At 37.8% G+C, this 72,089-nt stretch overlaps 1 protein-coding gene across 1 annotated transcript; it reads left to right on the forward strand.

The window, feature by feature from the left end:
* Window positions 1–11,519: 11,519 nt before the first annotated feature.
* LOC149949820 (uncharacterized) lies at window positions 11,520–45,039 on the forward strand. The gene is made up of 2 exons (XM_090169305.1): window positions 11,520–11,650; window positions 39,944–45,039. Exons 1-2 carry the CDS (start codon window positions 11,611–11,613, stop codon window positions 44,668–44,670), a joined length of 4,767 nt encoding a protein of 1,588 aa, XP_090025431.1. The 5' UTR covers window positions 11,520–11,610; the 3' UTR covers window positions 44,671–45,039.
* The last annotated feature ends 27,050 nt before the right edge of the window (window positions 45,040–72,089 follow it).

The following is a 72,089-nucleotide window of genomic DNA, read 5'->3' on the forward strand; positions in this document are numbered from 1 at the left end:
GCAGATGAATAAAAAGCAATTTTATTTAGTTCAAGAGTTTTATTTTTTGTGACGAAATAGTTAAGTCCACTCAACTATATTTTAGTGTTTCTAAAAATAGCATATGGGACTAGGCCAACTGGTTTTTCTCCAGTGTAAATTGAATGGCGCCAGCCTGATGAAATCAGTTTGGGGCCTACCCATTATAATCCCTTTTGTAAATATTTCTGGAAGGATCTCTAAAGTTAGTTCTATTGTTGTAGCCTAGTAGATATACTTGTCATAGCTCTGTATTTTCCCCCAAAACTTTCCAAATTCTCGGTCATGGTACTAATGGAATGTGGACCGTATTTAAGAGAAACCCATGACGTAGAATCTGGGCGCGCGAACTAATATCCGGCGTGCTCAGGTGTGGAGGTTTCGAGGAAACCATGGGATAGACTCGCTCGGGGCTCGGTGGAGCTAAGTTCTGTCTAACTAATGGTGCGGTGATATTTCCACGCGGTATATGCTAACCGGAACATATTAGTTCGGCCGTAATGTGAGTTCGCGACTGCAGCGCGTTCCGTGCCGTCACGACTTCAAGTTCTCGAATAGTTCGACGTAAGAAATATCCAAGGCCAGCGTATCGCCATGCCGTAAGATCACCGTCAATCACCGTTGCTGCTAATTGACAAAGGAGACAATGAGCGACGCCATCACATCAATGAGATAAGTACTGCGACTATTAATTCCCCACTTGCACAAGCCAAGGATTCGTTCCACTAGGTGGTTTTAGTTAGGTGCAGTGGGCGATAGGTATTTCGTTTACCCAAGTTAGTTAATATTGTGGCGAACGATTAAGACTCATTAAGCTAGTCATCCGAGTTTAGTACTAAAACATTATTATTGTTGTATTACATTTTCCACATAGCGGTAGTGCACTGATTATTTTAGGGTTACGTAACCATAGGAGTATTATTTTCTGTATAATCATAGGCCCATATAACAGTTAATTAGCGGACATTCAGTAGGCTTATACCAATGAGACAATCTTAGTCCTTTTGTATAATTACGTTCAATTAAATATTCCTAACATTTTGTTCATTAGAGATCCTTCCAATTTATTCTCCTACAGTTAACGCCCTAGCTTAATTAGTTTTTGTAAGTTTTTGTCTAGCATACTTTACCAGGCTGGCTACCAGTCAGTTTGATTAAGAGTATTCAGAAAGTATGTTACATTTTATCTTAAAATCATTTTAAAAATTTAAAAAAGTGCAATTTTAAAAATAATAAAAAAAGTATATTTTAAAGAATTAAAAAAATATTTTAAAGAATTAAAAAAACAAAAATTCTCCGTCTCCGCGCGCGAGAGCCGCGATCCGGGCCGCGATCCGCGACGAGGAAACAAACACTTTCCCCACATTATTTTCAAACACTTTCACCACGTGCAAAGCTATCCGTCTTACGGAATATCCCCCTAAGGTCAAAAGGTAGCTAGTGAATTGCCCTTACCCACGTGCGTAAAATAGTCACAGCGGGTGTCCCCCCGCGATAGCTAAAAGTGTCGTTTTGGAAAAAGAGTCGAATGTATTATAAAAACGGTTTATTTTTCTATGACATTCAAATTAACAGTACATTTTTTTTCTAATAGAGGATGAAAAAAACGCTTAAAGGTAAAACAATTTATTTACAATATTTACAAATCTTTATATTGTTTAACTTCTTTCATTTTTAAAATTGTAATTGCTTGACTTAAAAAAAGCGTGAAAATTATTAGTTTCGAAATGATGTTACTGTAGAATGTTAATATTTTTTATCTCCATTTAAGTATCAATAAGTGTATAATTACTAAAGTGGCTGTTAAAGCAACGTAGAATGGAAATATTTTTAAACTTCATTTTAATATCATTAAGTGCGTAAGTAGTACCCAAAACTGAACCGCAAGTTTATTTTTATTTTTTATTTTTAGGGGAATATCTATGGGAGTTTAACATTACAATAAAACTAATGGGTCCAGTTCAGGGTTTTTGTCGTATTTTTATACCTATATTTACGTATTGGAATTGTATTTTACCATATTAAAAGTAGAAAAAGAGATTTTATTTGCTATATGTTTCAACCTATTTACATATCGGAAATGGATTTGATTGGATTTAAAGTAGAGTAAATATGTTTCTTGTGTGTAGGCCTAGGTCACTATTCTTGTTTGCCCCTTCAAAAATATTTATGAATAAATTATATTAAAATAAACTTTGTCGCCCGGGTTAGAAAATATTAATCGAGAAAACTTCTATACTTATACTATATGGGTAACGTGTATGATAGAATCTCTAAAACGGGGAAAAATTTTCTCCTTTTTCGAATACATGTCAATCAATTAACATCACACGTGCGATTTCGGAGATAATAAAATGTTATTTCCAAATATACACAAAATATTGTTACGCTAAATTTTTTACATTTCCGATACACAAGTGAAGATAAAGAATTACTACAAAATTTAAAAAATTAGAAATATACTACACATTAACCATTTTGAATTTAAGCTTACAACATCCTTACCGTAGAGTAAAACATATAAGTTCAGAGTCAACTTGTTTCCTCGTTATCTTTACCTCATGTGTTTTAAATAGCGTATATAATAAATTAAGAATGTATTGAAATGGTGTATGTTAAAACGTCTTAGAATAAAGAGTAAAACATATGTTCAGAGTCGGTATGATTAATAAAGAGAATAACACCATCGATTTCTGACGCTAGTAAAGAACCAAACTCTGGGGGGCCCGCCAAACCCCCGTCGCGGATCGCGGCTCTCGCGCGCAGAGACGGAGAATTTTTGTTTTTTTAATTCTTTAAAATATTTTTTTAATTCTTTATAATATACTCTTTTTATTATTTTTAAAATTGTACTTTTTTTAAATTTTTAAAATGATTTTAAGATAAAATGTAACATACTTTCTGGATACCCTTATTCAAACTGACTGGTAGCCAGCCTGGTAAAGTATGCTAGACAAAAATTTACAAAAACTAATTAAGCTAGGGCGTTAACTGTAGGAGAATAAACGGGAAGGATCTCTAATGAACAAAATGTTAGGAATATTTAATTGAACGTAATTATACAAAAGGGCTAAGATTGTCTCATTGGTATAAGCCTACTGAATGTCCGCTAATTAACTGTTATATGGGCCTAGGATTATACAGAAAATAATACTCCTATGGTTACGTAACCCTAAAATAAACAGTGCACTACCGCTATGTGGAAAATGTAATACAACAATAATAATGTTTTAGTACTAAACTCGGATGACTACCATAATGAGTCTTAATCGTTCGCCACAATATTAACTAACTTGGGTATACGAAATACCGATCGCCCACTGCACCTAACTAAAACCACCTAGTGGAACGAATCATTGGCTTGTGCAAGTGGGGAATTAACAGTCGCAGTACTTATCTCATTGATGTGATGGCGTCGCTCATTGTCTCCTTTGTCAATTAGCAGCAACGGTGATTGACGGTGATCTTACGGCATGGCGATACGCTGGCCTTGGATATTTCTTACGTCGAACTATTCGAGAACTTGAAGTCGTGACGGCACGGAACGCGCTGCAGTCGCGAACTCACATTACGGCCGAACTAATATGTTCCGGTTAGCATATACCGCGTGGAAATATCACCGCACCATTAGTTAGACAGAACTTAGCTCCATCGAGCCCCGAGCGAGTCTATCCCATGGTTTCCTCGAAACCTCCACACCTGAGCACGCCGGATATTAGTTCGCGCGCCCAGATTCTACGTCATGGGTTTCTCTTAAATACGGTCCACATTCCATTAGTACCATGACCGAGAATTTGGAAAGTTTTGGGGGAAAATACAGAGCTATGACAAGTATATCTACTAGGCTACAACAATAGAACTAACTTTAGAGATCCTTCCAGAAATATTTACAAAAGGGATTATAATGGGTAGGCCCCAAACTGACTTCATCAGGCTGGCGCCATTCAATTTACACTGGAGAAAAACAAGCTGGCCTAGTCCCTTATGCTATTTTTAGAAACACTAAAATATAGTTGAGTGGACTTAACTATTTCGTCACAAAAAATAAAACTCTTGAACTAAATAAAATTGCTTTTTATTCATCTGCTAATTGTTCAGTTACAAGATTGATATTTTTATATAGCCACTCAGCATATAAATTACTTTTCTCTTAAGCGCACGAGTAATTTATTTTAACGTATTGAACGTAGAGTAAGAGGTTTATGTAGTATTTACTACCTTTTAAAATTTTGTAGTATTTCTTTATCTATATTTGTGTATCGGAAATGTATTTTAACATCGCAGTAAGGCCCCCTCCCTTTTTTCCATGCGATAATTTCCATGGTACCCTTAACCCCATAGTCGACCTCCCCCCGTAAGGCCCCCTCCCCCCTTTCCCATGCGATAATATCCATGGTACCCTTTTCCCCAAAGTAGAACCACCCCAGTAAGACCCTTCCTTCCCTTTTTTGCCATGTGATAATTACCGGGGTACCCCCAGTAAGGCCCTTCCTCCCCCTTTTCCCCATGTGATAATTACCGTGGTACCCACCTCCCCCTTTTTCCCATGTGATAATTACCGTGGTACCATTTTCCCCATAGTAGAACCACCCCAGTAAGGCCCTTCCTCCCCCTTTTTCCCATCTGATAATTACCGTGGTACCCTCTCTCCCTTTTCTCCATGCGAGAGTTTCCGTAGTACTCTCCTCCCCCTTTCCAATGCGAGAATTTCCGTGGTGCTCTTTTCCCCGCAAAAATAACTCAAACTCGCAGTCGTATCAAACCCCCCTGTACCCCTTTAAACCCCCTGTATCCAATGGCTAATGCATTAAGGTCACGGGACTAACGTACGCCGAGAGCGCCACGGGACATTTAAATCGTAAAGACCCCGAAAACCCCCACCCCTCCCCGTTTCCGAAACTCACAGGCCTTCTGAAACTACCCCACACGATTCCCTCCCCTCCCCCCCTCCGAAATTCGCCGCTGAAAGAGAAAATATTTCGGGTGTATTGCGGGTTGGGACAAACACGGCCCAACTCTCAGGGGCGACAGATTTTGAGAAAATAGATAGTCGAACCACCTCAGTAACGAAGCCAAAGGCAGTCTCAGTTTCCCTCTGTTCCGCGGGTCGCTATTTCCTCGCCGGCCTCATCAATATCACCTTTTGTGTGAATAGGTATTACAATAGTGGCTTTCAGTGAGTTTGGATAAGTACCAGATTTAAATGACAAGTTAATTAAAAATACTAAAGATGGAACAATATATTGACTAATACATTTAAGAGATTGGGACTGAATTCATTGATACCCGGAGCTGAATCATTTTTTAAATTAGAGATTCTTCGGTTTCAAACCACATAAAAGAGTTGGGGACATTTTTAACTAAGGTATATGTATTATTATTTCCTAAATTATTATTCATATTGTTATCGGATACAAGAAAAGTATTAAAAACATCAGAAGAAGTGGTTGTAACAATATGTTTTTTTACTTTTTTATTTTTTCTAATTATGTTATTTATAATCGCCCAGAGTTCTTTGGAGGAGTGAGAGTCCCTTAATAAATTTTTACCTCTCCGAGGGGACAAAGTCCCCTAGGAGGGGTTATACAACGACCGTGTCTGTCTGTGGGTCTGTGGGTGGGTCTGTGGGTGGGTCTGTGGGTGGGTCTGTGGGTAGGTCTGTGGGTGGGTCTGTGGGTGGGTCTGTCTGTCTGTCAGGACTGCGAACGCGTTCGCATTTTCGGTGCAAAGTGTAATCACTGCGTACGCAGTTTCTCAAAGGGTTGGCAAAACCACCGTGTGACGGTGAGCGTTAACGGATGCATTTGCGGTTTGGTTTGGATGGTGTTTTTTCGCTCACCGTCGTGACGGTTTGGTGTATTACGTTTATGTAATGTTTATGCGTAGGTTGTGAGTGTTGAATTTGTTGTGTTTGTGTTCTGATGGTTGTGCATGTTGAGTCTGTTGTGTTTATATGGGCGTTTTCTCTCCAACTCCTTCTTAATGACTTTGGGACGGACCGAGTGCTGAGTGTAATGCTACCTCTCAACGTCCAATGGCAGGGTTTCCACCAGTTGTACACGGTATTCGTCTTAGTATCAATTTGCGATCGCATCGGGCGGGATTTGAACCCGAGACCTCCTGATTGACAGGCGGACGTTCTACCACAGAACCACCGACACTTGTTACGCCTTATTGAAAATTAGACCTTCAGCTTTATCGGAAGCGTATTTAATAGAGTACGAAATTTTGGTTTAATTGAAATAGAATTGAAATTGAAATTATTGCATCGAAGAAATTCTAATTTAGCGTTTCTCTATTGATTAAAAACAAATGCGCCACCCAGGTTTCGAACCCAGACCATTCGGGTTGGCAGTCGAGCGCTCTACCACAGAACCACCGATAGCTGCTTAGATTCACTGAAATTAAGACAGTCATCGTAAGCATAATAGGTAATAAAGTCTTTTTTTATTAATGAATTTATGAAGGCCTAATCTGATATTTTTTAAAGGTTAAATCTTGTTTTAGCGCAGTCAGCCGAGATTAGAGGGTTAAAGGGTAGACCCTGTGGGTGGTCCACTTTCTTAACGACCTATATATAGTTCTGTTAATTCAAAGGAGACAATTTAACGTTAATTGCTTTAAAAGCTGGCGGTTAGTCAAGTGGCTCTCTGTGCTTTGTTGATGGTAAGGTTTTTGCTTCTTGTAAATACATTTGGTGTGGGTATTTGGATATCTACGATTTCTAACGCAGTCAATGATTTCTTGGGTGTGCGAGTCATTATATGATATTGGAAATTGGACGGAATTGGTCTTTTTCATGTGGTATGCGTCACAACGTCAACAGGAAGTGAACGAGTCGTCCACTACCAGATATCTACGGTATCTTCATCAAGGGCGAGTGTTGAAATAAAATGAGCGTTAAAGATGCGGCAAGTATTTCGTAAGCGAGTAATTCCAAAAAGCCTCTGTAGATATTTCTTTCATTAAAATTTGCTTCGTATTATATTTAACTGATAAACTTGTTCTGTAAAAGGGTTTAATTCAATTGTGCATTGTTATAGTACGTCTAACTTACTGTTGTAACTACTTAACTTATGATATTCTGAATAAATTAAAATTGGTCGTTTCGTCTCAATTATTTTAATTATAATTAAAATTTTATACCGGGCGGGATAGAAATGGGTTAATATTTTTAACAAATAACTCTAAATTGCGGAGATATATCTTTAAGGGTTATCTCGAGAAATTAATACCACTAGGGACAATTCTTCCGAGGAGAGGTATATTTTGGCTTGCCAACTTGTTATAGTATGTGATGACTCTAGCATTTCGAAGTTAAGTACTTAGAATATTTCGGTGTTTTTACCTCTCCGAGGGGACTATGTCCAAAAAGCGTTACCGGAGCAAAGTCGAAAAACCGTTTTTGCAGAACTTTAAAGGTTGGCAAAACCACCGTCAGACGGTAAGCGTTAACGGAGAAATTTGTGGTTGGTGCGGTTGTTTTTTTTTCGTCAACGCTCACCGTCGTGACGGTTTCAACTCAGTTTCATCGGAAATTTTATTATTGTAAAGTTTATGTGTAGTGTGGGAATGTTGAGTTTGCGTTATGGCGGTTGTGGGTGATGAGTTAATGTGTATGCTTAAGCGGAAGCGTTTATTACAAATTAACAGGGCATTAAATTTTAGTTTTTAAAATAGAACGAAATTTCGTGTTCCATTGAAATTATTGCATCGAATGTAACGTCTTCTCTGTTGATTAAAAAGAATGCGCCGCCCAGGATTCGAACCCGAGCCCTTCTTTATGACAGGCGAATGTTCTACCACAGATCTACCGATACACATTACGGTTCATAGAAAATTATAAACTCAGCTTAGCAGAAGAGTATATTAATGGTTTTTATAGTCTACATTTTTTACGTATGAAATTTTAAAGGTCAAATCTTGTTTTAGCGCAGTCAGCAAAGATAAGAGGGTTAAAAGGTAGAACCTGTGGGTGGTCGACTTTGTTAGTTTTTTGTTATTTAATTACGGGTTTTCTTATCGTCTTAAGTATAGTTGTAATAACGCAAATGCGTTTATTTAACGATTATTGATATAAGAGCTGCCGTTAAGTCAAGTGGCTCTCTGTGCTTTGTTGATGGTAAGGTTTTTGCTTCTTGGTAATAATTTTGGTGTGGATATTTGGATAGCTACGATTTCTAACGCAGTCAATGATTTCCTGGGTGGGCGAGTCATTATATGATATTGGAAATTGGACGGCATTGGTCTTTTTATGCGGTATGTGTCACAACGTCAAAAGGAAGTCTACGAGCCGTCCACTACCAGATGTCGAATATAGCTATTCTACGGTGTTTTCATCAAGGGCGAGTGTTGATATAAAAAAATGAGCGTTAAAGACGCGGCAAATATTTCGTAAGCGAGAAAAATACAAATACCCTCTGTAGATATTTCTTTCATTAAAATTTTCTTCGTATTATATTCAACTGATAAACTTGTACTGTAAAAATGGTTAAATTCAATTGTGCATTGTTTTAGTACGTCTAACTCACTGTTGTAACTACTTAATTTATAATATTCTGAATAAATTAAAATCAGTTGTTTCGTCTGAATTATTTTAATTATATTTAAAATTTTATACTGGGAGGGATAGAAAGAGGATTACGTTTTTAGTAAATAACTCTGAAATGCGATAAAATATCTTTAAAGGTCATCTCGAGAAATTAATACCACTAGGGACAATTCTTCCGAGGAGAGGTATATTTAGGCAAGCTTGCCAACTTGATTATAATTTGCAATATTTTCTCTGTAGGTGAACGTTTCATTATTTTTTTAATTTATCTTTATCTTTAATGTCCTTTTTTAATATACATCACTAATCCAACAATGGGAATTTTTTTATAAACCACTTTATAAGGAAAGCTGTTATTAATTTTAGTGAAAAAAAGATCAAAAGCAACATTAACGTCAGTTTGTTTGAAAATAGAGTTCCATTCAATCTTTTTAATCTTGTAAATAAAATTATTTATATTACTCTGCGATTTATTTCTTATACGGTGGAGAATGGGGTTAGGATTAAAGCCTTTGTAAATAGTTACTTAAGGCATTTAGGAATTTACCATTGTATATCAGCCGCTCTGTTGCTGGCTCCCAACACGAACATTCAATATACAGGACGAGTCACTGAAATGAAAACTTCGCCGCGAAACGTCCCACGTCTCAGCGGATACTTTTCGCGCAAAGAGAGTCGATGTAAACAAACCGTGACGTCACGATTTTGATAGCACATGTAAAAGTCGTCTGCTTTGCTCGCTTTGCCTTATCTCTTTGGAAGCAAACAAATGAAGATATATTAATTTTAGAATTTAAAATAAATTATCCTAATAATAAATTAATAAAGAAAAGATTATTACTCGACGAAGAAAATGATTTTTTAGGTTTAGAAAATGTTACAAAAAAAACTTTTTCCTTGCTCTTCATAAAAAGCGAGTCATTTTTAAAGCTCCCATTAAGACATCTGTTAACTTTTCCCATTGTTAAACATATCTGAGATTAACTTATCAACAAAATAATGCAAAATTTTCAAGACAATAGTAAAAGGCTAAAGCTCGCCTAAATAACACTCGGCTCCGCCATTTTGTTTGTTTACATCGTATCTCCTTTTAACCGAGAAATTTTGTTTCAGTACTGCCAGATTTTGGGACAAATAAGGCGAGAATAAAAAACATGGGCGACGCCATTCAGTGACTCATCCTGTATATTGAATGTCCAATCGGGGGTTCGGTCCCTGTGGCCGTGTATTTTGGAGGAACGGAAATTGACGGGTGCGGACTTGTGATTGCGACATACTGCGAAACGTTCAACCAACGTTATAAAAGCTGGGCTGATATATTGCTGGTATATAGAGCATAGCGCTGGTTTGATTTACGTCAGCGGCGACGTTTAACCAAATTACTCGGTGACGGAGCGGCGCGCCGATTTTTCAAAAAACCTCGGCAGACAAATGGAGGTAAAGTATAAGCCCCTTCTAATTCGGTTTCCCGAAAACCCGAACTCCAGAGACGTCACTCGCGACTGCGCAGGAGGATAAAGAAACAAGACGTACGACGGTCAGAATACACAATCCTTCTAATGTGTTAAATTTGCTTGAGCTATTCACAGCAACCCGCAACGCCGGTATCACAACCAATATATATCTACGGCCACACATAATTGTATTTACACTTATTTGTTACTTTTAGTCATACTTTAAAGGCATCGAAGATTCCTTCGATCAGTGTGTCTCTGGGTACATTTGAGTAAATTTAGGTAAATATTAATAAATTTAGGTAAATATTAATAAATTTAGGTAAATATAAATAAATTTAGGTAAATATTAATAAATTTAGGTAAATATTAATAAATTTAGGTAAATATTAATAAATTTAGGTAAATATTAATAAATTTAGGTAAATATTAATAAATATCGGTAAATATGGGAAAATTTAGGTAAATATTAATAAATTTCGGTAAATATGGGAAAATTTAGGTAAATATTAATAAATTTCGGTAAAAATGGGAAAATTTTGGTGCAGAAAAAAATTTAAGTAAATTGTTTTAAATTGAGGTAAAATTTGCTAATTATCATTAATATAATCAAATCAATCGATTTTTTATTTAAATCGTATATTTTTTAATTTATTCATTTTCATACAACCAATAGTCTGTGAGCCAGCCAAGTTACCAGTACCAAATGGGCGCACCAAGGCGTGATCACATTTTCAAATACTCCTACCCACAGGGTGAAGGGGAAAATGGGTGGACATTCGTGGGGGGATGAAAATCACAAATGGGTTAAATATCGCGTTTTAAGCCTTGTTATCTCTAAAACTAGTAGCGATGTAGAACTGAAATTCATTGCATTGGATACGCAATCACCCGTAGAGTAAGGCATGTAGTAAAACGCACAGTTCGGGAATTAGTATGGATGAAAAGCATTGAAAAAAATTAATGGCGTCACTCAAATCGAACATGCATTTTAAAATATCTTTTTTTGCTATTTTTATTCCTGCATTGAAATCAATGAAATTAAAAAAATCATGTGATTTATATCCTGATTTAAATCAAGATTTACATCTAATTTATTTAAATAAGCCCACCCTGATTGCCGATATGCAAAATTCCTTAAGCAGTATTTTTATTAAATTTTTGTCTACCAAACCCCCACACACAATCGGTGAAAATAACGTCAGTTTGTTTCCTTGTGTGTCGCACTTAGACTATTTAGTGATGTATTGTGTCGATCAAAAGGCTGCTCAGTGATTTAATGTCGGCATATGCGTTATTCATTTTATATCTTCTCTGCTTTAGGTTTTTAATGGAGCATAAAGAGAAGATAAATATTGCGTAAAAAAGAGCAGAAATATCGAAAGACGTCGACTGCAGGAGGCATCTTAAGCGGAAGTAGAGTGGCAGGATAAACAATTTCATTTACTGACTCTACGGAAATTAAGTTTAATTTTTGTGTTGAAGGTAGATTTTTTAAATCCAACTCAATATTTAACATGCATGGGACTCCTTAAATATTTCACTTTAGGAAACGGCTGAAACCAACTGTGAATTGAAATCCGAATCATGGAGAACACAACGCACGAAGAAGCTTTTCAAAACGAAGGTAGGTTTACAAATTCACTGGCGAACTGCATAGCTGAGCAGATTGGAGAAAACAGGGGTTTTGGGATAAATGGAGCATCCTACAAAATATTAGACCCCTAATCGAAGCAGTGCCGTCACGATTATTTGCTGGTCCTTTAGGGTATATTGCGGTATAACTGTCGCATAGAAAATGTTGTAGTTATACGGAATTTTAATGAATATTGATTCTGAAAAATGATCGATAAGAGATCCCTCAAAAGGGTCTACGGAAATCAATCATAAAACCTATATTACAAGCCCAAACTTTATATAAGAACTAAAAACCTATATTACAAACTCCGAAAATGTTATTTGAGTAGTATATCTTCCGTATTCATGAACTCATATTCTAGTGAAAAAACGTCATTTTCGATCGAAGCAATTTTATTTGTACATTACGACAATCCCCCACACTGTAAACCCAAATGGAAAACAAATAAAAAGTGGTTTCACCCTTTTAAGGTTAACTAATGCACTTTTTTCAGAAGGTGCAAAAAATTGCCCGTTTGCCCTAAAGAAAAGGTTCAATGATTAAAAGAATCGATGGGCTCCAAAATATAAATCCCGATAAAATGCACCCCAGTTACGACTAATGGCCCTTAACAACACGTCGCAACTGTTTGGGCCCGATTGACGATGTTCAGAATGAAAATCGTCCTTTGGAACGTTGCTGGGGCACATAAAAATGCATGATAATGACTATGGCCCGGAACTGTTCTACATAATAAATAGGCCCGTAGATGATATCTAAGGCCCTTAGCTAAGATTAATCAAATCTTGGGTTCCTATTTATGCAAAAAAAAATAAACGTGTTAAGCTGAATTGACTAAAAAAGTCAAGGATCCCTTTTCTGAAATGGTTTGCTTAACTCACCTCTAACCCTTTTTCCGGATAATATCTTATGTTAAGACACCAGCTAGTGTTTCATATTTATCATTAACCTGTCAAAAGCATGCACGAGGAGCCTATAACGAACGAACTACACAGTCGCCAATACGTTAAACCATGTTTTCATTTCCATTGGCTGGTTTAGTTCGTTTCGTTAGTTAAGACACTAGCAACTTTCGCAAATTAATCATCAACTTGTCAATTGAGTGCACGAAGAGACTTCAATGAGCCAACTACACGAACGACTTTACAGAACTCCCCGTTTCCATTTTCACTGGCTGATTTCGTTCGTTGCTTTAGTTAAGACAACAGCAAGTGTCGCAAATTATCGTTTACTTGTTGAATGCTTGCTCGAGGAGACTAAAATAAGCTAATTACACGAGCGTCTATACCTAACTCCCTGATTCCATTTTCATTGACTAGTTTCGATCGTTGCTTTAGTTAAGACACCAGCAAGTGTCACATTATTTTAATTAACTTGTCGAATGCATGCACGAAGATACTAAAACAAGCTTAAGACACAAGCGTCTTTACCTAACTCTTTGTTTACATTTCCTTTGGCTGGTTTCGTTCGTTGCTTTAGTTTAAACAACAGCAAGTGTCGCAAATTATCATTTACTTGTTGAATGCATGCACGATGATACTAAAAAAAGCTAAAAACACGAGCGTCTATACCTAACTTTCTGATTTCCTTTTCATTGACTGGTTTCGATCGTTGCTTTAGTTAAGACACCAGCAAGTGTCACATTATTTTAATTAACTTGTCGAATGCATGCACGAAGATACTAAAACAAGCTTAAGACACAAGCGTCTTTACCTAACTCTTTGTTTACATTTCCTTTGGCTGGTTTCGTTCGTTGCTTTAGTTTAAACAACAGCAAGTGTCGCAAATTATCATTTACTTGTTGAATGCATACACGATGAGACTAAAATGTGCTAATTACACGATCGGCTATAATTAGCTCCCTGTTTCCATTTTCATAAAGAAATTTCATTCGTTGCTCATGTCATTAAACAAGCAAATTACACAAATGTTTCATTATCTTGTCGAATGCATGCACGACGAGGCTTAAGCAAGATTACTACATGAGTGTTTAAACCTAACTCCCTGTTGCTATTTTCATTGGCTGGGTTCGTTGTTTGCTTTAATAAAGATACCAGCAATTGTCGAAAATGTATCATTAACTTCTTAAATGCATGCACGAGGAGACTTAATCAATTAAACTACATGAGCGTCTATCCCTATTTGACTGTTTTGATTTTCATTGGCTGGCTTCGTTCGTTGCTCAAGTTATGACACCAGCAACTCTCACAAATTGATCATTAATTTGTCGAGGAGAATAAAAAGAGCTAACTACACGTTTCGTTTGTTGCTTAAGTTTAGACTTTAGAAAGTGTTACAAATTTATCATTAATTTTCAAATGGGTGTACTAGCAGAAGTTGATAAAATATTTCAAATAGATTGCTAGCTACAACCGATTTAGTAAACATTTTAGTTCAAAAGGTTTGAAGTTGGTTCTTAGGTGAACCCCTTTTAGATAATATTTTTGGCAGACTGTGCAATTAATTGCTACTCAGCAAGTACAAAAAATGCTAAATGGATATCCTAAATACCATTTCGTTTGATATTCCTGATATCTTGTAGGTATCCTTTCATTCATGTTTCCTATTTCTGCGATATTTATAAGATATCCAGATCCATTTGATATCAAAACACCGGATATTCAAAATAACACGGACCCGAACTAGAGATATTGCAAGTAGTCTTTTCAGTTAGAAATATATGAAACATAACATGTTTAGTAGTTTTCCATAGAACATTACTGTTCAATAGGTAGCTACTATCATTCACAGCGTAACTTCGTAAGCTTTAATTTTGATCTACCACATTTCTACGATAAACGAATCAAAGCCTATGGGGAATTGACAATATTACGTAGATAATACGTCACCCATGCTTTTTCCAATTGGAAAAAAAAGTATATTATAATGGCGGAAATAATTAAAGATATGTCGTGAGGCCGCGTTGACCAAGACGTTAAAAATAGTAAATAGCTGAAGTTGAAAGCGTAAGGTAGAAGTCAGAAATCGGCGGTTCACAAACCCGCCGGGCGTCGAAAGGGGAGAGAACATTTCTCAAGACAAAAGGGAAATCGGCGGTCTACCCGTATCTACTCCAGTTTGATATTTCGACCTTCGGCTGACAATCACGTGCCAGTTTTGTCTTCGTGTCGGTCATGTGATAAACAAACATCTGTTTTCTCGTGAGAGTGGAGCCCGAGGGAACGAAAGACGTTGTTTGCTGCCACAAATAAAACTGTGTTAGCGCGAGTAACGGAAATAAATGGTCAAAAACAATTAGCAGAAGTAGAAATAAAAGAGGTTTTAATTGAAGCAATACGAAAAGAACCTGTGATATGGGACAGTAAATCATTCTTCATCTACACAGATAAATTGTTATTAAACAATCCCAGTTATTGCAAGGCATAAAAACGTGTATTTACCAATGTGTCGAAATATCCTTATGTTTTCCAATTTTGCCAAATAGGATGAACCCACCAACGCCGAAAGCCTCTTTCCATCATTCGTGTTATTATCTTTTTCTTTTCTAAAAGAAGTAGCTTTCTTTTACGTAGTAATAGCGCAATTAAAAGATTACCGATGTTTTTTTTTGGTAAACAATTAAACATTTCGCTAGAGCTTCGTTCGTTAACTTAAGTCTTTGTGAACTGCTGACCTTGTGCAGAAGGAAAAAGAGAAAGGCTGAAGTTGGAAAAACCCGCCGAAAGCGGAATACTCTCCCCCCTTTTATTTTAGAATTATCCTCAACAAAACGTCTTTGTGAAAGCGGCTTGACGTTATTAAAAAAAATAATATAGGTTTACTCTAGTAGATTGTCTATTTAAACCTATGGATTGATTTGAAAATAGAGACAGTTTTTTTAATTCATTATATAAGGTTTTTCTTTAATTATGAGAATTCTCAAGATTTTGTTGCCAATTTCTTTATTATTCAATTGGATGTGCAAATCTGAAATTAAGTTTGATTCTAATTAAAATAACCCCGTAGAATTCGAATTAAAGGTTTATATAGTACGATAATATTTTAGATTACCAGTTTTAGCGTAGAAGTCAGTAATAGAGAAAAATAAATTATAACAATACTTGTAGCTTTGGATAACTAATACTTATAACGACTAAGCACTGGAAACCAACCTCGTGGTTCTGCTCCAGACTTTAAAACTTTTGAAGGTGTTTAATGCAGCATAACCTATATTCTTTAGGGATAAGCGGCAAGAAGAGGCCAAAAGGAAAGTTGGTTTCCTGTTAGCCTTGTACACTTTGACTGGTTGCTCCAGTTTCAAAGTTCTGAACGTTTACACTTTGTTCCATTTTTTATGTGATGGAATCTTTCTTATAATTTATTTTTAGGAATAATTTGCTAAATATTATTCACGTTAATTAGCGTCCTTTATATATTAAAATACTTTCTTGCATCGGGAGTTTTCCGTTTCTAATGCTAAATTTTCTCCTGTGATATCTTTGTGGAATGGTTTCTACTAATAAGAAAGGCGTTAGTATTATGGCACTTTTTATTAATAATAGGCTGTACGCTAGAAATAAACAGAACACATCATGGCTTTCGTTATTCTTTGAACTGACGATATTGTATCACAAATTCATTTCTACGTCAGTAAAACTCAAATACAAGGAAGTGTATCGAAACCTACTGAACACAGAATGATAGCGCAAACTTCCTTTAAGTAAAATTATATTTATCGTTCTGAATTAATTTATGAATGTCATAATTATCACCTACAATTATTAACTTGTTCCTCTTTGAATTAAGTAATATAACAATTAAAGGGAGAAATTGAGATCAAATATAAATACAAAACCAGAGAAATTTTACGAGAAATAGCTAACAACAGTTTTAAATTTCTAAAATTCCGTCCGCTTCTTGTCCCACGGCTACCAGACAAAGAGCAACTAGGATCAGAGGTGGGGTTTCCAGTAAACCGATTCACAGTTGAAGATTAGAAAAATAAATGTCTTTTGTTTTTACGAAAGAGTTCCATGAATAATAGATAATTTAAATTGCTTAGAAAATGTGAGCGAGACAACAGTTGAGCTAGAATTAAATAGGTTTAATGCGAGTGACCCTGAGAGATAGATAGACTTAATCTGAACAGAGGCAAATATGTCAGGTCTACATAAGCTGAGAAAATGGCCATCACCGCGCGGAACAGAGGAAACTTAGGTTCGTTCACCCACTTTGCTCGTGGAACCATCAGACAAACGTCCTGGTACAATGAATGGGTGAACCGGAATTTTTTAGCTGATGGGCACGCAATCCTTTAATTAGGATAGACCACAGTGAAGGTCCAATTTATTACCTGCAATTGCTACTAACATTACTAGGAGGTTTCTACTGACCTTTCATAGAGGCCCAAAACGGGTTAGAGTGTGCAATAACTGGTGGCTTTACCGGGGAGTCGGGGTCCGGCTCTTGTAACCCATAAGGGCGGTGGCACACTAGGAGATGTTAGCTCTGATCAAATGGTCCTATCTCCACCTCCGACTTCGGTCAGGTTTGGGCTGGATACTGAGCTTCGGCTCAGGCTAACGGAGAGGGTCCGTGCAAACTGGCCGCCTCGGCGGATTGGGTAGCCTGCTGTGGGGCGGCGGTCCTGTTTCCCGGCCTTTTGGGGTCACACCGGGATCTCCGGTGCCAGCTGTGCTGGGTTACTTGGACTGCTGTGTGCTCGTCGTTCCCCTTTAGGAGCTCTCTCCAAAGGGTTTGACTCTTTACCTTCATAGGTAGGGTGTCGGCTGGAGTTGCTACAGCATCCACTCTTAATCCCACTGCTGTGTGCGAAGTGGGAATTGGTCGCCCCGTTGCTGCACCTTCTGCTGGGTTGAGTGGCTTGCGTCAAAGGTGCGACCATCAGTAGTAGGGTTCTGCTACCCAAGTTGGCTTTGTCACCTGTCCGGGCTGAGGGGACGTTGGCGTAGGGCACTATGATGATAGGCCTCCGCTGGTATGGTCTTTGTTACTAGGTACAGCGGGCTATAAATTCTGACACACTGACCTTTCATAGAGGCCCAAAACGGGTTAGAGTGTGCAATAACTGGTGGCTTTACCGGGGAGTCGGGGTCCAGCTCTTGTAACCCATAAGGGCGGTGGTGCACTGGGAGATGTTAGCTCTGATCAAATGGTCCTATCTCCACCTCCGACTTCGGTCAGGTTTCGGCTGGATACTTGGCTTCGGCTCAGGCTAACGGAGAGGGTCCGTGCAAACTGGCCGCCTCGGCGGTTTGGGTAGCCTGCTGTGGGGCGGCGAACCTCCGTATGAGGGCACGGCGGTCCTGTTTCCCGGCCTTTTGGGTCCACACCGGGATCTCCGGTGCCAGCTGTGCCGGGTTACTTGGAGTGCTGTGTGCTCGTCGTTCCCCTTTAGGAGCTCTCTCCAAAGGGCTTGACTCTTTGCCTACGTAGGTAGGGTGTCGGCTGGAGTTGCTACAGCATCCGCTCTCTATCCCACTGCTGTGTGCGAAGTGGGAATTGGTCCACCCGTTGCTGCACCTTCTGCAGGGTTGAGTGGCTTGCGTCCAAGGTGCGACCATCAGTAGTAGGGTTCTGCTACCCATGCTGGATTTGTCACCTGTCCGGGCTAGGGGGACGTTGGCGTAGGGCACTATGATGATAGGCCTCCGGTGGTATGGTCTTTGTTACTAGGTACACCGGGCTATAAATTCTGACACACTGACCTTTCATAGACGACGGACCCATGTAGACGCGCTACGTCATTTAATATTGAGCATTTGAAACTAAATCTGTTGCGATTCTAGTAAGACTGAACTTACATTGAAAACCGACCTTAACTATGAAGCTACATAATAAATAAAACGCGTGCCAGTCAATAAAATTAAAGATAAATATAAAAATACAAAACTCAGAACGTATATCATGCTCTAAACATTTTACTAGTGTAATTAAAATTGTACCCACAAACTATTTTGTCATAAACGAAATAAGTAGTTCACAACTTCGTGTCTAGACCGAGTACGGTATTTTAAAATATAGGTACTTTTGCCCACAGAACGCCCTCTTGCGATAATGTGTACAGTTGGACACTTACAAGAATATTTTTGGTTTCTAATTCAACTTTGTTTTACCAAAAAATCAACCTCTAAGCTTCTTGCACTCAAAAACTGCATTGCGTGTAGCAACCATTTCGACCTTGAACGGCCTCTAGCGGCTAGCTTCCCAACCAGATACTCTTTAGATAACTTTTGCTGTTCTTCCACCTCGAAACCACTTCAAACCTTTACTCTCACAATTTTTATGAAATCCTGTTAGCTATCAATTTAGGATGTTCCAAATTATTTTTTCAGTTAAAAAGTATTATATTGTTAATATTGGAAAATAGTTTATTTATGTATGAAAGTGATATCCAAGTTACAACTTGATGTTTAAAGATATAAAGACCTGTTACAAATTCGTCTATATTTTATTTATTTTATGGCATAGAAGCTATAAAATTGTTTAAAACCCTTGTTCATATCCTCCTTGTCCAAAATATCGACCGAACTTTTATTTTTGTCGTAGCAAAATCTCCGTGGGTGATCAACGACCTTTCTAATAATAATTGACCCCGCCACCTACCCCATGTGGCCTAGCTGAGGTCTCGTATGTTACAATATGGTTGTGGGGACGCTGAGATTAAGTTTATTTCAACTTCCCCAAAGCTTTTTGGGAGAGCTATTTTTATTTTTATTTTTTTTTTGTTCTTTTTAAATCCGGAGTGACCGACTGAAAAACCTCTCCGAATTTATCTTTTATTTTTTTTCGACTGACTTATTTTTATTTTAAAATTGCTTAAATAATTATAACAAACTGATTTATTTTAAATCAAAACTTTAAATCTTTTATTTTTAATCTCATTTGGAGACCAACCTAACTTCTTCATCCGAGTCTATTTTTCCAACTACTCCAATACAATACAAATTTTTCCATGAGTACCCCTTTTGGGGTTTTCCTAACTAAAATGACCGGATATTGGCCGGGACTCCCTTCTTGGGGTTTTATCCATGACGTAGGTCGGCAGCAAGTCGCCACCGTACCTCGCCTGTCATTCAAACACTGACCCACCTGCATTTTTGGTAGGGTCGAGGAAATTCCCAATTCGTTACAATATAAGCATACAAAAATTCAAAAATAAATCAATACACTAAAATACAAGCAAAATTATTAGAAATTACAAATTATTACATATTACAAATTAGAAATTATTCAACTAAAGATTATAAAGAAAATTATTATACACCAAATTTTAAACAAAATTTTTACAAACAAGTTGGTCCAAGACCATGATTAATTTTCATTTTCGCGGAAATATTCTACACACCCCCAAAATAATATGAAACATTATTTTTCTGGATTTTCCGCTAATGGTTTTGTTATTTCTAGGTGGTATAAGAGTCTAATGGGACGTCTGATATCGTTACCGTTTGGCATACGTACTCTACAGGACCTTATTTTGCCGTCCCGACCCTTCCTTGTTTCTATAATTCTACCTAATTTCCACATGTTTCTGGGCACCCTTTCTTCGTGGACGATTACAATGTCATCAACGTTTATTTCGGTTTCTCCTTTCTTAACTAAAGCGTGATGAGCTGAACGCAGCTCAAGAAGGTATTCTTCTTTCCACCTCTTCCATAATCTCCCTACTACGGCGTTTCTATGGCGTTCACGTTCTTGGAACTCACGTTGTGAGTTTGGAATATCAGCTTGTTTCGCGCGTTGCGGTGGCAATGAAAGTATTCGTTTTCCGATAATCATGTGCGCGGGTGTTAACGGTTGGGGTTCATTCGCGTCGCTAAATTCGTAAGTCAGAGGACGTGAATTAATTGTCGCTTCCGCCTCTAGTAATGTTGTCTCCATCTCCTGATACGCTAGCCCGGCTCTACCTAAAGTTTTTCTTAATATGGCTTTCACGGTGCGAACTATTCTTTCCCACCAGCCACCTGCCCAGGGGGCTCTGTCGGTGATGAAACGCCATCTTATGTTTTGTTGACCGTAAAATTGTCTCGCCTCTTCGTTACTAATCTGGCTCCAAATTTGTTGGAGGTCGCGGTCTGCTCTTTTGAAAGTTTGCGCGTTGTCTGACCATATTACGTGCGGCACTCCTCTGCGCGCGATAAATCTTCTAAGGGCTAATAAAAATTGATAAGTGTTCATCAACGGTACTAGTTCAAAATGTACCGCTCTGGTAACTGCGCAGGTGATTAGCAAGATGTATGATTTTTCTAATTCGGCTCCGATCCTGACGTACAGAGGGCCAGCGAAGTCCAAACCTATTATTTCGAAAGGCTCCGCGCGATCTACTCGGTCTTTAGGCAAGGAAGCCATTGGCGCTTCTCCCGGCTTGGCTCTAAATCGTCTGCATATCATGCAATTCTGGATAACTTTTTTCGCTACTTGACGTCCCGCTATAACCCAGTATCTCCCTCGGGCTTGTGTCAGGGTGCTTTGCGCTCCCATATGATACACTTGACTGTGGCTTCGATACATAATTAATTCTGTTAAGCGCTGTTTATTGTTCAATATGATGGGGTGTTTTTCTTCTTCCGTTAAATCTGCTTGATCTAACCGACCCCCTACTCTCAAAATTCCATCTTCTAACTTCGGTCTAAGCGTCGCTATTTTTGAATCTCTTCTAACGTTTTCGTCGCCTTTCTTTAGCGCTGTTATTTCTCGGTGATAGTCTTTATTTTGGGTGCATTTAATCCACTCTACTTCCGTTTTACAAAGTTCGTTCACCGTTAGCGCTCCCTTTTCTACCATACGCTTTCTACAGAGCTCAGTGAATCGTTTTACATACGCCGTAATTCGGAGAATTTTGTCGATTGAATTATGACGCTTCAAATCTATTATTTTATCTAAGCCTTCTTCAGCTATCTTGGTCTCGCATTGGACAGCTAATATGGTTTTTCTCGACTCCGCCTTTAATTCAGCTTCGCTAATTTGGTTCGGGCTGTAGCTATTTTTCGGCCATTTCGCACTATCGTCTTTAAGCCAACTCGGACCCTTCCAATAAAGATTGTTGTTTACTAAATCCTTCGCTTTGGCTCCTCGACTTGGGATATCCGCTGGGTTTTCGATTCCGGCGCAGTGTTGCCAGTTTTCTGGGTCTACTAACTCCTGAATCTCTTTAGCGCGGTTTTGCACAAAGGGGGCCCATGGTTTCGTCGGTGTTTTTGCCCAATGTAGGGCAATCATAGAGTCTGTCCACATTAATGTAGGAATTTCTAAATTCTTTAGCGTTTCCTTTACGGTTTTAATTAAACGTGCTCCTAGTAAACAAGCCATTAGTTCTAACCGAGGCAAGGATAATGTTTTTAGCGGGGCTACCCTAGCCTTTGATGTGACGAATGAAACCCCTATTTGGTTTGTGTCCGTGACGTACCTCAAATAAATTACTGTCGCGTAGGCTTTGCTGCTGCTGTCGCAAAATGCGTGTAATTCTTGATACATGATAGTTCCGTTCTCTTCAAAATAACATCTATTCAAATTAATTTTTCTAATTTCGGGCATTTCTTCGCGCCAATTCTCAAAAAGAGTCTTTACTTGTACTGGGAGTTCTTGATCCCATTTTTGGTTATTTTTTGATTTATCGTTTTCGTTTTCTCTCCATAACAACTGGAATATCATTTTCGCTCGAATGACGTAAGGCGCTAGTATGCCGATTGGGTCGTAAATTCTGGCTACCGCGCTTAAAAGATGACGCTTCGTTGGTCGAGACTCTTTTATAAGTATTTCTTCTAGTTTGGATAGATCGAATTTGAAGACGTCGCTGTTTGGGTTCCATAATAATCCTAATATTTTCTGACTCTTGTCTAATTCGTCCCCGCCTAGCTTAACTACTTCGCCCTTTGGCTTAGCGTTATTTTCTTCGCCCCACAACTTTCGCAATTCTACCGAATTAGTTTTCCATTTACGCAAGTTCATGCGCGCGCCTTCCATAATTTTTGAAACGTCATTTGACAATTGATAGGCTTTTTCTACGGTATCTTCTCCGCTTAGATAATCATCTACATATAAAGACTCGTCTAATGACTTAACCGCCTTAGCGTCGGTTTCTTGGTACTTTTTAATATGCAATTTAATAGTCGCTCCCAGTAAAAATGGTGAGCTTGTCACGCCAAATGGAACTCTGCACATTCGTAAGACTTGATAACTATTTTCTAGGATTTGCCCATTCTCTTCCTTGACCCATAGGAACCTAACTACGTCCCTCTCTTCTTCGGCTAGAGAGATCTGCAAGAAGGCCTTCTCTATATCGGCCGTTATAGCAACTCGGTGGCGCCGGAAGCTCAAGAGCAGCCTGAGGATTTCTTGGTTTAAATTGGGCCCGCTTGAAAGGCAATCGTTTAGCGATCTCTCATTTTTAACGTGGGATGAGGCGTCTAAGACGACTCTAAGCTTGGTCGTGTCTCTATCTACCTTGATTACTGCTTGGTGCGGGATGTAGTATGTACCACTTGTTTTGGATTCGGGATTTTCTACTACTTCAACTATGCCATTTTTTAACTGATCTTCAATTACGTCTTTATACATTTGAAATAGGGTTGGCTTTCGGTGAAAGTCTTCTACCAGTTTGTGCATTCGTTTTCTCGCTACGGTAAAGTTGTTATCTAATTCTTCTTTGGAAACCACCCAGGGGAACTTCACCTCGTATCTCCCCCTTTCGTATCTAGTATCTTGATTAAATTTCGCTAATATGGCATCTCCCGATAAGTTCTTTTCAGTTTTTTCTACGATTCCCATGGCCTCAATTTCCCAAAAAGATTTTAGGGTGTTATTTACTTCTGCCGTCGTTACTCCTACTTTCGCTACAGTTACGCGTGTGGCGTTGACCCCTACGTACCCTGCTCCGCTGCTAATAGGACCTTGAATTGCCCATCCCAATTTTGTGTGAATTGCTACGAGCGACGATTTTATTGTTTCCAATTTTCTATAGGCGATGTCGTAGTAAAAGTCGGCCCCAATTAAAACGCTAATACTGGAAACTGTCGGAGTGGTTTCGCCCGGTTCATCCGCCAATTGCAACCCTCTCGCTATCGCAAACTCCTCTACTTCTTGACAATTTACTAGAGTGACGGCCTGGCATAAATATGGCACTTCAATCGCCGTTATTTTAATTCTTTCACCTGGGACCTTTACATTTTCTACTGTCAGCTCAACTATGTTTCTTCGGACCGTCTTTGGGTCTTCGTTTCCGAAATTTGCTATAGCTACGTCTTGTTTTCCTATCACCGGCAATCTTAATCTCCTCGCAATTTCCGTTTTTATAAATGACGCCTGACTTCCATTGTCTAATAGACACCGTACGACCTCTCCTCTTCCGTGGTCATTTGGACCCTTCACTAAAGCTTTAGCCGTGCCTAACAGTACCGTCTTCATACATTCTATTACTCCCGTTGTAACCTGTTTTACCCCTGTTTCTTCGTTTGGGGTTAGCTGTTGTTTCCGATCTGGGGCTCCCTCTTGGCGGTTGCCGCCGTATTTTTCTCTATTCGCAACATTTTGCGGGCATAGCGCTGCATTGTGCCAACCGTGACAAATTTTACACTTTCTAAACTGACTAGTACAATTTCTACCGTCGTGACCTGGGCGCGTACAAAGAAAGCATCTTCCCGAATTTCTAAAAATTCTCGTTTTTTCTTCCAATGCATAATTTAAGCACCCGTTGGTAGTGTGGTTCGAGGATTTACAAAATATGCAAAAAATATTGCGCACCCCTCTTACGCCTGTAGTCAGCGCTGCGGCGCTCGAAAAGGGTACCCTACTACGCGATTCGTTTCGATGTCTGTCTGACTGATAACTTGGCTGATAATTTTGCTTTTCGGTTCGAGAAGTTGTCGGGCCCCCCGTTTTAATCAACTGACAGGCTTCCCTGCCTTCCACTTCTTTCTTTAGAAATTTTAACAGAACGTCCACATTAAACTCTTCACCAACCTTTCTTTCCATCGTGTATTTTAGCCTGATATCATCGGGTAAACAACCTACTAAAACTGGACATAATGTGACGCCACTCATGGCGGTATTTACCCCTAACGCTCTAATACTCCTCAAATTAGTTTCGCAAGTATCGTAAAATTTTCTAAGGGCCGATGTATCTCTAGAACTATCTAACGGTTGTAACTTATTTAACCTCTTCATAATAGTTTGAATAACAATAGTTTTATCCCCATATCTTTCTTTTAACAATTTTATAGCAATTTCATAATTTTCTTCGGATACGTCTAGGCCTTCTAAGGCGGTTTTTGCCTCCCCCTCTAAGTATGACAACAGATAATAATATTTTTCTACCTTTGACAATCCTACTCGATTTGCTATTGTTGCTTGAAATTGTCCCCAAAAACCTGGAAATTTCGTTGGGTCCCCGGAGAATTTTTGAAGGACCAGCGGTGGGAGTCGTGACTCCTCTCTTCCGCTGGCACTGCTTGTCGATGATCTGTCAACTTCGTCCGATAATCCGTTCCTTTTAATCCTTCTTCGTGCCTTGCTTGTCGCTAATTGAATGTCTTCTTCGTATTGTTGAATTAAAATTATATCCGCTTCGATTACCGGATCTTCATCCCCAGCACTCACGAACGAATCCATCACTTTATCATTTAACTCCACGAGATTTTTCTCTTTTATTAACAATAGACCTAACTTATCTTCGATATCACCGATATCCGCATCTTCGTCAGCAACGAGCGCGTTTATTTCCTTCACCAACTTCGTAACATTTGAACGCGTTATTTTTCTGACTGATTTTAATTTACTTAAATCTCTCGCGGTTGCCATTTTTTAATTTTTAATTATTTTCACTTCACCAACTAATTTTACCCGACTTTCGCGTTTCACGTTTACCACTTTTATTTCTTTTCACAAATTTCTTCTTGCCTTTTGGGCGCGATCCTCTTGATGATCCCGCTTCTTTCTTTCGACGATTTCGATGACTCCTAATCTAAAGACGCTCCTGTGAATCCCGGGTTTCGGCACCAAAATGTGGGGACGCTGAGATTAAGTTTATTTCAACTTCCCCAAAGCTTTTTGGGAGAGCTATTTTTATTTTTATTTTTTTTTGTTCTTTTTAAATCCGGAGTGACCGACTGAAAAACCTCTCCGAATTTATCTTTTATTTTTTTTCGACTGACTTATTTTTATTTTAAAATTGCTTAAATAATTATAACAAACTGATTTATTTTAAATCAAAACTTTAAATCTTTTATTTTTAATCTCATTTGGAGACCAACCTAACTTCTTCATCCGAGTCTATTTTTCCAACTACTCCAATACAATACAAATTTTTCCATGAGTACCCCTTTTGGGGTTTTCCTAACTAAAATGACCGGATATTGGCCGGGACTCCCTTCTTGGGGTTTTATCCATGACGTAGGTCGGCAGCAAGTCGCCACCGTACCTCGCCTGTCATTCAAACACTGAACCTTTTCGACCTTGAACGGCCTCTAGCGGCTAGCTTCCCAACCAGATACTCTTTAGATAACTTTTGCTGTTCTTCCACCTCGAAACCACTTCAAACCTTTACTCTCACAATTTTTATGAAATCCTGTTAGCTATCAATTTAGGATGTTCCAAATTATTTTTTCAGTTAAAAAGTATTATATTGTTAATATTGGAAAATAGTTTATTTATGTATGAAAGTGATATCCAAGTTACAACTTGATGTTTAAAGATATAAAGACCTGTTACAAATTCGTCTATATTTTATTTATTTTATGGCATAGAAGCTATAAAATTGTTTAAAACCCTTGTTCATATCCTCCTTGTCCAAAATATCGACCGAACTTTTATTTTTGTCGTAGCAAAATCTCCGTGGGTGATCAACGACCTTTCTAATAATAATTGACCCCGCCACCTACCCCATGTGGCCTAGCTGAGGTCTCGTATGTTACAATATGGTTGTGGGGACGCTGAGATTAAGTTTATTTCAACTTCCCCAAAGCTTTTTGGGAGAGCTATTTTTATTTTTATTTTTTTTTTGTTCTTTTTAAATCCGGAGTGACCGACTGAAAAACCTCTCCGAATTTATCTTTTATTTTTTTTCGACTGACTTATTTTTATTTTAAATAATTATAACAAACTGATTTATTTTAAATCAAAACTTTAAATCTTTTATTTTTAATCTCATTTGGAGACCAACCTAACTTCTTCATCCGAGTCTATTTTTCCAACTACTCCAATACAATACAAATTTTTCCATGAGTACCCCTTTTGGGGTTTTCCTAACTAAAATGACCGGATATTGGCCGGGACTCCCTTCTTGGGGTTTTATCCATGACGTAGGTCGGCAGCAAGTCGCCACCGTACCTCGCCTGTCATTCAAACACTGACCCACCTGCATTTTTGGTAGGGTCGAGGAAATTCCCAATTCGTTACAATATAAGCATACAAAAATTCAAAAATAAATCAATACACTAAAATACAAGCAAAATTATTAGAAATTACAAATTATTACATATTACAAATTAGAAATTATTCAACTAAAGATTATAAAGAAAATTATTATACACCAAATTTTAAACAAAATTTTTACAAACAAGTTGGTCCAAGACCATGATTAATTTTCATTTTCGCGGAAATATTCTACAATGGTCTCGAATGTTCTGGAATATGTCCCCAAATGTAATCTGGCCTCTAATTGGCTCTTTAAATTTATCTGCCACTCGAATGTTCCCCAGTTGGTAAAAATTATAATTAAGTTTAAGTCAAAATTGGAACCGTTATCCAAAACATTCCGATAGGGTACAAAAGGAATTTGTTATCATTCACTCATCGACGGACCTCCCTATATCACGACTCTGGTAAAATGACCTTCTTGTATCCCCTTAAAGTAGTCCTGTTATCCCAAGCGTCTGGGAGGTAGATAAAGTCGACGGCCTTGTAAGAAAGACCACCAATACCACAAAGAATGGTGGTCGTACTTTCGTCACGGGCATCCCACCCCTATCCACAAATACCCCCCTTTTGGCATGGAGTTGACACGTACATCACCGCTGATTTAGGGGTAACTGCACTGAATTGCCCCATCCAGCCTTGAAAATAACGGGGGTCAGGTGGTCAAAGACCAGTTTATTTATTTAAAATTTGGGGGGTCACTGGTCACCGTGTCCCGTTTATTAATTCGAAATAATAATAAAAATGTAGAAAGTGACCAGTTTCATATTTCGAAATAATATTAAATAATAGGAGATGACCAGTTTATTAATTCTAGGTTTCTATCAATTTTGATTTTCCTATTCATCGGATTTCTATGTACCGCGACTCCGCGTACTACAGTCGCAGCCGCACGTCGAGGCTTTATGCAGAGTCCCTCGCTCGCTTCCCTCGAACGACTCAAACAGTCGAAGCCCCCCCTCCTCAAAGCCTCAATCCTCTAGTCTCGCTTTCCCCCGAGTACGGTAGGCTACGAGGTAAAGGACCGGCCACTCAGGAGATATGGAGCCTAGAGTAGAGAGAGATAATACGGTAAATAACGAGGGTCTTCTAGGCTATGGCAGTTGTCTTGTGGTACTCATAAAATAAAGTTAACTATTTTTAATACGTGTAAAATTAATGTTACCAACATAATCTAACTTCTAAACACGTCGGATAGGTTTTTTATGCTTATAAAATGACATTGGAACATTTTATATGAGACCAGTTTAATAATTCACAAGCTAGGGGGTCACTGGTCACAAGGACCAGTTTATTAATTAATAATCTAAGGGGTCATAAGGACCAGTTAAAAAAATACCTTATTTCCAAGGCTGGTCCCACCTACTCTAGAAAACTAGAGGATTCATTTTGCTGACTGTCATAACAAAGGCGTTCTTTGTTATCAAGGTTAATTTTACGAAACATTTTGGTTTCAATTGAAGAAAAAATACCCATTTTGATTTCTATTTTTAATTTAGATATCCATTTCACTAGAATTATCAATTTTGACTTATAAAAAATCCAGAAAAGCACATATTATAAACCACTACCCACGAACAAGATTATTATACATTTTATAATTAACCATTGAGATATTCACTTGCGACTAAATGCAAGACTCTTTTTGGGGGTCAAAAATGGCAAAAAATTAGAGGTGATAATTCTAGCTCTATTATTGGTCAAACCACGCTAGCTCTCCAAAGGTTTCAAGTTATGTTGGCTTTTACTGCTAAAAGGAAGGTAAAGTTTGTTAACTCATTCCTAGTAGCACAGGCCAGTCGGCTAAGTTCCGGGAGCGAGCGACAGAGTTGGCAAACTGCCGTGAGTTGGTAAAGTGCCGCATATTTACTTCTTACCAGCACATGAAAAAATATGTTTGCAACAAACCTACAGTTCCCCACCGTTAGCTGGCAAACTGCAGCATATCTGCTTCTAGCAGGTAAAACAATTTTCGGCAGTTAACCTACTTTTATCCGCCACTAAAGGGCCGCAAATCGACTTCTTAAATTATTAAATATTTTAAATGAAGCTGTTAAAAAGCTAAGCCCACTTTTTATAAAAATATGATGAAATGCGGTAAAAGTTATTGGTAATACAGTAATATTAAGAGCTAATTCAATACATGTTTATCTTTAAAATAGGAGTTGGTCGCGAAAAAGTCTTTTTACGAAAAAAACAAAAGGAAAATATTAATGGCAATTTTAAGCCACTTGTTTTAATTAAGTCGCAAATTCCTTAAAAAAATTGAAAATCGCGCCTTATTTTTACAGCGAGTTTCATAAAAATATTATTTTAAAAACTTTTAAAAATTAAAATTATTTGTTAAAATTATTTCTTAAATTAATTATATCACAAGACACTACAATATTTCTGTACTCTCACCATATGGTGAAAATATAGAAATATTGTAGTGTCTTGTGATTTCAGAGTTAGAAGTAAACCGTCGTGTACATAACATAAAGTAAAATGACAAGTATTAACTGTATTATTTTGTAAAATAATATTTAACATCTATTCTACTAATTCTGATTTCAATATATGTATTAAATATTTATTAAAAAAAAACTCCTGAAAATATTGAAAACATTGAGTATTGGCAAAAGCTTAATATTTATATATTAAAAATTTAAATACAAATCTACTATAGTAGCAGTGAAAATTGTAGAAATACAGGAGTAGTTTTAATCTACTCCTGTATTTCAAAAATTTCACATATGTAAATATCTTTTTTTCCAGTATATCCAACACAATTCCAATGGTTCCACTTTTCACATTTATCATGTCCATAGTTGTCGAGATCTTTGGACCGGAATAACATTTACAAAGATCAATTTTTATATTTAAAATTTGGTTTATTATTAGCATGGCTTCCGAAGTAAAATACTTTATGGCAGCATTTCTAATCTTTGCACTAATATTAATAACTTCGTCTTGTAGATTTTCAGGTATTATTTCAACATTTGATTCTTCTATTTTCCCACACCCATCTATAGGTTTATCTACTATGCTTTTTTCAACAAAATATTCGAGAAACTGCACAATTATTTTGCGCTCCAACACCGACCTTTTAGATAGTTTACTGAAAGTTGATTTTCCAAGGGTAGGTTTATTATCTTCGGGTATAGTTATACACTAAGAATGTTCAGGAGTGGTTGAATGTTCATGGTTTCCATTAGACCGTTTCTTAGTTAAATAAAATACCATTGAAGCTTTCTCGGCTAGGTCTGGTTTTGCGTAACGAATATTAGTTGTGCTTCGCTTCTTTACAGTAGAAAAAATCTCTTCTGCTTTTCAACGAGCTTGTTGTGTGGAATCTTCGTTGTTGGAATATGTATATCTGTAGGATTATTTTGACTATTTGTTGCCGCAGTATTACTATCCAACCCATCCATTTTGGTTTTACTACTCTCAATGTGAGTTGAATTAGAAATGTGTATATCCAGTAAAGATTTAGATGTCATTACTTGTTTTTCAACTGTATTTAAAATATCTCTATTTTGGCAGTTCCTAATTGCGCCAATTAATGCTTCCACTTTTGAAATTAAAGATTCATTCTCATTCTCTAGTGATTGCTTTCTGTTAAAATCAGATAACACTTTTTGTAAGAAGGCAACATCAGTTTGGTTGGTCACATTTGTAGCTGTTTCATGAGTTTCTTGGCCTTCCATAGAAATGATTAGTTGTGCCATGTTAGTTGGGTTATTATTTGATTCAATTTGGTTTTCGGAAAGTATTTCACTTTCAACGATATTGACTATATGAATGTGTTAACATAAGTTGGAATTAATAAAGCGGTCTAGGCATGTGCATGAAAATTTATGTATGCATACTTTACATATTGCACAAGATGCGTGACAATTGTTACAAATATTGGTCTTCTTTGTGACAATATACTTAATGTTACCAAACGCATCAGTGTCTGCGTCTTTCAAAGATTCTTCACTAAATACTTGCCATTAAACTTTTTCAACTAAAGAAATAGGCATTTCAATGGCATGTTTATGTCGTTTGAAGTTTTTTGATGATTTCCAAGTTATTGTTCCCTTTAAAAGTTTAATGGTGTGTCTGGGTATGATCGTAATTAAACAGGGTTGCCAAACATTTATCAACTCGTTTATTTTGCTTTCCTCAAGATACTGATGTTTGAAAACTTTGTGAAATGCTTCCAAGTGCATATTTGTATTTATTTCACTATCTTCTCTGTAGCATGCAGCCCATTCCTTCTTACATGTGGCCCACTCTTTTACAAAATAATTTCCAAATTCTACAGTGCTTTCATTTTCTTGCATTTCAGAGAGGAAGGTTTCCAACATTAATTCAAACTATTCGGGAATCCTTTCATCCATCAACACTGTTATTCCCTCTTGTGAATAAACTTCTTTTTTAGGTATTATTGGTAACTTCTTTTTTATATCGTGGCAAACATGCCATTTACATAGTAATTTTTGAATGTCTTCTCCAAACACATTGCACCAGCTTGAATAATATTGTGGGGCTTTGTCTGACATTATTAGTTTCGCTTTTATATCCCCTAATTCGTTCTTAATTTCTTGAAAAAATCCTCAACACTTCTCCGCCTTCTCTATTTGAGATCAACCAACCAACTGGTATTCCTTCAAATTCATCAATTACCAAAACAGTTATCAATTTTTTCTCCAAATTGTTTTAGCATGTTTCGTTGACATGGGGACATTATTCCCAATGTAAAATCTTGTGGTTTAAAATCTACATAATGTGTATTTTCAGGAATTTGATTTCTGTCCTCATGTTGCTTTTTGTAAAGTAGTATGGTTTTATTATTACTAGCAACTTTCTCGCAAACATACGCATCAACGCTTAGATGGTCTTCCGCGTGGCGTTCTGTGGTATTCAAACCAAATGATTTTCCAATATTATTTAAATCTTTGTTAAATGTAAAATGCTTCCTTTGCAAATGGTCTAAATTACTCTCATATAAGTCATCCAGAACTCTTTTCTTTCTCACACCTTGAGTCAGTTTAGCTGCAATAATTTGCCTATCTGATTCCGATATTCTAATATGACACATTACGACCATAGTGAGTGTTACAAGAGTAGGTAATAACTTTTCCATTTCCAAGTTGAATATACACTTTTAGCGTAGCAGTACATTGCCCATTGATTTTAGAAGTTCCCATAGCTTTTGATTGTCGCTGCCCTAGTGTAGTTTTTCTGTAATGCCCAGCTCTGTTACAATACCAATACTCAACTTTTTCAGTCTTCCTGTTGCTAGTTTTGTTTTTCAAATACTGTACAATAAATTTCTTCTCGGAAGTAATTTTTTTTGGTTTTAAGCGTTTGTTAAATTTAATTGTAAAAGTGTATTTCAAGTTACCTGCGTAATCAATAAAACAGTGCTCCTTAATATCTTCAAAAATTATTTTATGAACATTTGTTCAATGTTTTTAATTCATTTATGGTTTTAAAGGAATCAGTGCAATTATACTCCCTACATTTTAAACTAAATTCCTTATTTTCTTCCATAATTAATTAAAAAGATAAAAAAACATTTATATTGTATCATTATAAATTATTACAAAAAGGTCTAAAATGTTTTTTTTAAGAATTAACTATTTATAATTCTTTTCCTCCATATTTATTTAAAAAATGTATGTAACAACTTTTTTCGTAGGCCTACTAGCAGCCCTCGGTAGCCCTACTATGCCAAGCGTTAACATGAAATTATTACTACAAGGCCTAAAACTAGGGATACTGTTTAGAGCGAAAGAATTTGGTCATATCTAGAGTTACTTTAATGATAATGGATTTATGATTGCAAGTTCTATCCTCACTGGTTTAAGGGGTTTTCCCCCAAGCTCTTCGGTTTCCCCTTCCATAAAAACTTGTTGAGCTTAACGGTAATAGTTAGTGTAGGGAGCTGTTGGCTCGATCGTGTGGCATGCAGGGCTTGCCACCACCCTCCTACGCATTGTAACCCGGCCACCTGAATTAAAGGCTTCAAAAGTCGCTTGATGACTTAGGCCCAAGGTGATGCCTTGGGTATTAGCCTAGCTGATTATTATTATTATTATTATTATTGTTATTATTATTATTATTATTATTACTAAGAATTTTAAATTTGGTTATACAATAATTTTACTAATGGTAAATTTTAAGCGGACATTTCCCGCAAAATGAAACATATGCAGCATGCACAACTACTAATTAATTAAAACCTACAAAACTACTACTAAACATTGGATGGATGCCAGGGATTATAATACGATTGGGGTCAGCGGCGAACCATTGTTCTACTAGAGATATATCGTTCTTGGTTTCATACTCAACTATACGATGACTTGTTTGTTGTCGGTGAGCACATCCAAGGCACAATTTACCGATTCACGGCTGGCGGAACTCACTAAAACCGAGAGTGGAGACTATGTCTCTCTTTTTATATTAGGGTACCATCGACTGTGTGGAGAAGTTGCTCCCGTCTTTTTTGGAGAACAGTTCTCTCTTTTTTCTTGCTTAAATTTTCAAGCCCTCGGTATATATACCGGACACGTTGGAGTGCGGTTTCCTAACGCCGTCCCATATTTTCGAAAAAGGTTCCAATCTAACGAAGGAACTACATCCTGGGTCTAAATTACCCTTCCTTGGTGATATGTCAAAGTTCACCGTGAGAAATATTTTTCAAAAGCTCACGGGTTTTCACTGACCCTCAAAAATTAAGATTAATTGGAAAGTTCGAAACATTCGGTTTCCCACAAACTTCTAAAAAGTTCGTTTTTATTGCCCTGGCATCGGGTATGATAGATTTATAATATGTCGTCCCTGGCATTCCAAAAATAAAGCATGAACAATTCCCCAAAAATAAAGTAAAAATAAACTAAGCCGCGCCATCAAAGGTGACAGGATAATTGGGCGGGAGGCCTAAAAGCTCCCGACCCGAACTCTGGGTATGACCATTGTCCGAGAGAAAATATTCTGGAAAAAATAGGGGGCGCTTGATACCGACAGGCGACCCAGAGGCAGCTACTATTCCCCGAAGCCCCAGAGTGCACAGTGTTTCGAAAAGCCCAAAATGCGGCAGAAATTAAAAAATACCAGACACATATAATATTTACATATTTATAACCAGGAAGTCAGCAGGAATAACGTAGCAGCAAAATTTTAATGCTGCGCCCCCTAGCGATGAAGTTAGCTTCCCCCTAGGAACACAGGGTTAACGTTGCTTAAAGAGTTTAGAGAGTTGACAAAAATTCACGGTCGTAAGTCTTACCATATACTAATAAAATTAAGTTTTAGGGTTGGAAAAGTCCATTTTAGAGCATGTTCACCCGAGATTTCTTCCGAAATACGCAAGTGGATACCCAATATTTTTCGAACGTTTTCTAGTAAACGTTCCATTATATCTATTCTATAAATATTTCCGGTCTCCCTTCGCGACCGTTGAAGAAAGTTGACTTGGAAGGTTTGTAGAATATTACTGTAAATCTAGGCTGAAACCGCCATATTTGGCTATAAATTTCATCAGCGGGTAAAGCAACATATGCATACCAATTTGGGTAATACTATTTGGCAGATGTCAATTAAAAGTAAATATCGTTGGCTGAAAGCCAAAATCGCATAATATTCTGACCGCTTTTTTGATGAGGTTCTAATCCGTTATCAACGCTATAAATAATTTTTTTATTGCAATATAGTAAAATTGCATTACACTTCCTGAATTTTTTCTTAAAAATTTGACGATCTTAAATAGAATAAAAGATTAAGGTACATTTTTTTGTAAAAAGACAATATCATTTTGAATATTTGTACTAAAGAGCCGGTTACCCCACAAGTATCGCTATTTATGTAGAATTTCAATGACTATTTAAAATCATTACCGAATACATTTTGGGTGGTCGTAATTGCTTTCTGAAGAAGAAAACAAATTGAAGCAAGATAACAATATTTAAAGCGCCAAAATGTGTGTTTTTTTTAAAAAAAAAGGAAAGTTACTTTTAAATTTAACGCGCTTTCACTTATTTGAATAACGTGTTTGTTCAAATATGGATAACCCACAAAGTCAAACTATTGGCAATGTTCGCCACGACCGCTCTTTCAACTCAACAATAACAAACGATGCCTCATTCAGTAGTAATCTTTTACCTTCTTTAAGTTCTTCGCCAACCAACAGTAATTCAATTGATAAGAGCAACCCGAGAGTTCCCATTACTAAAAGGGAATTGGTTGGAATTTTCACGGAACCCAAAAACCTAGGTGATTGTATTTCGAGTATCCGAATCTTACTTGGAAATCAAATAAAGGAAAACCTTTCAAAGTTTCAAATGGAAATTCTACGGAGAGCGATTGAGAGCGAAAAAAAAACTTTTAACCGTTGCTGGAAACAAGCTGATAGAGTGATGGCTAACTTTGAGAGGAAGCACCAAGTCTGGTTGCAGACAGCTTTTAAAATTCCTGAAACTCTTCTTACTAATTCTGATTTTAGATGGCGATTTATCAGTAAACACCTATAATATGATCAGGCAAACTGCTTTATCTCATGGCTCTTCTCTCTTCCCATCTTACTATAAAGTTCTTCAGGCTAAATTACTCTGCAGGCCGGCTGTTGTGAATGTATCTGAAACGGTAGCGTTTGTTTCTCTTCAAAATCTTTTAGACCACACTGTAGACCGGATTTTAAATCTTCAAGGAGAATTTATCATCAGGTACACAAAGGACATTAATCAGGAAAGTTTACATCTAACTCTTTCAGTCTCTTGGGGCTTTGATGGAAGCACCGGTCAATCGCGGTATAAACATAGCTTCGGTAGCTCTATCGACTCTAGTGATGCCTGCCTTTTTGTAACCACAATTATTCCTTTGAGCCTAAGATTAGAATATTGACATACCGTCTGGAAAAACAGAACCACGCAGTCAATACGCTTTTGTAGGCCCCTAAGAATTCAATTTATTAAAGAATCCAAGGAATCTATATTATCAGAAAGTGATTGGGTAAAACAACAAATTGAACAACTGCATATCTTCACTTCAAACATTTCGGGCATATCTGTGTCAGTCGCGTACAGTCTTAATCTTACTGTAATCGACGGCAAAGTGCTTAGTATTTTATCAGGTGCTTCGTCTCAGCAATGCTGCCCAATCTGCGGGGCAACACCTACCCAATTTAACGACATTCATCGTCAAAACTTTTTACCGAAAGATGGAACTCTGTTACGATATGGACTGAGTCCATTGCACGCCTGGATACGGTTTATGGAGTTTTGCTTACATTTGGGGTACCGCAACGTTGATGGATTAAAGACCTGGCGCATTAAGGGGGGAGCTAAGAACCCGACCTTTATTAAAAGAAAACAAGATATTCAACTTTTGATGTGGGAGAAGTTATCATTAAGGGTAGACTTTCCTAATCCTGGTGGGTCTGGCACGAGCAACGATGGAAACACGGCCAGAAGGGCTTTTTCGCCTTCAAATCAAGAAATATTTGCAGAAATTCTTTCCATTGAACGTTGGCTTGTGGAGGGGTTGTACGTAATTTTATGTGCCATATCCTCAAATTTTCCCGTTGATTCCGAAAAATTTGGCCAGTATTGTCTAGAATTATGTAAAACGTACGTTGACAATTATAAGTGGTTTAATTTGCCTGTAACCCTACATAAAATCCTTGATCATGGTGAAATAATTATTCAGCAGTCCACTTTATCTATAGGAGTTCTAAGTGAACAGGCGGGTGCGTCCCGTAATAAATTATACCGTCGAGACAAGGAAATGCATTCTAGGAAAACATCTAGAATTGAAAATTTACGGGACATATTTAATCGAGCTCTGGATTCGAGTGATCCCATTATTTCGAACATTTCCCTCAGCAAAAGAATAGCAAAGCAAAAACAAATTCCACTTCCGAGAGCCGTTATGGATTTACTTAAAGAACCAAATGAACCAACTTATCCAGTCAGGTTAAATAATTCTGAACACGAGATAGAATTGTGTAACGAAAACCACAAATATTTTCTGAACAATATGCGTTTAGCAACTGAAAATATTGAATAGCTATGTTTGCTTCATATATTTTAAAACAAATAAGCAATTAAGATATTTGTTAACATAATTTTTGTATATTATCCAGTGATGTTTTGCCTGATTAAACTGTTTTCTAAAATATAATTTTTGCAAATTAGTATAAGCTAGGGTAATACTAATTTGCATAACGGTAGGGGTTTTCTTCTGTTATTCATTTTAGCCAAATTTTGGCTAGGAATTTTATTACTAATTTCTAAATATTAAAACTCAACTTTCTTCAACGGTGGCGAAGGGAAACCGGAAATATTAACGGAATGGATATAATGAAACGTTTACTAAAAAACGTTCGAAAAATATTGGGTATCCACTTGCGTGTTTCGGAAGAAATCTCGGGTGAACATGCTCTAAAATGAACTTTTCCAACCCTAAAACTTAATTTTATTAGTATATGGTAAGACTTACGACCGTGAATTTTTGTCAACTCTCTACACTCTTTAAGGGCTATCAAATGCCAGCAACGTTAACCCTGTGTTCCTAGGGGGAAGCTAACTTCGTCGCTAGGGGGCGCAGCATTAAAATTTTGGTTCTACGTTATTCCTGTTGACTTCCTGGTTATAAATATGTAAATATTGTATGTGTCTGGTAATTTTTTAATTTCTGCCGCATTTTAGGCTTTTCGAAACACTGTGGAGTGGTTTCTTAGAATTCAAACAGAAATATATATCTAATTTTGGCCTATTTTGGTGGGAACTTAAATATTTAACTATATTCTACTATTCTACTAAAATATTCGTTATATAGGGTTTAAAATTATTATGTACTAATTTTATTAAATTAACTATTTATAGTTGTACGTTCTTAGTTCCTTCATATTAAATATAAATAATTAAACAGACAGACATACTTCACAAAAAATGTGAAGAACACGTGGGTTTGTATTTCTTATAGTTTCAGTAGGTTTATATAGTTTTACCATGAGTTGAAAAACTTTCTCTTAACTTACCAATAAAAAAGAAAACATAACTTGAAAAGTTTGGAGAGCTAGCGTGGTTTGACCAATAATAGAGCTAGAATTATCACCTCCCATTGTTTGCCCCTTTTGACCCCCAAAAAGAGTCTAGCATTTAGTCGCAAGTAGATATTCTCCTAAACCCCCTTAGCTTTAAGTTCGGAGGTTCAGTAGATATAATGAATGAACAACGAGAGATATTTTCGTACAGACTTCGGTTATACTGGGCGAGTAGCCCACTAGGCTTATTCCAGTGCTTTTTGCATTATTAATAAATATACCATTAAAAAGCCCTGTAATCGACAACTGTTCCCTTTAATAATAAAAAAACTTTCTAACAAGGTTATTGTATATTAGTCATGTTTTCTGTGACGTTTGAGAATATGGTTTTGTGAATATAAATTATTATATTGATTGAAAATAACTTTTTCGTCTCAAGACCTCCTTTATCATAAAAATAAATTTTCCGGATGAATTGCTACATTTGAATGTCTGTTAAATATGTCATTGGATGTGAACAATCAAGAATTGGTTAATCGAAAAATTTAGATTTTATTTCGATATCATTTTAAATCTATGCCTTGTAACTTTTGTGACTGAAAAAATATTAATGTAACCATAGAAATTATATAACAGAAATAATACGATATATTATATTTCTTGCATACTGATGAAGCATTTACCAACGTTTTAACTTCGACCTTTGATTGGCGAAACTAAGGCAATTTGATTAAATGAAACATCAAACGAAATAATTTTATCAATTATTGAAATTTGACATAAATGTCATCATAAAGAAATTGCCGAAAACCGTGAATTCGATAATTTTCATTCACGATTTCTACTGCACCCAATATTTGAACCAATACAGCGATACATTTCAAAAATTCAAATCAAAATATTTACGAAGATTTCGAAGTGGTATTTAATAGATGGTAATTGGTGCGATAAATAATGGTAAATAACGTTATAGTATAAAATTGAGAAAAAAGTAAGTGCTTAATAATAAAATTTCATGAATAATTTACAACAATAAATATTTCATACTTAAATCTGAATTTATGGAAATAAAACCGTGCGCGTCGAGCTAAGCCTGGCCCGTAAGGGTTAATAATAATAATAATCAGCTAGGCTAATACCCAAGGCACCACCATAGGCCCAAGACATCATGCGACTTTTGAAACCATCAATTCAGGTGGCCGGGTTACAATGCGTAGGAGGGTGGTGGCAAGCCCTGCATGCCACGCGCAAACTTCCGCTTGCAGTCTAAGGCATTGCATCACCTGAGAGAAGATTTCGGCTGCAATACATAACGCCCAACGGAGTAATTCTTGCTGAACAATTTATCGCGTTTACGGTTTCAACGGGATCATATAGCCCCTACATTTCCGTCCCGTAACTTCCTGTTTTCAAAAACACGGGATTCGGTTCAAGTTCGACAAAACAATAGCATAATTGGTATTGAGTGGAAAATGTAGCTAAGCCTTTGCATATTCGTATCTCGGCAAGATTCACAACTGTCTTCACAAAAATATTTTTTTAAGAAAACGGCTTCTTCTACAGCTAGACGCAGCCTTTTACAGACCTCTCGGGGAATAAGCTTTTACGTTCGTCTGCTAGTGAATCTACAATTGACATTAAAACGGAAAGTTTCTCAAAAACTGGCACTAAGACTTAGGTTTAGAACAGGCTTTTACAATTTTCAGAAATAGTGTAAAGTTTAGGCACTTAAAGTTGATAGATTTCAGTTTTTTAGTGATATTTTTGATTTTATATCAGTGCAGTAATGAAATGTTTCCGCCGCTCATGAGGCTGTATCTCATATCCCTCCCCCTCCCTAGGGCCACAAAATTGAAATGCTAGTAGTAAAATAATTGTAAATATTCTTACAGAAGTACGAGCTGCTACAAGTACCGAACCATTTCGTCGGAAATCCAAGAAACTGAAATTTGACGAAAACCTCACACTAAGCAATACAAAATTGGCTGACACCATCGAACAAGATATTAAGAAACCAGGAGCAAATATGAAAATTGAGCGTCTTAGAGGCGTCACCCCGTTTCCAGACACATTGACATTGGCACAACTGGCGGAAAACGCGTACGAAGATGCGTCGCGTCCGCTGAAAGGATTTTTTGGCTTGTTAAAAAGGTTTGGGAGCGTGCTTAAATGGTCTGGAAGCCTGTTAATTTGGTTAAGAGGCACTACCATAAATTCCAAGAAGCCGTCTCAGCTTCCACCAGGCTGGAAACTACTCACGACAGCTTTCAAAGATGCGAAATGGACTACTTTATCAGGCGCGTCTAACAGCTACTTGGCCTCCGCGTATTTCAACAGTGAAGGAAGGCAGATTGTCATCGCCCATTGTGGAACCAACGTGACAAACCTAAGCGCGTTATGGACAGATTTACATGGCGTTCTATTCAATCAGTTCGTAGAACAAATGAGTTGCGCTTGCTCTTTTGCGTATCTCATCCACAAAACCGTCGAAGACAGTGGAATTGAAGATCTTCAATTATTCTGCACCGGCCATTCTTTAGGAGGATGGCTGGCGCAGATAACGACATTTTCGCTCAAGTACTTGACAGTTGATGATGGCTTTTTTAATTTCAAATCAGACAGGGTTGGTTGTCACGTGCATACTGAGGTATTCGACAGTCCTGGTTGTCAGAAAATGCTAAGTAAAATGACAGATCACTTTGACGTTCGATACCATGGAAAGAAAATTTCACTCGAAGATTTGGATATTAACAGTTACCTCTCAGCACCCAACCCGGTGAATATTTGTCACAAACATATTGGAAAGGTGTACCGAATTTTTCTTGCAAATATGGATGAAAAAGAAGGCCCGACTCACAGTATTGCGGATATAATAGAAGCTTTGAAGAACCCGCCCCCAAAAGTGGTGCAAGATTGGCCGTTGATCAAGATCTCGCCTTTCTTCTTCTTAAGTCCTAAGTCATTTTTCGGTGCGGAATACGAAACTTTTAAAGCGAATTTTGGAACGGATTCGAATGTTCGCAACCGCCAGATACGATATCAAACGAGGAATTACGATGAAAACGAATGTTACATTAATGTTTTCACTGCCACCGAATCAGAATTCATTCTTAACTTTCAACACTTGCTAAAAGACGATACATTTAAACCACAATCGCTGATCGACAATAGCCCTGATATTAAAGAAACTGATAAAGAATACATTTTTGAACAGTTGAATAAACTACAAATAGATAAAACATCCCTTAAAACCAAAGGTAAATTACGGGAAGATATTCCGTTCGTCAAACTTCTCCTGGTTCTGTTCCCTGCTATGGTAGAAAGGGTAAAAGAAGCGAATGAAGAACTAGAAAACCGAAAAAGAAAATACGACGTTACGTTACAGAGCTATAGAGACAAAATACAGAAAATGTCCTGGTATTTTGAACCGACACACACGAATGATGTAAGTGAAGCACTAGAGCCCTCGGATAAACTCTGTCTCATTGAAACCGACGGAGGAAGCGACGTCATGACTGCGATGGTTCACAAGCAATTAGGAAAACCAAACTGCTGTTTCGAAGCTGAAAGCGTGGTCACGCTGAACCAATCCAGTAGCTTTGTGAAATTGCTAAAATTGTTCCCACCAAACGACAAAATAGTACTAATTGATTGTAAATTCCCCACCCCAGATAAAACGTCAAACTTCAAGAAAATTTTAAATGAGATTATGAAGTCTCAATTTGAATTTAAAATTATTTTTCTTGCGAGTGACAGAAATCTTCTAGATTGCATTAGAGACTGCGCCGTTTACAACGATAAATCCTTAAAATGCATAACACTCGGGGGAATAAAGTGGGATTATCTTAGCAAGGAAGGCAAGGAAAACATTTTGGAGAAGAAACTGCTAAGACTGCAGTCTGAGAATGATACCATCAGCTTAAATGCTTTCATAGGTGCTTCAAAGGACGTATTCACAATACGGGATACCAAGGCTTTGGAAATGCTAATTAAGGGTGAACAGATAACCATTGGACCCCCAGTCGAGGATATGTCCGACTTGTACATTCCAAGAACCATAATGATTAAGAATAGAGAAATATCGGAGAAGATATTTCAATCTTTATCCGAGAGTGATGTGATTGTGATAGTTGGCTCGATAGATAAATACCATTTAGAAATCTTAGGGGCCAGAACTGAAGACATAGTAAAATTTGAAGACGAAACTATTCGGAAAATAGTAATTTTGGATCCTCCAAACACTCGCGGACTTAACCAACAAACAAATAACACTGAAACGGAGCTTAAAAAATTCCAAACGATTTGTAAAAAAGATGAAAGTCGAAATTATCATTTCTTAAAATACGAATCGGGAAAATTCTTCTGGAAAACAACGAGGGGAAAATTAAAAACAATTCGTCATTACCTGGGACTTGAAATGCAAGAATTATCTTCTGTCATTAATAAGGAATTCGAACAGGGTTTAAACTACGACAGCTACTCCGAAGAACAATTTATAAGCTTGTTAGATGTCCAAAAAACCATTATAATTTCTGATATAGCCGGCACTGGCAAGTCAACGATATTGAGTGCGATAGCTTTGAAGATAAAAAAGGAAATGGTAAACGTATGGGTAATCAGAGTAAATTTAAATACTTGCATGAGCCAGTTACAAACTTTGCTGAAGGATAACTCTCACTTTCGGTCCGATGATCATTGTGGAGCCGTGTCATTTTTATTGGAGAAGATAATTCCCCAAGAACAGTTAACTCAGTTTGAGAAAGAAATATTGAAAGAAGCTCTTTTGAATAGAGTTGGTAAAGTGATATTGCTTGTGGATGCATTCGACGAAATCTGTCCACACTTTGAAACCATAACTGTTCAATGGCTGAGTGCTCTCAATAAATCCAAACTCGAAAACATACTAGTGACCACTCGACCCTATACTAAGAGCACACTTGAAGAAAAACTTGATACTTTCGCGTACATGTTAATGCCATTCAGCAAAGAGAACCAACAGGAGTTTCTGGTAAAATTTTGGGAAAGTCAGAATGAAGAAAACGAAGGCGAGGTTATGCTGCAGAAATATGCTTGTAATTGGATAGACAAATTTTCGGAACAAGTAAACGATAACGAAAAGCAATTCATGGGAATTCCACTGCAGTGCACATTGTTGGGCGAATATGCATCGACCAGAATACAAGATATCCAAGACAATGATCTTAATCTAATCGACCTGATCGAAGATTTTGTGAATAAGAAATTTAAAATTTACAATGCCGTGAAACCTTCCATTTCCCAAAGCCATATTTCGGTAGACAGTTGGAAGACTTATTTCCAACCTGATATTCGAGAACTGCACTATCAACGCGCTTGTCGACTTCTGCTGAGAAAAGAGTTACAACAATTGCTTCATTTTAAATCCAAAACCAATGCAGTGCAAGCTAAAATTCTAGAGGACGAATTAAAAAAAGTGGGCTTGGTGCAAGAAAGTGAAAACTACATTGAGTTCATCCACAGAGTCTTTGCAGAATATTTTGTTTTCGATTATTTCCAGCAAAGTCTTACTGAAGAAGAAGATACAGATGCAATACAATGTTTGTTTTTCGAAATATTACTGCGCGTTGAATTAGAATTTATAAGAACATTTCTGGATAACAAGCTCAATCAATCAACCGACGACATTTTCGGGCAACGTGTTAAAACATTAATACAACGGTACATGGATTCAATTGAAAGTAATTGGGAAAATGAAAAGGGGAGGTTTTTAAACGAAAATCAGGAAACCGCATTTTTCCTACTATCAGCGGAAAACAAAAGAAACATATTTAACGCTATGATCCAACACCTACAAGATAAAAAATTAAATGGTGCATTGAAGTCTTACATCGAAGAACCAGGACGTAATGGATACACAGTTTTGCACTTGGCCACAAAAGACGGAAATGACCAACTCTCGCGTTCTTTAATGACAATTGGAATAAACGTTAACGCCGTGACTGAAAATAAGTTAACAGCTCTACATATTGCGTCACTTACTGGAAATCATGACATCGCGCTTTCACTAATTCAGAACGAGGCTGACATGAACGTGGCGGATGAAGATGGAGATACCCCTCTTCACTGTGCAATTCGATACGAACAACAAGAAACAGCGATTCTACTTATTCAGAAAGGGGCTGATGTGAACGCGATGAATATATATGAAATAACTCCTCTTCACTATGCAACTCTATACAAACAACAAGAATCCGCGACTTTACTTATTGAAAGAGGGGCTAATGTGAACGCGAAGGATGGATATGGAGTGACCCCTCTTCACTGTACAGCTCAATTCGAACAACAAGACACCGCGATTTTACTTATTGAAAGAGGGGCTGATGTGAACGCGACGGATGGATGTGGAGTGACTCCTCTTCACTGTGCAATTCAATACAAACAAAAAGAAACCGCGATTTTACTTATTGAAAGAGGGGCTAATGTGAACGCGATGAATATATATGGAATAACTCCTCTTTACTGTGCAACTCAATACAAACAACAAGAGATCGCAACCTTACTTATTGATAGAGGGGCTGATGTGAACGCGGCGGATGAAGAAGGAGAGATAATGCAAAATTTTACATCGGACCTTATTTGAAAGGCCTGGCCTTAAAATGTATCCTAATTATTATAACTCTAAAATTAGTACCAAATGTTGGGGACTTTTGGTTATTTATGTACTGAGAGTAAATGAAGGTGCGACGAAATATTCAGCCCGGTTGCAATTTTGCGGAAGTTAAATTTTTAAGTTACTTAACTGCATTTCACTCTCTAAATTCGAATAAAACACTTGTTTAGGCTAGTAAAACTATGCTAGAGATTCAACCATAAAATTATAATTCTGTTCCCAATACGATTGTCAGTTGAAAGTGCCGATGATTCTTGTCATTGTAACGAACTGTATTTCGAAACTTGAAATTAGCTGACAACACCCTATAAGAAGAGTTGCTTTGAAAACTATTGTTTTACTCAACGTCAAATCTTTTTTAAGAGTTTAATATACTCAACTTCTAAAAATGTTTCCCTACGATAGAATAGATTTGTTTATAAAACATTTTTGTTCATATACGCATTCTTAAATAAAATTGATCTTAAATCTGTGTACGTAAAATATATTTAGGAACCAATTTGTTTCATGATTTAATTAATGTATTCAAGTGAACCAAATACTTACTTTGTTTGGAGTAACATAATTATGAATGTATTATTGATTATATCTTTATATCTATAACCTGGCCCAATGAAATCCTATAATTATATATTCCCTCTAAATACAAACCCTGTTTAGGCAGGGGAAATTGTTTTGCGAAGTTTAATCACTTTTAATTAATTGTAATAATAAATTAAGCACAAATAAACATAGAGCAATATTTTGTTTAAATAATTATCTTTAAAAAGAATGATGTTATCGTGATTAAATTGGAACAATATCCAATAATTATTTTGGCCTAATTAAATATCAAGTTGTTTACGAAAATGTTAAATGCCAAACATCATATTTGTTATTTTAGCGCAAAATATGGACAGAAATATGGTTTTCTATATGAAACTAAACATTCTTATTCTTTAAACAGCACAATCTTGAAAAAGTACAAAAAAAAACAAATAATTTTGCTGCAATGAAATGAAATTAAAGTCAAATGATTATATTTTACAAATTAAATATTAAATTGTTATCAAAAATGTTTAAAAATCTAACAATAATTTTGGTACTTTAGCGCCAAGGATTGACAGAAATAACCGTTTTTATGTTTTCAGTCAACTTGTATTTAAAACACTGTATAAATATTAAAAACAAATATTTTATGGTGAATAAATTGAATCATTGTCTCACTAAATAATTAAAAGTTATTGAAAATTAGTAAATATCACTTTTTTCATTTATTGACGGAAATAACAGTTGTAAATTATTAAAATTAATTATCTTCATTTTATTTTCACTGGACAACGGAAGTCGATAAAGGAGCAATTTAAAAGGTTGGTTGAATTTCATAAATCTCATATTAAATCATGTTTGACGGCCATCTTAGAAAATGGCCGACGTTCTTTTACAACATTACTTATAAAGTAAGAGCTAGACAGTGTTCAGCGATAGATACTTTTATCTATATTTTGAAGTATCTAAATTCGGATCTAGTTATTTTTTTCTGATAAATGAAAATTTAAAATTCTACCTCAATTGCCTGCCTTCCGGCCTGTATCTCCATACCGAAAATGGCCGACGATTAGGCCGCCGAAAATATTTTACTAAACTGATCGGCGGCGTTTTTGACCGTTATATTGAATTATCGACTAAGACTATTACATTACAGTCTACGGGGAGGGTGATGAAAAAACCTGTTTTAGGGGGATGACATTTCTGCGGTAGAGCGCTTGGATTTTTCTAGGAACTTTGAATTGCCTGTACGATAATGGCGGCACGTAGTAAACGCAAGGTTCCAAGAAAAATCTCTTATATAGGTTGGCGCATACAGCCTTTTTCATACAAGAAAAACCAAACACTCCCGCTAAAGAAAAACAAGGAAAGATATCTGGTTTCCCCCCTAAAAACGCGTCACTGGATGTCAGGCAACAAGTCGTCTCTCTCCCTTTTGTCGTGACAATCGAGTATAAAACTTCATCTCACTGCGTAAACGCGAGTGACGTCGCCGGAGTTCTATTTTGTTTCACTTGTTTATTCAGTAAGGAATAAAGGCACCCCGCGCTTAATATCCACCGCGTTAAGAGCTCTGCATCGTAACAGATAAATTAACTGACAAAATTGCGATAAATCGTAAGTATTTTGGTTAACTGTTTATTTCTGGATATTATCCATGAACGCGCTAGAACTAAGTTCAACTTTCACCTAAGAATGATCTATTTCCGTTTGATTAATCCATGATAGATCCTTCTTAGGTGAGAGTTGAACATGGATCTATCACCTGCAGCTTGAGCCAGTGCAAGTTTTTATCATATAACTATTCTTATTTTTTCTTTGAGTAAACATTAAACACCAAAAGTAAATAGCCATAAACAGAAAGTCTTGGATTCGAGTTGTTTCGTACCTTCCCCAATGGATTCCATCTAATCTGAGATGCACGCCCCTAGTTTCCGCCACCCCAAAAGAACCATCCAATCAAAACGGTTAAAAAAAATTGAAATTTTCGGCGGGAATTTTTGAAATTAGCCCCTCCGATACTAGCGCTCCTGGCGGGACAAAGTGTAACCTCTTCAGGTTGTCTGCTTTTTTTTATTATATTTTGATTCTACGTAAGAGGATTCACGATGCCGCGTAAAAAACTGCCGCTCATCGGCTATTAATGCCTAAACACCAAGCAAATCAGTGTACTTTTTACATTAAGGAATTATTTACCGTCGGAGTACAAACCGAGTTTCTTAAAAGTAATGAGAAACATAATGACATTATGAAACAAAGTGAACCGTAAGACTTAGGCCTTGGCTTAGAGACGGTAACAATATAATTGTGATAGTATATCTTGAATAATTTCCTCCATACATCCATTGTCTATCATGTATTGCATGGCCTCTTTTCTTTTTCCAAGTTGATCAAGTTTAAAAAAATCGTCTGTAGCGTAATTTTTCATTAAATCTAAAAGTTTAGCTGATGTTGAACTTTCCATGTTGGCGCAAACTTTCTTTCTATCGCGGAAAACGACGTTTCTGAAACCGGATTTCACATGTACCTCGCGCAATGCCCAATTTTGTAGCGATACGCGAGGGGGTCGGCATCGCCAAGAAGGGATAAAGTAGTTTCTCAGTTTTGATGGCGCTGGCCTTGGTGAGAATCCAAGACTTTCTGTTTATGACTATTTACTTTTGTAAACACGATAAAGAAAATCTTTACACCCAGGAACTAGCATTTTGTAAAAATATTTTCGTTTAAAGAAGGCTAGTTTCGGGGCCATTTTACGAAAAGGGGGGAAACGATTTCCGAATTTTCCTCTTTCGACGGCAGCCGGCGCTCTCTCGTTCCGTGGCGTCTAATTCAAGTTAACCGATACTGCTCTGCGTTATTTGAACCTGTAAGTGCGAGTTTTTCACCACCACTAGGTAACTGTTTCTCATTTTCTCCTTCTCCGCACCTTTTATACAGAGAGGTCACTTATCGTCGGACTCTCTAGTATTTTAAACAAAAATTCACCTTCCTCGAGACCTTACGTGTACTAGCAGCTAACCTCATTTATTCTCTCCGTTTTCTCCGCAGAATATTTTTATAGGTTAACCGATACTGCTCTTCGGGATTTGGAGCAGTAAGCATGCTACGAGGTGACTGATTTCCAGTTTTCTCCGCCACTTCTCTTTCAGAGAGGTTACCCGTGGACCTCTCTGCCATGTCGAACGGTTCTCTTCCGCCTTTACGGGCCCTACTAGCTAACCATCTACTTGTACCGCTATTGAGTAAACGCAAAATTTCGTTCCACCCCCCCCCCCCCTATAGGGCGGGCACGAAATAAGAGAGGAGCAACATTTTTTCCCGAATGCGCCCCCGTTGCAGTAAACGTTTCTAAAAAGAGTGTATATTTCTTAGAAGATATTTTTGGTAGCTACCTGTCATTTAAATTACGTAACCGTTGGAGTACGTAATAAGGGAGATACATCCAAGTATTGCGGAGGCTAATAATATTAGTGTCCTTAAAAAAGCGTAATATGAATGGTGTAAAAAGTGCTGGTGATAAAGACGAAAGGAAAAGTACAACAGAGCTCGAAAGCAACCACCAGAAGAATGATCCACTTCCTGGTGTGTTGCTGGCGCTGCTACTGATTTTATATACGTGGAATTTTGTTTTCATTCGTACTTTACGACGTACAAATAATTCATAATTTGAGTTGAAACAATACTAACATACCTTTACGTTTATTTACCCAGTTTAAAGGCTAGTGTTAATTTTAGATTTATTGAAATATTTGTGGTGTAGGGCATCCTGGTCCACCTCTCATGTCCTCGAAAATTAAACATCCGTCCAGAGAGGGATACAACAAAGAGCTTTGCATTTTATGTCAAAAAGAAGAAAAAGAAGCGGTACATGAAGTGACCACAGCCAATATGGGAGCGCAATTGAAGATTATAGGTACAAAAACTACAGATGAAGGGACGAGATGCCGCCTGAGTTGCCTTTCAACAACAGACGACCCTCTTGCAGCAGTAGCGTTGGATTTGAAATATCACTTGTCATGCCTGACAAGAATGAAAAGAAAAATATCCAAAGATAAACCAACTGAAACTGAGAAGTTTGACTTTGTGAAAACCATTGTGGATAGCTCGATTATACACGCAGTTTCTTTTGAACTATCGTCTAAATCAAACGTGATGTTGAATATGAATGACGTGCAAACCACATATAAAAACTTACTTGAAGAGAACGGTATGGAAGTTGACGATGGTTATAACTACAAACGGTACATAAAAAGTCTGATCCTTGATAAAATTCCAGATGTACATTTTCAGAAATCCTCGAAAGTTACGGAACCGGAAATTGTGATGTCCACTAGTGCCGTTAACGCTGCGGTACTAGACTATCAAAGTAAAATTACTTTAGATGAAGATTTAGAGATTTTAAGGAAAGCCGCCAATATCGTTCGAAGAGAAGTGTTTAATTTTCCGAAATGGACTTTTGAAGGAGAATTTTCAAATTTTGAAAGACCCAAGCTGCTTACTGAGTTTTGCAAAATGATCGTCTGTGGTAATCGTAAAATCGAAACTGAAAGACGGAAACACGTTATTGAAAAAGACGTTTTATCGTTGGTAGATCATATACTACGAGTTGTTAAGACTACGAGACAACTTAGCTATAAACCACTTAGCCAAAATGAACGCGGATTTTATACACCACCAGATACACCAATGACAGTAGGTCTTGGACTTGACATTCACAGAAACACTCGTTCTAAGCTATTGATCAACAAACTCCATGATTTGGGATTATCTATTAGCTATGATAAGTTGATTACATTAGAAAAGGATATGTCCTCGACTATAAGGCAAGAAATGACTAAGCATGGCGGTGTATGCCTACCAACGTGGTTAGTGGCAGATAGTTTTGTTTGGTTTGCCATGGACAACATCGATTTTTTTAGTTTCTTCGCCGTCCGGTCAAGATTCGTTTCACGGAACTGCAGTGGCGGTATTTCAAGCTAAGAATTCAGAGAAACCGCCCATCACAGGCAAACTAAAAATTAAAAAGAAATGCCGAATCTCCGCCGGAAACTGAATTTGAAGACTTCTGTAAACAACCAGAAGTAAAAGCTGAAATATTTCCTTTGAAGTCCTTTAATGAAGAAATCAGAAATTTGACAATTTCAAACGAAGACATGGCCTGGATTTTAGCTTCTGTACTCAAGGATGACGCAGACATGTTCGGTACTTGGTCTTCGTTTAATTCATCGATATCGGAGCCGCGAAATATCTGTAATGTGGCCCTTCTAGCACCGCTTCTGACATCTTCACCGACGGACTACACGACGTTTTACCAAGGGATTAAGATGGCTAAGCGCGTAAATCACGCGGCAATGGGACCAAACGCTGTGACCGTTTTAACTCTCGACCTGCAGTTATATGATATGGCGATGAAACTATGGGTTGCAAGAGGAGACATCAGAGAAGAATTTTTATTTCGACCGGGCGAGCTACACATTGTGTTTTGGGCTTTTGCGGCGCTTGGAAAGTATGTTGAAGGCTCTGGAGTTGATCAAGCGTGGGTTGAATCAGGGATGTACTCTGCCGCTACAGTGACGAGAATTTTAACTGGACGGCATATGTACCGTTGTATAGAAGCCCACACAACTACCGTACTTTCTCTATACAAACTATATATCTCTCAGGTTTTAAGCAAGGATCCAGTCGAGGCGGAATCGATTCGAAAAATAGCTTCTTATATAAGATTTCTGTACAAAAACATAAGAGATGAGTCCAGGAACGGCGATTTATTAAAGGAAAATATTGCTTCTTTGACGATAAAAGGCCCACTTCTTCAGGAAATAGCCAAATCAAAAAAATATTCAAATCCACTCGCTATATTTGTTCTCAATTACATGAGACAATTTTTATCTATCTTGGAGTTCATCCGCGCGACTCGCAACGGCGACCTTGACTTACATCTGAGTGCAACTCAAAAGCTTGTGAAGTATTTTTTCGCTCATGACCACCTAAACTACGCGAGACTACTGCCTTTGTACTTGTACACCATGCAGGAAATTGAAACTAAGAGACCAGAAATTTGGCAAGAACTTAAGAAAGGTTATTGTAGCGTTACTAAAAGTAAAATTCCGTTTACCTCAATCGGTCCTGACCACGCCATTGAACACGAAAACCGACGTCTAAAAGTAAACGGAGGTGTAGTCGGAATAACCCAAAATATCGATGCGCTTCAGCGTTTCTTTACAATATCTCCGATGCTTTCAGAATTGGTTTTTGACTTTGAATTAAACTATGGTATATCTGACAATACCAAAGATAACAAACATCACGAAAGTTCTGGCAGGAAGTACAAACGTATTGAGGAAAATGTTAATAAGCTAACGAATGTCATAAAGTCTCACGGTGATCCTTTCGAACTCGAATCGGCGGACCTTCAAAATATCTTAACCCACAGAGTAGTGGATTCAGCCACTACTCACGACATCATCATGAGAGACGAAGTTGGTCTAGAAAAATTTAAAGCATTTGTATCTGATCGTCTACGTAACGGAAAATTCAGTGTCTGGGCGCCAATGAAAAAAGTCAAACTTCGTACATTTAAGACGGGCAACGCTAGTCGATCAGTTCGCGTAGGGGAGAAGATCGTAAAAATTACTGAAGAACGTGACCTTTTACAAAGATTTACAGTTGTCGCTAGAAGTCGGGATATGAACTTGAAAGAATGTATTGGAAAGTTTGAGTTCGGAGCTATTCCACGTGGACTTTTTGCGAGCGACGGTTCACTTCTCTTACCAAACGATAAAGCGAAAGTGGTACATGTTTTGGAATCCTTTACTCTAGACATTATCAAGAAAGGGATTGAGCAAGACGCCAGCACTCCCGTAGAAAGTATTGAAACTACGGCCAGGAAACAGCTTTACGGTGGTTTGGAAGAGAAAGAACAAGTAGAAGGTACCCACAATGCGCTTCTAATAGATGGAATGGCTGTGGTACAGTCAATGAAGAAAACCGATAAAATGAAGACTTGTAAGGATCTCGCAGAGACATTTGTTGAAATCATAAGTAAAATGTCACTTCGCTACGAAGAAATTCGATTAATTTTTGATACATACAAAGACTTCTCGCTGAAAGAGCAAACTAGAAATAAGCGAACTGAAAACAACTCTACCTATTATCATATTAACGACAGCACGCATATCGCTCACGTAACTTTCAAGGACTTATTTTCCTCCATACGCACGAAGTCTGAATTGACTCGTTATCTGGGTGAATTCACAGTGGAACACCGTAAAATGGCTACAAAAATGTGTTTCGTGTCATACGGAATGGTTACTAAAGGTAATATTCCGGTTAATCCGTCAATCGCTACTCATTCGCACGAAGAAGCGGATACTCTGTTAATATTGCACGCGTTAAACGTAAAAAAATCAGCCAATCTGTTCGTCGAATCTCCAGATACCGATGTTTTTCTCCTGATGGTCTACTTTTACCCGTTCCTCCCAAAAAGTACTTTCTTTGTTAAGAAAGTAGTAAAAACAAAATCTGTAATTAGAGTATCAGCCGTCCATAAAGCTCTCGGTATTTCGCGCGCCAATGCCATACTTGGTTTTCACGCGTACACTGGCTGTGACGTGACAGGAAAGTTTTTTGGGCGTTCCAAAGAAAGATCAATTAAAGAATTTCTTCAATGTGATATTAAGATACTCGAAGCACTGTCTTCACTCGGAGAGCCTTCAGCTTTAGTAAATCCTGAAACCGAAGAAAATCTTTTGCGATACCTCTGCAAGCTGTACAATGCTAAAAAAGAACTGAGCCTCGAAGATTTTCGTTGGCAGTTATACTCATCACGAGGTTTACACGGCGAAAATCTTCCACCAACGAGAGGGGCTATGAGACCACATATAATGCGAGCGCATTACATTACCTTGATATGGAAAAGTGCTAAATATAACAACTACAACATACCCAACGCGCAAGAATTCGGGTGGTCGAAAGACGAAAACTCAAATAGCTTTAAAGCAATACCTAGCTTTGAGCTTCCAGCTCCTCAAGCCATTCTGGAATTGGTAAAATGCGGTTGTAAAAGTGGTTGCAAGGGAAATTGTTCATGTCGCAAAAATGGATTACAATGCACTGACGCTTGTATTTGCGCTGAAGATTGCACCAACCTACCGAAAAATATTTATTACGAATCGGACAGTGATTCTGATTAAGATGTGACTAAGAAGAAAACCGTGTAGATGTCGTCTACTGTATATTCACTGTAAATGTCGTTTAGTGTATATTAGAGTTAAGCAGAAGGGTGTGGAATTAAAAATAATTATTGATTTTTCACCAATGTTTAAGAGATTTATGAAATTAAACCGATTAGTTCATATTTCGTAAATGTAAAAAGCATTTTTAGTTTTTTTTGGTAGGTGGGGGTACAATAAAACGCGCGCCAAAAATTAAATAATTGTTACTCGGAATAAAATAAAAGATTATTAGTAGCCCGGAGACTTAATTAACATTAAAAAAAATATATTGGATGTATGGAACGAGATTAAAGTTAAAATTAATTGCGATATATTAAAACTAAATGAAGTGGGGGGGGAAATGAAACCGCTGCCTACCCCCTTCTGACGCTACTGAATCCACAAAATAATTTGCATTAACTACCTTAGCCTTAATAATTATAATTCCGTTGATAATTTGTTTATTAAGTATGTAGTTCATTAGATAAAAATTAAAATGTAAAAAAGGGGGCGTGTCCACTTCCACCCCCTCCCCCTTCCGATTCAGGCCTCTAAAATTCGGGCAACATTTTTTTTCTTACTCTCCGGGATAAATATTATGGGTTTATAAAAAAAAATTGCTTTTTACAAGCAACGCAAGCGACAATACAATTCAAACCCCACTAATAACCTGTTGAAGTTTTCAAGCATAGCGCGACGAAAAATGATCCAGCCAAGGAAAAAAAAACTAGACGAAAAAAACATGGCTTAGGGTAGCATATTAAAAATAAAAAGAATCATGATATTGAATGGAATTCGACCAAAGTGTTATGTCAGGAAGGAAATTGGTACAACAGATGTTTTACGGAGGCTGTCTTTTTTAGAGATAGGGGAAATTTAAATCTAGAGGAAGGGTCGATAAATATAAAAGGTTTTTTTATTTACTTAACAACATTTTTTTAATTTAAATCCCCCCAGATTTAAATAAAAAAATATTGTTGTTTAATAAATAAAAAATAATATTGTTAAACAAATAAACACCAGGGGTAATATAGTATTCTGAAAATATACTCAAGTAAAAATTGTAATCAGTATCTAGTGGCTGACGATGGATTACGGTCCGAAAGTTTCAGAGTATTTTAAATTCAATATTATATTTTTATTTCCATGAAGCATGGACACGCATGAAGTAACAGTTATTTCACTTATGTACAATATTGTTTGATTATGTTTATAATTTTTATTTTGTTCATCGCGAGTCCTTCCATATCGCTGAAATGTTCCGGCTTTCATTTAGGTGAATTTATCCATAAAAAAAATGCCAATACCGCCGTCAATTCGCCGAAATCATTTTCAACGAAAAATATTTTTGGCGTAACGTAGGACTCAATAAGACGAAAAAACGGTTAGACTACACTAAAATACTTAAAATGAAAACAGATGGCATGAGAATACAATAGAATTTATCTCCTAAATGTTGGGACGCGCGCATTTTTAAAAACAACAAAATATTTATCCAGATCTCGAATTAGGTCTTATAAAATCGGGGTCATTTAGTTTTCCTGATATATTTATATTCTCGCAAGGTAGAACTGATTGGTTTTTAACTATGTTAATCTGCATTACTAGGCCTATTGAAAGAACTAATAACTGGCTGGTGAGCTCCGAGACGAGCCGAGTTATATTGATTTTAATTACGGAAAAAGTTATCGAAGTAGAATGTCTTATAAAATCGGGGTCATTTAGTTTTCCCGATATATTTATATTCTCGCAAGGTAGAACTGATTGGTGTTTAACTATGTTAATCTGCATTACAAGGCCTATTGAAAGAACATAGTTAAAAAGCAATCAGTTCTACCTTGCGAGAATATAAATATATCGGGAAAACCAAATGACCCCGATTATATAAGACCTTCTACTTCGAGAACTTTTTCCATAATTAAAATCAATTTCGCTCGGCTCGTATCGGAGCTCACTGGCCAATTATTGGTTCTTTCAATTGGCCTTGCAATGAAGATTAACATAGTTAAAAACCAATCAGTTCTACCTTGCGAGAATATAAATATATCAGGAAAACTAAATGACCCCGATTTTATAAGACCTAATTCGAGATCTGGCGAAATATAGTTGTTTTTAAAAATGCGCGCGTACCAACATTTAGGAGATAAATTCTATTGTATTCTCACGCCATCTGTTTTCATTTTTAAGTATTTTAGTATGGTCTAACCGTTTTTTCGTCTTATTGAGTCCTACGTTACGCCAAAAATATTTTTCGTTGAAAATGATTTCGGCGAATTGACGGCGATAATGCAAGTTACTCCGCAAAGCAAATTTACTAGTAATTCGTAAAAGAAATATCTCAACTACTGCAAAATATATCATAATACATAAATGAAGGTAGGTAAGCATTAATACTCTCATTTAGTTTTGTTCTATCGAAAGGACGTGCACGACCATTATTAGTTTTAAATTGAAATATCTGGTGCTAAACCTCGGTCATCAAAAAACAGCGATAAAAGCGGTGTGCCTAAACCACTATGGAACCATTTTTTTAATTCGCATAATCTAGGCCATGAAATAAAAGTAACCTATTTTAAAACCCGTCGGCAACACCCCGGAATAACTTCAGAAGTTTTGAAATATTTGCACGGGGTCTGTTAAATAATATTCCTTAATAAACGGCTTTTCTACAATTTTTCCCAAATCTACAACCGGGTACCCGACTACGATATGCTTGTTTTTCGACATGTAGACAATATTTTTTTCGATTCGCAAATTTGCGTGGAACCGAGTACCCAACGACGAATTTTAATAGGTACTATTTCATTTGCTCAAATTAAATAGGTAATATTAAAATTTAAAATCAAATAACCCCGATTTTAAACTATTAATGTTTGATATTAATAAAAACACCGCATACACAATTAAAAGGGTATTAAAACCTTACTTAAATAATTCCTAACCCAAACCTTGGCAAAGTGATAATTCAAACAAAAGTTAATTTAAAGTGTGAGTCTGGACCTGACTAATAACATTGAATATAAGATTATGCTAAAAATAGCTTTAGTTTTCGTCAAAACTTTTGGGCTTGAAAAACTCTAGAGTTTAAAAAAAAATGTTATAGCACAATTTATTGAGGATTAAATAAATTAAATTGGACCTATAAGTTGTGTTAAAAGGTTGCAGATTCCTTATCTAAGATTCAATTGATTAGAATTTTAATTACAGAAGTAAGTAAGTCCGTTCGGTTGTTTATTTTCAAATTGTGCTGTTTTATTATAAGTAAAATGGTCGCGAGGGGGCTTATGGAGTGGTCAGTGTGTCCGTCTTGTAGCGTAACAATATTTTAATATTATCACCCGACTAGAATATGCACGATTTCTCAGGTTCACAGTTGAAAAACCTTTCTCTTATTTCTTTTAATTAGTACCACAATCTATATTGATCACAAGATTTCTTCTTCGGAACCACATTCGACCTTGACAGGGTTCAACGCGACACCCGCGTTATTATCCCCAAGTGGCCGATATCCCAACTCTTCCAGTTTGACGGCTGACTTAATACCCACAAGATCCTTGATGTTATAAATGGGCTCTTTTTTGATGGCGCTAGTATCAACTGGGAGACATTCTGTATCAAATACCACTTCCTTCTTAATTGGTAGGGTCGCGGTTAGGTCCACGTCAGGGTCGGGGACTTCAAGTTTTACAACATGAGCGGAGTCGAGTGGCTCGGTGCAAGATTGAATCTGTTCAATTGTCAGGCGTCGTAGCTGCACCGAGCAAGACCGCACTCCCATTCGGTGTCCTGGATCTGGTTTGTGACTGGATGAAGCGCCACTTTGGTTGGCGGGAAGACCATGAATTTGAAGGTGAGTTCGGAGGGTTCTTTTCATGGCGAAGTTCTGGTCGCAAATTAGGCATTTGTTTCCCCGTTTTCTACACCTAGATGGTTCCTCTCTCGTGTGATTTCTTTTGTGGGAAATCAAATGGGATTTTTGTATTGATCTATAACTACACTGATCACATTGAAAAGGGTTTTCACCCGTATGAGTTTTTTTGTGGATAATCAAACATTTTTTGAATGCAGATGCGTAACTACACTGGTCACATTGAAAGGTTTTATCGCCCGCGTGAGTTCTTTTGTGGGAAATTAAATAAACCTTTTTTGAACAGGCGTAACTACACTGGTCGCATTGAAACTGTTTCTCGCCCTTGTGAGTTCTTTTGTGGTCAATCAAATTGGTCTTTCGTGCAGACGCGTAACTACACTGGTCAAATTGAAAGGTTTTATCGACCACGTGAGTTCTTTTGTGGGAAATTAAATAAACCTTTTTTGAACACGCGTAACTACACTGGTCGCATTGAAACTGTTTCTCGCCCTTGTGAGTTCTTTTGTGGTCAATCAAATTGGTCTTTCGTGCAGACGCGTAACTACACTGGTCACATTGAAATGGTTTCTCGCCCGTGTGAGTTCTTTTGTGGTCAATCAAATGGGTATTTTGTGTGGACGCGTAACTACAATGGTCACATTGAAAGGGTTTCTCCCCCGTGTGAGTTCTTTTGTGGGAAGTCAAATATGTTTTCCGTGCAGATGTGTATTCACACTGGTCACATTGAAATGGTTTCTCGCCCGTGTGAGTTCTTTTATGCGAAATCAAATAGCTTTTTCTTGAAAAAGCCTTTCTACACTGGTCACATTGAAAGGGTTTCTCGCCGGTATGTTTTCTTAGGTGTACAATAAAATTTCCCTTTTTGTTGGTGGTATAGATGCACTCAGTGCAATTGTGTTTCTTCCCTTCTCGGCTGCTCATTTTGACAGTTTCAAGCTTAAAGTTCTGGGCGAAGTCTCCTTTCGATTGAGGAATCTCTCTCGCTGCTACGACTGGAAGGATTTGTTGCGTTGGTTTTCGATGAAGACTACTTATAAAAGCCAAAACAAAATGAAATTCCAGGATAAGCAATCACGAAAGGTTTCGTAAAAATGGACAACTCTTCTGAAAATGATTTTAGAATGAAATTAAATATTGTTGACTAACATCAGAGGAACCAGTTAAATGACTGGAAAGGTTGAGGGCAAATAATTGAAACACAATAGGCTAAATAAAGGAAGACTCTTCAGTGGCTTAATGAGTGGCTGGGTGATAGTATTTTTACAAAATTAACTTGAGCTTTGTGTAACTTTTGTTTGAATTATCACTTTGCCAAGGTTTGGGTTAGGAATTATTTAAGTAAGGTTTTAATACCCTTTTAATTGTGTATGCGGTGTTTTTATTAATATCAAACATTAATAGTTTAAAATCGGGGTTATTTGATTTTAAATTTTAATATTACCTATTTAATTTGAGCAAATGAAATAGTACCTATTAAAATTCGTCGTTGGGTACTCGGTTCCACGCAAATTTGCGAATCGAAAAAAATATTGTCTACATGTCGAAAAACAAGCATATCGTAGTCGGGTACCCGGTTGTAGATTTGGGAAAAATTGTAGAAAAGCCGTTTATTAAGGAATATTATTTAACAGACCCCGTGCAAATATTTCAAAACTTCTGAAGTTATTCCGGGGTGTTGCCGACGGGTTTTAAAATAGGTTACTTTTATTTCATGGCCTAGATTATGCGAATTAAAAAAATGGTTCCATAGTGGTTTAGGCACACCGCTTTTATCGCTGTTTTTTGATGACCGAGGTTTAGCACCAGATATTTCAATTTAAAACTAATAATGGTCGTGCACGTCCTTTCGATAGAACAAAACTAAATGAGAGTATTAATGCTTACCTACCTTCATTTATGTATTATGATATATTTTGCAGTAGTTGAGATATTTCTTTTACGAATTACTAGTAAATTTGCTTTGCGGAGTAACTTGCATTATCGCCGTCAATTCGCCGAAATCATTTTCAACGAAAAATATTTTTGGCGTAACGTAGGACTCAATAAGACGAAAAAACGGTTAGACCATACTAAAATACTTAAAAATGAAAACAGATGGCGTGAGAATACAATAGAATTTATCTCCTAAATGTTGGTACGCGCGCATTTTTAAAAACAACTATATTTCGCCAGATCTCGAATTAGGTCTTATAAAATCGGGGTCATTTAGTTTTCCTGATATATTTATATTCTCGCAAGGTAGAACTGATTGGTTTTTAACTATGTTAATCTTCATTGCAAGGCCAATTGAAAGAACCAATAATTGGCCAGTGAGCTCCGATACGAGCCGAGCGAAATTGATTTTAATTATGGAAAAAGTTCTCGAAGTAGAAGGTCTTATATAATCGGGGTCATTTGGTTTTCCCGATATATTTATATTCTCGCAAGGTAGAACTGATTGCTTTTTAACTATGTTCTTTCAATAGGCCTTGTAATGCAGATTAACATAGTTAAACACCAATCAGTTCTACCTTGCGAGAATATAAATATATCGGGAAAACTAAATGACCCCGATTTTATAAGACATTCTACTTCGATAACTTTTTCCGTAATTAAAATCAATATAACTCGGCTCGTCTCGGAGCTCACCAGCCAGTTATTAGTTCTTTCAATAGGCCTAGTAATGCAGATTAACATAGTTAAAAACCAATCAGTTCTACCTTGCGAGAATATAAATATATCAGGAAAACTAAATGACCCCGATTTTATAAGACCTAATTCGAGATCTGGATAAATATTTTGTTGTTTTTAAAAATGCGCGCGTCCCAACATTTAGGAGATAAATTCTATTGTATTCTCATGCCATCTGTTTTCATTTTAAGTATTTTAGTGTAGTCTAACCGTTTTTTCGTCTTATTGAGTCCTACGTTACGCCAAAAATATTTTTCGTTGAAAATGATTTCGGCGAATTGACGGCGGTATTGGCATTTTTTTTATGGATAAATTCACCTAAATGAAAGCCGGAACATTTCAGCGATATGGAAGGACTCGCGATGAACAAAATAAAAATTATAAACATAATCAAACAATATTGTACATAAGTGAAATAACTGTTACTTCATGCGTGTCCATGCTTCATGGAAATAAAAATATAATATTGAATTTAAAATACTCTGAAACTTTCGGACCGTAATCCATCGTCAGCCACTAGATACTGATTACAATTTTTACTTGAGTATATTTTCAGAATACTATATTACCCCTGGTGTTTATTTGTTTAACAATATTATTTTTTATTTATTAAACAACAATATTTTTTTATTTAAATCTGGGGGGATTTAAATTAAAAAAATGTTGTTAAGTAAATAAAAAAACCTTTTATATTTATCGACCCTTCCTCTAGATTTAAATTTCCCCTATCTCTAAAAAAGACAGCCTCCGTAAAACATCTGTTGTACCAATTTCCTTCCTGACATAACACTTTGGTCGAATTCCATTCAATATCATGATTCTTTTTATTTTTAATATGCTACCCTAAGCCATGTTTTTTTCGTCTAGTTTTTTTTTCCTTGGCTGGATCATTTTTCGTCGCGCTATGCTTGAAAACTTCAACAGGTTATTAGTGGGGTTTGAATTGTATTGTCGCTTGCGTTGCTTGTAAAAAGCAATTTTTTTTTATAAACCCATAATATTTATCCCGGAGAGTAAGAAAAAAAATGTTGCCCGAATTTTAGAGGCCTGAATCGGAAGGGGGAGGGGGTGGAAGTGGACACGCCCCCTTTTTTACATTTTAATTTTTATCTAATGAACTACATACTTAATAAACAAATTATCAACGGAATTATAATTATTAAGGCTAAGGTAGTTAATGCAAATTATTTTGTGGATTCAGTAGCGTCAGAAGGGGGTAGGCAGCGGTTTCATTTCCCCCCCCACTTCATTTAGTTTTAATATATCGCAATTAATTTTAACTTTAATCTCGTTCCATACATCCAATATATTTTTTTTAATGTTAATTAAGTCTCCGGGCTACTAATAATCTTTTATTTTATTCCGAGTAACAATTATTTAATTTTTGGCGCGCGTTTTATTGTACCCCCACCTACCAAAAAAAACTAAAAATGCTTTTTACATTTACGAAATATGAACTAATCGGTTTAATTTCATAAATCTCTTAAACATTGGTGAAAAATCAATAATTATTTTTAATTCCACACCCTTCTGCTTAACTCTAATATACACTAAACGACATTTACAGTGAATATACAGTAGACGACATCTACACGGTTTTCTTCTTAGTCACATCTTAATCAGAATCACTGTCCGATTCGTAATAAATATTTTTCGGTAGGTTGGTGCAATCTTCAGCGCAAATACAAGCGTCAGTGCATTGTAATCCATTTTTGCGACATGAACAATTTCCCTTGCAACCACTTTTACAACCGCATTTTACCAATTCCAGAATGGCTTGAGGAGCTGGAAGCTCAAAGCTAGGTATTGCTTTAAAGCTATTTGAGTTTTCGTCTTTCGACCACCCGAATTCTTGCGCGTTGGGTATGTTGTAGTTGTTATATTTAGCACTTTTCCATATCAAGGTAATGTAATGCGCTCGCATTATATGTGGTCTCATAGCCCCTCTCGTTGGTGGAAGATTTTCGCCGTGTAAACCTCGTGATGAGTATAACTGCCAACGAAAATCTTCGAGGCTCAGTTCTTTTTTAGCATTGTACAGCTTGCAGAGGTATCGCAAAAGATTTTCTTCGGTTTCAGGATTTACTAAAGCTGAAGGCTCTCCGAGTGAAGACAGTGCTTCGAGTATCTTAATATCACATTGAAGAAATTCTTTAATTGATCTTTCTTTGGAACGCCCAAAAAACTTTCCTGTCACGTCACAGCCAGTGTACGCGTGAAAACCAAGTATGGCATTGGCGCGCGAAATACCGAGAGCTTTATGGACGGCTGATACTCTAATTACAGATTTTGTTTTTACTACTTTCTTAACAAAGAAAGTACTTTTTGGGAGGAACGGGTAAAAGTAGACCATCAGGAGAAAAACATCGGTATCTGGAGATTCGACGAACAGATTGGCTGATTTTTTTACGTTTAACGCGTGCAATATTAACAGAGTATCCGCTTCTTCGTGCGAATGAGTAGCGATTGACGGATTAACCGGAATATTACCTTTAGTAACCATTCCGTATGACACGAAACACATTTTTGTAGCCATTTTACGGTGTTCCACTGTGAATTCACCCAGATAACGAGTCAATTCAGACTTCGTGCGTATGGAGGAAAATAAGTCCTTGAAAGTTACGTGAGCGATATGCGTGCTGTCGTTAATATGATAATAGGTAGAGTTGTTTTCAGTTCGCTTATTTCTAGTTTGCTCTTTCAGCGAGAAGTCTTTGTATGTATCAAAAATTAATCGAACTTCTTCGTAGCGAAGTGACATTTTACTTATGATTTCAACAAATGTCTCTGCGAGATCCTTACAAGTCTTCATTTTATCGGTTTTCTTCATTGACTGTACCACAGCCATTCCATCTATTAGAAGCGCATTGTGGGTACCTTCTACTTGTTCTTTCTCTTCCAAACCACCGTAAAGCTGTTTCCTGGCCGTAGTTTCAATACTTTCTACGGGAGTGCTGGCGTCTTGCTCAATCCCTTTCTTGATAATGTCTAGAGTAAAGGATTCCAAAACATGTACCACTTTCGCTTTATCGTTTGGTAAGAGAAGTGAACCGTCGCTCGCAAAAAGTCCACGTGGAATAGCTCCGAACTCAAACTTTCCAATACATTCTTTCAAGTTCATATCCCGACTTCTAGCGACAACTGTAAATCTTTGTAAAAGGTCACGTTCTTCAGTAATTTTTACGATCTTCTCCCCTACGCGAACTGATCGACTAGCGTTGCCCGTCTTAAATGTACGAAGTTTGACTTTTTTCATTGGCGCCCAGACACTGAATTTTCCGTTACGTAGACGATCAGATACAAATGCTTTAAATTTTTCTAGACCAACTTCGTCTCTCATGATGATGTCGTGAGTAGTGGCTGAATCCACTACTCTGTGGGTTAAGATATTTTGAAGGTCCGCCGATTCGAGTTCGAAAGGATCACCGTGAGACTTTATGACATTCGTTAGCTTATTAACATTTTCCTCAATACGTTTGTACTTCCTGCCAGAACTTTCGTGATGTTTGTTATCTTTGGTATTGTCAGATATACCATAGTTTAATTCAAAGTCAAAAACCAATTCTGAAAGCATCGGAGATATTGTAAAGAAACGCTGAAGCGCATCGATATTTTGGGTTATTCCGACTACACCTCCGTTTACTTTTAGACGTCGGTTTTCGTGTTCAATGGCGTGGTCAGGACCGATTGAGGTAAACGGAATTTTACTTTTAGTAACGCTACAATAACCTTTCTTAAGTTCTTGCCAAATTTCTGGTCTCTTAGTTTCAATTTCCTGCATGGTGTACAAGTACAAAGGCAGTAGTCTCGCGTAGTTTAGGTGGTCATGAGCGAAAAAATACTTCACAAGCTTTTGAGTTGCACTCAGATGTAAGTCAAGGTCGCCGTTGCGAGTCGCGCGGATGAACTCCAAGATAGATAAAAATTGTCTCATGTAATTGAGAACAAATATAGCGAGTGGATTTGAATATTTTTTTGATTTGGCTATTTCCTGAAGAAGTGGGCCTTTTATCGTCAAAGAAGCAATATTTTCCTTTAATAAATCGCCGTTCCTGGACTCATCTCTTATGTTTTTGTACAGAAATCTTATATAAGAAGCTATTTTTCGAATCGATTCCGCCTCGACTGGATCCTTGCTTAAAACCTGAGAGATATATAGTTTGTATAGAGAAAGTACGGTAGTTGTGTGGGCTTCTATACAACGGTACATATGCCGTCCAGTTAAAATTCTCGTCACTGTAGCGGCAGAGTACATCCCTGATTCAACCCACGCTTGATCAACTCCAGAGCCTTCAACATACTTTCCAAGCGCCGCAAAAGCCCAAAACACAATGTGTAGCTCGCCCGGTCGAAATAAAAATTCTTCTCTGATGTCTCCTCTTGCAACCCATAGTTTCATCGCCATATCATATAACTGCAGGTCGAGAGTTAAAACGGTCACAGCGTTTGGTCCCATTGCCGCGTGATTTACGCGCTTAGCCATCTTAATCCCTTGGTAAAACGTCGTGTAGTCCGTCGGTGAAGATGTCAGAAGCGGTGCTAGAAGGGCCACATTACAGATATTTCGCGGCTCCGATATCGATGAATTAAACGAAGACCAAGTACCGAACATGTCTGCGTCATCCTTGAGTACAGAAGCTAAAATCCAGGCCATGTCTTCGTTTGAAATTGTCAAATTTCTGATTTCTTCATTAAAGGACTTCAAAGGAAATATTTCAGCTTTTACTTCTGGTTGTTTACAGAAGTCTTCAAATTCAGTTTCCGGCGGAGATTCGGCATTTCTTTTTAATTTTTAGTTTGCCTGTGATGGGCGGTTTCTCTGAATTCTTAGCTTGAAATACCGCCACTGCAGTTCCGTGAAACGAATCTTGACCGGACGGCGAAGAAACTAAAAAAATCGATGTTGTCCATGGCAAACCAAACAAAACTATCTGCCACTAACCACGTTGGTAGGCATACACCGCCATGCTTAGTCATTTCTTGCCTTATAGTCGAGGACATATCCTTTTCTAATGTAATCAACTTATCATAGCTAATAGATAATCCCAAATCATGGAGTTTGTTGATCAATAGCTTAGAACGAGTGTTTCTGTGAATGTCAAGTCCAAGACCTACTGTCATTGGTGTATCTGGTGGTGTATAAAATCCGCGTTCATTTTGGCTAAGTGGTTTATAGCTAAGTTGTCTCGTAGTCTTAACAACTCGTAGTATATGATCTACCAACGATAAAACGTCTTTTTCAATAACGTGTTTCCGTCTTTCAGTTTCGATTTTACGATTACCACAGACGATCATTTTGCAAAACTCAGTAAGCAGCTTGGGTCTTTCAAAATTTGAAAATTCTCCTTCAAAAGTCCATTTCGGAAAATTAAACACTTCTCTTCGAACGATATTGGCGGCTTTCCTTAAAATCTCTAAATCTTCATCTAAAGTAATTTTACTTTGATAGTCTAGTACCGCAGCGTTAACGGCACTAGTGGACATCACAATTTCCGGTTCCGTAACTTTCGAGGATTTCTGAAAATGTACATCTGGAATTTTATCAAGGATCAGACTTTTTATGTACCGTTTGTAGTTATAACCATCGTCAACTTCCATACCGTTCTCTTCAAGTAAGTTTTTATATGTGGTTTGCACGTCATTCATATTCAACATCACGTTTGATTTAGACGATAGTTCAAAAGAAACTGCGTGTATAATCGAGCTATCCACAATGGTTTTCACAAAGTCAAACTTCTCAGTTTCAGTTGGTTTATCTTTGGATATTTTTCTTTTCATTCTTGTCAGGCATGACAAGTGATATTTCAAATCCAACGCTACTGCTGCAAGAGGGTCGTCTGTTGTTGAAAGGCAACTCAGGCGGCATCTCGTCCCTTCATCTGTAGTTTTTGTACCTATAATCTTCAATTGCGCTCCCATATTGGCTGTGGTCACTTCATGTACCGCTTCTTTTTCTTCTTTTTGACATAAAATGCAAAGCTCTTTGTTGTATCCCTCTCTGGACGGATGTTTAATTTTCGACGACATGAGAGGTGGACCAGGACGCCCTACACCACAAATATTTCAATAAATCTAAAATTAACACTAGCCTTTAAACTGGGTAAATAAACGTAAAGGTATGTTAGTATTGTTTCAACTCAAATTATGAATTATTTGTACGTCGTAAAGTACGAATGAAAACAAAATTCCACGTATATAAAATCAGTAGCAGCGCCAGCAACAGGCCGGGGTAGGCCTTGGCCTACTTGAAATCTTGGTAGGGGCCTTCAAGTTATTCCTTCCGCATAGAGTTTGCAAGTTCTCTCCCCACTGGTTAAAGGGGTTTCCCCCGAGATCTTCGGTTTCCCCTTCCCATGAAAACTTGCTGAGGTTAACGTTAATAGTAAGTGTAGGCAGCTGAAGGTTAGCCCGCGTGGCATGTAGGGCTTGCCACCACCCTGCTACGCAATATAACCCGGCCACTGGTTAAAAGGCCTTATAAATCGCAAAATGACTTAGGCCAGTAGTGGTGCCTTGGGTATTAGCCTAGCTGATTATTATTATTATTATTATTATTATTAATATATGGGCCTCCAAATTATTTGATATAAAAAAATTCTTTAACAATTGCACCACTTGCTTAAAAAATTAAACGGATTTGAAAAAATTGTGGTGGGGCCTTCAAACGATTGGCCTACCTCCCCAAAAATACTGGCGCCGCTACTGTATTAAATGTAAAACAAAAAGAGATCTAACCTATTTTAGGTTTTTTCGATAAATCGTAACCAATTTCGGCCTCTTTAAACCTTTTTTCCGCTCTTTGAATTTTCAATTTACTTGTTAAATCTTGATAACAATTTCTGTGGTACTTAATTCCAATTTTCAACAAATCGTTAACTTCTTTATTTTTCCACAATTGAACCAGTGGATTGAAATGCTTCTCTCCATATTCCAAGCGTAACGTTGCACAATCTTTTATTTTACGAATAGAATCTTCACTTATAGCGTCACTTAATTGAGTGGTTTTTACAATTTGACAAATTATACAAGCAGTATAATCTATCTCGGCCGCTTTTTCCGCCATTACGCTCATTTGTAATAAAAACACCTGTTATAGTTTTAGTTTCGGTTAGTTACCACATGGGTCACTAGATGGCGCCAACATATCCATTGAAAACTATCAACCTTTTCAAAAGGCGATTTTAGCATTTGGAAATAATAATACCAGCTAATAATAATTTGAAACGTTTCAGTTTTTTACCTAAAAACATATTTCAAACGTAAATTTATCCAAATAACAAAAAATCTCAAGTAGGTGGGGGTGCATTAAGACTCGCGCCAAAATGTAAATATTTGTTATTCGGAATAAAATAAAAGATTATTAGTAGCCCGGAGACTTAATTAACATGTAAAAAAATATATTCGATGTATGGAACGAGATAAAAGTTAAAATTAATTGCGATATATTAAAACTAAATAAAGTGGGGGAGAAATGAAACCGCTGCCTCCCCCCACCTGACGCTACTGCATCCACGAAAAAAATTGCATTAAGTACCTTAATGCTCATAATTATAATTCCGCTAAGATTTCTTTTATTAAGTAAGTAGTTCATTAGATAAAAATTAAAATGTAAAAAAGGGGGCGTGTCCACTTCCACCCCCTCCCCCTGCCGATTCAGGCCTCTAAAATTCGGGCAACATTTTTTTTCTTACTCTCCGGGATCAATATTATGGGTTTATAAAAAAAAATCGCTTTTTACAAGCATCGCAAGCGACAATTTATTTTTGGACAATTCAAACCCCACTATATGGGCCCAGCACGTTTCCACCGCGCCACGCCGTGTAAGATGATCCGCTAAGTTTTCTGGTCGGAAGCGTATCCTGGTTCCTGGAAGAGACAAGTCAGCGATGTCTTGACGATCCGATACGTATGCGAGATGGTCACGAGAGGCAGGACAGAACCAATTAGGGTAAAGAAATACCAAGTAGCGTTCAGTCATTTGGTCAGCACTGCCAGTCAAGGTCCAGAACATGATTTCAAATTGCGAGACGCCCAAAGAAATGTGGAAAAAGCTGGTGGAGATTTTTGAGCAAAAGTCATCAAATCGGCTCCGAAAACTTATCGCACTAGCTAATGAGAATAACAAAATCTCTAGATGTCGACATGGGCACACATCTCGGCCAATGCGTCCATTGGATGACTGTATCGTCATCGGCAATATATTTGAGTCGCTGCCACAAGACGAGTATCGAGATTTTGTGATTTTATGGGACACCCTACCAGAGGGAAAGCAGACTGTCTCCGAGCTGGAGAGGTTTCTGATCGGCCGTGCCACCCGGGATGCCCACGCTTTCGAGGAGTCATTCGAGCTGTTAGCTCGAAAATCTGGTCATTGCAGTACGAAACAAATGGCGTCATCCTCAGAGAGCGAGAACAGGGGGCACACACGAAGAAGCCGGCTCAGATGCTATAACTGCAATAAGTTCGGCCACATCTCTAAAGCCGCGTTCACAAAGACATTTTGTTGAGGAGAATTCTAAAGTAAAAGGGGGAAGAAAATTCCGCTTTCTTGGGATGACCCGACTTCAGCCTTTCTCTTTCTCCTTCTGCACAAGGTCAGCAGTTCACAAGAACTTTCTTTACTCGCGCTAACAGTTACACAGTTTTATTTGTGGCAGCCATAGCGCACCGAAACCACGAGGTAAACAAAGTCTTTCGTTCCCTCGGGCCTTGGACTCCACTCTCTCTCGAGAAAACCGGTGTTTGTGTATCACATGACCGACACGACGTCATAACCGCTTCTCTATTGGCCAAAACTGGCACGTGATTTTCAGCCGAAGGTCCAAATAACAAACTGCAGTAGATACGGGTTGACCGCCGATTTCCCTCTCGTCTTGAGAAGTTTTCTCTCCCCTTTCAACTTTCGGCGGGTTTGTGAACCGCCGATTTCTAACTTCGTCTTCTACCTTTCGCTTTCAACTTCAGCTATTTACCATTTTTAACGTCTTTGTGTACGCGGCTTAAGAACGGTTTGGAGTCTAAGAGAGCGTCAGAAAGCAAAAATAACCGAGAAAATTGCGGCAACAAGAACTGTGTAGGGGTCTTCGCAGCAAATGGCCTGGTTACTTGCACGATATCAGAAGATAATTGGTATTTTAACTCTGGAGTCGCACATCACATTACGAATGACGCCTCAAAGTTTATCTAGTTCCGAAAATTTTATATCTCTGAAACTCTTCAGATTGGAAATAAAGCGCAGATGACGACAGCAGACGCTAAAGGAGACGTCAGAATAGAGTTCCGAATCGGGAAGAAACTCTGCCGAAAATCATCTACAATGTCTGGCATATCAGCGATTTCATTTGTAACGTTTTCTCTCTAAAGAGGATCAAGAAGTGAAATTCCATTTGGAGTTCAAAACCACGGTGACATCGTGGGGTCTCTACAAGAATATTAAGGGCAAGAAAAGTCTCAATCTACCTGGAAAAGTTGATAATCTGTATAGACTGGACATTAAGGTAGAGCAGCCACTACATTGTGCTCATCTAGCCGCTGGTCGAAGAAACGTTCTAAAAGCAGATTTTCGGACTTGGCATGTAAGACTGGGGCACTAAGATAAACGTCATGTAGCAGCTACGCTGAAAAGACTAGAATATGAAGTCGTTGCGCAGAAATTCGACCAGCTCTGTGAAGGTTGTATCTACGGAAAGATGACGAGACACTGCTTTTCGACCCGATCGGAGAAAGCCACCAAGCCTGATGAAATAATTCATTTTCAACCTCTGGGGACCGTCAACGACGCCATCTACGAAGGGCCAGCAATACTACATTATCTTCAAGGATGAATTTTCAGGCATACGGGTCGCATATTACCTGATGAAGAAATCAGAAATCCTCGAACATTTTAAAGATATCTTGTGCAGAAACCATGAGCACACAATTCGAGAGCTGTTTACTGATAATGGCACAGAGTAAATCAACGAAGAGTTCCATCGAATGACAGCGCAAGAGGGTCTCAATAATCGCGAGTCAATGCCATACACGCCCGAGCAGAATGGAGTCGCTGGAAGAGAAAATCGAATGACCATGGAAACCGTTCGAGCCATGTTACATCCTAAGCCTGGACTACCACCGAAGCTCTGGTCTGAAGCCGTAAACACGACAGCCTATATTTTGAACAACTCAGCAACTACACGAATTCCTGGAAAGTTACCATACGAGTCAAACCCGTCAAAGAAGCAACACCGCGTTTTTAGAACAGAATGTTTCGTGCATATGGTCGCGGACAAACAGACTCACCGCTTCAATCAGCCGTCCAAAACGAAACTCCAACGTAAACCCGTGAGCAAAGGGACTGGCGGGTATAAAACCACCGTCCCTCTCAAAAAGAGGATGACTTGTCCAAGGGATTTAACCGAGTGTAGACCGTGGCTGAATAAGTCAAGCTCACAACGTTATTTCTAGACTTCGGCTCCCGGCTATACAAGCCGACCGAAGAAAGAGGAGAGACCGAGGTTGAAAAAACCTACCCTATCGCTAGACAAATCTCTAGGCCGACTACGAGCCCGTAAAGTGTACATAATTCTGTATATATTCTGTATCACATATTTTGTATTAATAAACCTCGTCGCTAAAATCTTAAAACCAGTCTCGCTGTTTTCATGCGTGACAACTGGTGGGGGTGCCGGGCATTCGTTCGTACCCCGCCGCCGATGAGCTTATCCTTGAATCCGTCCCTCGCCTATTTATCCGAGTTTGATCCCCTCAACGCCATCGACGCCCTCTCTACTGCTACGGCGGATACCAGCTCCGTCGCTCCTGTCGAGTTTTCTGGCCTCACCCCATCTAGCCGTCAACCTCGTCGCAACGCCCGCTATGGCTACCGCCACCGAAATCACCGACGCTGTCGCCGCAGCCCTTCAAGCAGTAAACCTCCACAAACCAGAGATTACAAAATTCGACCTAGACAAGCGAGACATCACAGACTTTTTGCTTCTCTTCGAACAAAGCACCGGTACCAGATCCGACGATGACCGCATCGCTCTTTGGCCAACAACTCTTTGGGGAAACGCCCTAGCCTGGTACTGCGCGAAACTTTGCAGTCTTAACGAAATCGCCCAGACATGGAATCGATGGAAAACAGATATACAGGCCGAATTTGCCCGCTCAGGAATGGCAATTTTCAACGAGTTGATGACACACAAACCAACCCCCCGACAGGTTCCCGTTTCTTACTATCGCTCCACGCTCTCGTTATGCTCATTAGCTAACTCTGCTATGGCAGAAAGCGAGAAAGTGAATCACCTTTTGAGTGGTTTGCTACCTTACCTCCGCGAAAGACTTATTTTAACTTGTCCAACCTCATCTACGGATTTTCTGGAAAAACTTCGATTAATCTCAACAGTACCGGCGCCAGATTCTTCCGTAAACGAATCTCGCTTAGACGATCTCTTCACAACTGCTTTAAACAAGAACACCCCGACTTTCACGAGCCCCTGTCCTCCTTCACAACTACAGCTCCGGTAACGAAAACATTTCGTAATACGACCTGGTTCAGGAATTGAAATCTCTCCGCGAGGAGGTGAGAGTTCTCCGCCAAGAAATTCGCCAGTCCCGCCGACCTTCGTCATACCCAGCCTGCTTCACCTGCGGACGTACGGATCACCTAGCTTCGTACTGCCGTGACCCTCGTGAGGGGTACACCCCGGATCATCGACGAAGCCCGTCCCCCGGCCACGGGGGTTCCCGCTCGTTGTCTCCATGGCGTTCTGACCCTACAAGAAACACCAGTTCATCTCCAGGACGATACCAGAACCAACAACAACGCAATCGCAATTCATCTCCTCACCCAAACTACGCATCGGGAAACGGCAACAGGCGGAGGTAAACGGAGTTACCAACCCTCCACAACGCACTTCACAAACTCGTACACATCCCGGAGTAGTGGTACAATGAGAGAACTATATCGCGTGGTGGAGGTGTGGAGGGAGGTGTGGCGGAGGTGTATGTTAAATTTGCATAGAGTTTTGCTAGGTGAGAGTTCTAAATCAGGAGTGGCGGAGGTGTACGTTAAATTTGCCTAGAGTTTTGCTAGGTGAGAGTTCTAAATCAGGAGTGGCGGAGGTGTA

Source organism: Leiobunum rupestre, chromosome 3 (assembly GCF_980474605.1).
Source record: "Leiobunum rupestre chromosome 3, qqLeiRupe1.1.hap1, whole genome shotgun sequence".
NCBI classification, from domain to species: domain Eukaryota; kingdom Metazoa; phylum Arthropoda; class Arachnida; order Opiliones; family Sclerosomatidae; genus Leiobunum; species Leiobunum rupestre.

Excerpts from the sequence above, each read along its gene's own strand:
- LOC149949820 (XM_090169305.1), top strand. The coding sequence starts at position 11,611 with ATGGAGAACACAACGCACGAAGAAGCTTTTCAAAACGAAG. Across the intron at positions 11,651-39,943 it reads AGAAGCTTTTCAAAACGAAG|AAGTACGAGCTGCTACAAGT; the intron begins GTAGGTTTACAA and ends ATATTCTTACAG.